The 71,607-nt window shown below is 38.7% G+C and overlaps 2 protein-coding genes across 7 annotated transcripts in view; both read left to right on the top strand.

The window, feature by feature from the left end:
- Positions 1–12,353: 12,353 nt before the first annotated feature.
- Positions 12,354–55,728, top strand: MARCHF6 (membrane associated ring-CH-type finger 6). Of its 2 annotated transcripts, none has more exons than XM_083885592.1 (26): positions 12,354–12,421; positions 17,047–17,143; positions 17,957–18,030; positions 24,675–24,818; positions 26,154–26,226; positions 27,847–28,015; positions 29,416–29,608; positions 29,905–29,966; positions 31,916–31,948; positions 32,470–32,521; positions 35,730–35,788; positions 36,396–36,476; positions 37,720–37,788; positions 37,908–37,982; positions 38,830–38,964; positions 39,438–39,557; positions 41,669–41,769; positions 42,458–42,595; positions 44,337–44,538; positions 45,999–46,068; positions 47,274–47,455; positions 48,760–48,894; positions 50,907–50,996; positions 52,399–52,531; positions 53,657–53,792; positions 55,336–55,728. In XM_083885592.1, exons 1-26 carry the CDS (start codon positions 12,403–12,405, stop codon positions 55,424–55,426), a joined length of 2,733 nt encoding a protein of 910 aa, XP_083741718.1. In that variant the 5' UTR covers positions 12,354–12,402; the 3' UTR covers positions 55,427–55,728. The 2 variants fall into 2 exon arrangements, with proteins under 2 accessions (XP_083741718.1, XP_083741717.1); XM_083885591.1 differs by having other exon boundaries at positions 12,357–12,421; positions 17,044–17,143.
- A 6,330-nt stretch (positions 55,729–62,058) lies between these two features.
- Positions 62,059–71,607, top strand: part of ROPN1L (rhophilin associated tail protein 1 like) — a 10,222-nt gene continuing 673 nt past the window's right edge. The window contains exons 1-8 of one of the 5 annotated variants that reach the window (XM_083885597.1): positions 62,080–62,116; positions 63,135–63,164; positions 64,078–64,227; positions 65,813–65,936; positions 66,108–66,269; positions 68,634–68,809; positions 69,756–69,842; positions 70,038–71,607. The exon at positions 70,038–71,607 is cut by the window's right edge and continues 673 nt beyond it. In XM_083885597.1, the coding sequence (XP_083741723.1) occupies positions 64,097–64,227; positions 65,813–65,936; positions 66,108–66,269; positions 68,634–68,809; positions 69,756–69,819 (657 nt within the window). In that variant the 5' untranslated portion in view covers positions 62,080–62,116; positions 63,135–63,164; positions 64,078–64,096 and the 3' untranslated portion in view covers positions 69,820–69,842; positions 70,038–71,607. Of the gene's footprint in view, positions 62,117–62,370; positions 62,453–63,134; positions 63,200–64,077; positions 64,228–65,812; positions 65,937–66,107; positions 66,270–68,633; positions 68,810–69,755 lie in introns of those variants that run through there. The other 4 variants (XM_083885593.1, XM_083885596.1, XM_083885594.1 and 1 more) reach the window with 4 other exon arrangements.

The following is a 71,607-nucleotide window of genomic DNA, read 5'->3' as shown; positions in this document are numbered from 1 at the left end:
TCCTTTTACCTTTTTTTCTATTCCTTTATTTGGTATGCGTTGTCTTATATAAAACTCATTTAATGCTCATTTTGTTTCAGGAATTTTCTGGGATTGATCAGCTGGAAGGGAATGATTTTTTTTCCTTCTAATCGAAGGCATATTTGCATGGAGATGTAAATACTGTTTCAGTCTTCAGTACAAATAACCTGCCTTAGACAAAAAAGCTGCACCTTGTGCCCACAGAATTTATCTTAATTATCAGAAGAGGCAACTTTCATGTGTAGAAATCTGGCTTCTCCTCTGTAAACTCCCAGCATGCTCTTGAACAGATTTTCCAAGATATTCTTTCCAAGGCCAGGAGAACCCCAAAATTTCCACCTGCATATGATCCCCCACAAGCTATACATCTTTCAGATGAACCTTTAGGGGGTTGTTCCTAACTGGAGAAAGGGAAACAAATCAAGAACACTGATTGTTCAACAATCAGTGATAGCTACTATCACTGAATATTGAACAAATCTGGCAAAAATTCCTATACTAATCAGTGCTTTAAAGTCCATAACTTTAAACAGAGTGCCAGGAAAAAACTTTTACCCATGTTTGCTTGACTTTAAAAGTCCTGTTTTGCAAATATGTCTATGCATTAGTAATCTTGGAATGTATCCAGACAGCTTTGGGCTGTATCCCACAAAGTAATACAGACGCCCAAGTGCAACATCAAAGCAACAGGTTTAAGGAAAGTATATATAAGAGCTTCTAATTATATAACAAGTTAATTACCATACATAATTCAGAGCAATCAAGGGGCTTTATTAAATATGTTTGCAGAGAGCACCTGTCTCACTCTTTTTCTAAAATGAGATAATGAACTTTGCCCTCGCAGAAAAAAAAATTACATTTTAGTGTAATCCTGCAAATGGTTGAGACTGTGCTGGAACTATTCTAATTCTGTGCCAGTTAAACAAAATGAGTTTCTAAGACTCCCTGAGCTGCTGTAAACATGTAATGGAACATCTCAGAAGACAAAAGGGGTCCAGGCAGGAAGGGGGCCAGCCCCCTGTGTGAATCCTGACCTGCACTGCCCAGTGCAGGTACAGGAAGGCACACAGGCAATGTACATCTCATGTGGAAGGCAGCACTTGGGCCAGGTAGGCCAACCAGGCTGCAGTCAGTGCCCATCCCCACCTGGTTCAGATGCTTGTGGCATCAAACACCATGGTGTGGAAGAGGTTCTCTCCCCCCGCCCACCCAGACAGTTCATTTGCTAGCACTGTGTGTGCCGAAGCAGAAGTGCCAAGAGTGAACTTCCAGGCTTGCTCTTCCACAGCTTGGTGGTGAACTAGTGAGTTTCAAACTGGACATTACAGCAAGTAGAAAACATGAGTTTAAGCAGAAAATCCAAGGCCTGATCAGATTTGCTCTAAATAGCTGGTGTTAGCACTTCATGACTTCACACTTTGCAGCATGCTGCTGCTACTTTCTGGTCTGAAATTGGATCTCATTTTCCTGATAGACCCACAATGAGATTGCAGAGAGCTGAGGTGTTATAGACCATGAGACAAGAAGTTTAGGCTTACTTTATTCAGTCCTTTACAAGGTTCATCTCTAAGGTGCTTTGATTTTCCCTTTGTTCCCTGGAAGCTGCAGAGGTGATAGCCTGTTTTTTCTTGACACGGCAGGTAGTATAAGGCAGATTCCTCCCAAAGACCTGTCTTGAACTGTAGCTTAGACCTCAGGACAAGCTCCAGTGTTCATTACAGCCTGTACTCCTGGTTCAGGGGGAAAAACCAATCCAAACTCTAAGCCTCAAGCTGAAATCAAATCCCCAGTCACCCGCCTCTTCAAAGAGACCAACAGGCTGCATACTACTTATTAACTTCCCCAGAACTCCTGGCTTGTTTGTAGGTTTGCTTGGGGAGGTGAGATCCATTTTTTTGAGTGAAATCACCACTTACTTCTACCAAGCTAGACCCCAGTGAGTTTCTTTTCCTTGTGTGCAAATCTTTTCCTAAGTCCAGATACAAAAAATGAACAAGTTCTGCAGGGTGTAGATCATCTTCTGGCTTGTTATCTGGATAAAAAGGGAAGGAAAAAAGGGAAATTAGTAATCTTCTCTGCAGAAGGAATTCATAGTGTGTCTCTACCATCACATACTCTTTCTCATGAATGATTGACTTCCATGGGAAGCATTTGTCTGAATGTTCATACAAGATAAAACTCAGATATAAAGCAGGTTGGAGTAATGTTGTGAGAGGAAATCTTGGGCAGGCTGGTTCTGAAAGAAGGACCCAGGACTTTCTACCATATGCTCTCAGTGTAGACCTGAAGATTTAACATAAATATGCTTGGTCAGAGATCTGTGTTCAAGCTACTACTCCACTATTCTCATTTGTGCAGGAACTCCCATAACCACATGGCAGTTTCTTCACTTCTGTGTTCTCTGGAAGACTCTGCCTTAGTACAGCCACTTCTGTTTTTATGTGAGCCAGAACCAGAAATCTCATTCCTCTCATTCTGGTCAGATGCCAGGTACTATCAGCTATTCCAACACTCCCTCTCTGGTTTTAAGCAGAAATTGCAGCCTGCTGAAGATCTCTTCCCCAGAAATTTCTTTGAAAATGTCACCAAAACTGAATTTTGAATATGTGGATTTCTCTGAGGATGCATATTTATCCTAAAATAATCATATCTAGGTAATTTCAATTCCTCAAGAGTTAAACCGCATGATTTAGCTGAGCACAATCATTGCTGTATGCTATTCAATAATCATGATAAGTTCTTTCCTGTGAGGAAAGACATAAATGCCAATATTTTCAAACTTAAACTTCTGAGAACTAAATGAATTTCTGAGGACAATTACGTATGTGAATTGAGAGCAAACAGTAAACATGGCATGACTCAGAAGAACAGCAATGAAACTACACACTCATCAATGAACTTGTGAATTATGTAAACAGAAAATCAGAAATTAAACAATAGGCTCCTTCTTGGTGCTGTAATTAAGGCTCTTGGTTTCCATGCAAGATGCTGTTATAATAAAGGTTCATTAAGAGGCCTATTTTTGTTTCCTGCTTTGATGGGATAAAAAGATTTTGTGAAGTTTTAGAAACAACTGGCTTCCCTAAATGCAATCTAGTTGTTACACATTTCACCTGGGTACACTTCAAAGTAATTTTTGCTCTGTGTATGTTCATCTTTCAGGCAGCTGAACTACTGACAGTTGTCTTGATTACTCCTGGAAATCTCCCAGAGAATCTGCAAACTTCTTTAAATTGTTGTTAGGAATTCTTCTTATTCTGTATGTATGGTATCTTTTCAGGGAATTCTTCTTTTAGTGCTCTCCCAACAGCAGCTGAAAATCAACAACTATAACCTCTTCATCATACTTGTAACTTTCTCTACTCTTTAACTAAATGACTCTCCATTAAATGACTCTCTGTTTATCTTAAATGTAATTTTTACAAAGAAGAAAATATATTTTTCTGATCTTTATTATGAAAGCAAGAAACATATTGGGTTTTCCAGTTTGTTATCTCCAGATTTAAAAAAACACAAACATGACTGAGATGCTGAAGAAGAAACCAAAGAGCCAAGTCAGTCCAAGTCCCAGCCCTACAACATACAGCACTTGTCCAAGGTCCCAGTGATTTTATTCCCTGGGTTTCAGAGGGAGCTTTGATTTGTTCATGAGCACAGCACTAAATACCTGTGGCAAATTTCTAAGTACAAGGGATCCAGGTGAGTGAGAACTTACAACTTTCAGCTTTAAGCTTTCATTAAAGTATGACCATATTAAATAACTGAAAATGAGTAGGCAAAGAATCTTATTAAATATCTGTGGTTCTTTATGACAATAGAGGATAGGACATTATTGCTCTGCATGTTATGAATACGGGTTTTCAAAAACAAGAAGAGATCTTTAATGCCTTCCTTCTCATGTGGCTTCAAGAGACAATCTAAATTCACACCATTTCTCGGTTGAGATGGGTGCTCTGAAATTGAGTCCCCATCCAAAATCTACTCACTATTATGAAGCATGTTTCAGGTCTAAGAATATTTCAGATATAATCATTAAAGATGTGTTAACATAGATAAATCAGAGTATTTAACATAAGTACACATTAGCAACCCCAAGTTTTGGTCTGCAGTGAGAAAATCTGTAGTAGAAAATCAAGCACAAGCACTTCTTGATGTACAGATTTCCAACTCACCTACATTCACAGATCCTTGTTGCTTGGATGAATTGGAGAGTTCTGGGTCACCTCTCTTGGCCTCTTGGATATTCTCCAAGTGTTTTCAAGGTGCAGGCTGCTGATGAGAACACATGGATTCACACAGACACACTGCCCCGTGGGGCTGGGCTGACCTGCTGCTGGACTAGCTCCCATCCTTTATGTCCAGGTTCACACAACAGGCTCCTTGCATGAGAACATTTGGTATGTCAGTGCTGAAGCACTCCCATACCCCTTTCCCTGTCCCCTTTCTGGTGGAGAGCTAAAGCATATCTCTTTCCTCTTGGCTTCAGACTAATTGATACCGTGGACAGGACATTTCAGCAGTTAGCATTTCACATAGAATTTCCCAGATTTAGACCAAAAATTCACTGAATGTCATTGGGGTGACAGTTACCCCTACCAGGATCCTCATCAATAAGGCCAGGTTAGAAATCTCTAGCACGTTCTTCCCCACATCCCCCTGAACAGAGGGATAAGGGCCAATCCTTGGTACAGGAGCTGGGACTGGTCACCACTGGGGCTCAAGGAGTGCAGCACTTTCTGTAACTGAATGGAGGCAGAGCACATCAGGCACTGTCACATCACCCCTGTGCTCCCAGGGAAAACCCTAAGTCCCCACAACATTCTCCTGAACCACCTCCAGCCACAGCTGAGCACAGGCAGTGACTGACCCAGCTCAAGGGACCCTGGCAGGCATGGGTGTGATCTGGGGACTATTCTAGGGATGATGCAGGAAGATGTGGCAGCCTGAGACAAGACAGCAATTGGTAGCCCCCGTTTACTCAGCCATTCAGCTGCCACCAGTGCTAGTAGCAAGGTGTAGGCAGCTGTGCAGGATGCTGCTGTGAATGTTGAAGGTTTTAGACACCAGCAAATGCCCTGGGACCCCTCAAGTAAAAGTCTTCCTTAACCAGGTGGCAGCATTCAAGGCAATAAGTTTCCCAAAATCAGCATCTGGCTGTTCCATAGCCCATCAAACTGGCAGGTGGCCCCAGCTGGGTGAAATCCATCATGGTCCCTGCCTGACAGGCTACTGCCGGCCCCAGAGACGCTCCATCTCCTCTGCCACCGTCTTCTCAGGGTCCCCAGACTCCTCCTGGGCCTGGAGCAGAGGTGCCCTCTGGTGGCACCCTTGGAGCTCTGTCACCTCTCTGGATCGGTCCATGCTCCTGCTCCTGGTGTGCAGTTCCTGTTGCCAAGAGATTTTTTTCAATGCACATTGCATAATCTTGCTGCAGGTGAGATGAGGCCGACTGACCTGGAATTCCCTGAATTCTCTTGTTTTGCCTTGAAGATCTCTGTGACACTTCCCTTTTCCCTGTTTTCAAGGAACTCCCCCTATTACCATTTTTTTACTTCATAGAATCATGGAATGGTTTGGGTTGGAAGGGACTTTAAAAATCATCTAGTTCCAATCTCCCCAGCATGGGCAGGAACATCTTTCACTAGACCAGGTTGCTCAGAGCCCGATCCAGCCTGGCCTTAAACAGCACTTCCAGGGATGGAGCATCTACAACGTCTCTGATCAAACTCTTCTAGTCATTCTCTTAGCCCCACTCACACTCCTCCCATCCTTCCCTGCTCATCTTGGCCATGCTATTCACCATGCATCTCTCTAGCTCCTGGCTGTTCTTCCTGCACTCCTGCATGGTAGCACCTGTGTCCACAGAAGAAACTGTATTTATCCAGCTTCAGTTTACCCTGATTGGGAGCGAGTCTGAGAGAGAAAAAGAGGTGTCCATGAGCCTTTGCTTTCACTGAAGCTACTGTGAGGTTGAGGCCTCCCAAAGAACTCTCTGCCCTTTACTGTATAAAATTCTCCCCTGACTTTCCATAGAATCAGGATCAAGAACTTGGCTCAACAGGACCAGGAGTATAAGGAAAGCAGAGACAAATCAATCCTCTCAAGAATTCATAAATAATTTGAAGACCCCTGATTTCCTTCCTGTAGAAGATCAGTAAAAGAGGAGGGAAAAGGAGTAAAAAACTTGGAGATACAGAGAAAAAGGAAAAAGGAGAACCCAATTTGTCATCCTGAATATGTAAGACCTGATTGGAAATTTTGGTACAAGTTTTTGACAGCAGTTTCTCCTCTCAGGGCTCATGTGATAATGAATCAGAAAAGACAGGCTCTCACAAGGCTTTTCCATCTTAAACAGTGATAAACTCAATGCTGACTTTTAAAGTAGGACTTTTCCCATATGTTCTCAATCAAAAAGTACAGATTCCAAACAAGGTTGTTCTCAGAAACTGAATGGTGATGCTGAATGCAGCTGCTTAAATAGTCTTAAATAGACCCTCTGAGGACCAGGCCATCAGAATGAAATACAATGCACTACCATTTATTTCTCTGTGTGTTGTCATCTTTGTGAGATTACTCTTTCTTTAGCACCTCTAACCAGGCTGAGGCCCTGGCAGAGATGCGTTTTAAACAACTATGTTACAAAATGAGCCTAAAAAATGTATAATTGATACACAAAGGAGAGAGAAGAGAATGTACCTTTTGAGTAGTAAACATATTTGAAATTCCATATCAGTCATCCAACTGAGAATCTACTTCACTGAGCCAAGCATTTTTCTTAGACATCAAAAGCATTAAGTGGTTTCTTCACTGTATTCTTTGACCCTGCACTGAAGGCAGTACGCACAGCAAATACATTCTTGCCATAGGGAATTAAGCAAAAGTTGGGGGTTATGCCCCGTGATGCACATTCTCAGTGTGCAAGCTACTGTGAAGTGAAAGTTACCACAGAAATCAGACAATCTCACAAAACAGAGGTCATTGACTCTGACCAGCCTGTAGTAACTCTGACCTTTAGACCATAGCTCACCTTCCCCTGGACACTCTTTCCTGTTGTCGTAAACATTTGAGAAAAAGTAATGACAAAGTTATTACAAATCTAAGCCTTTCTGTACTCCTTTCCTAGTCAGTTCTGCAGAAGCACAGGCAGTAACCCAGGTGTTGTTACAGAATGTAACTATAGTGACTATGTGGATCATTCTCCCTAACAGATACATTTTCTTTTTGGCAACACTCATGGTTTTAAATGAAGTAGAACTGAATCTTGCCCCGAGGAGTTCAATTTAATTTGGTTGGCAGTCATAACCTTTAATAATATCTGGAAGGTCAAGATAAAGGTTTCTGGCAAAAATAAGTTTGTTTCTGCTAAATACTGAGGACAAGCCCTAACTGCTGTCATCTGCAGGGATATTTTCACAGAATTTTAAAGGCACAGGAACCAACACGTCCTCAGAAGCACTTATATGCAGTCACCTGACGATGATAATGTTTCACACTACACCCTCTATTACCAAGGAGATCAAAGTTCCAGAAGTAAGAAAAAAAAAATTCTTTCTAATCTAATGACACAAATGTCTAACTGTCTAAAAGGTTCACTTGGACATTATGAAAGTGTTTTAGAATAGGATAATCTGAAATACCAATACAGCCCTTTTTTTTTTTTTTTTTTTTTTTTTTTTTTTTAAATGCAGGAGGCCTCCACCAAGCAACCACAGCTACAGAGCTCTGAATCCCAAGTAGATTAATAACAGCCATTGGCTCCATTCTCAGCATGACAGCAGAATCCCAACCAAGCTGAGAGGGTCTATGTTTTAAATAGAAAAATCCACTGCAACATATGTGAAAAGATCCCTGCTGTGCTTAAGAAATATAATTTGGTGAAGCACATTCTGCAGATCTTGAAAAGAGACATGAAATTCTACAAATACTTCTTTACTCAATGAAAATGGTTTGTGTTAATTATCCAAGTATTACATGGGTTCTTGAAATCTAGACATATAAACAGCCTTGATTGTCTTTTCAGTTAAACTCATTAAACAGTAGTATCATTTAGACTGGGGTTTTTAACCTCATCTCTCACTTAAAATGCTAGTGGAAATAGTTTTTTCTTGGTTGAAATTTTAATAATCCATAGAACAAACTCCAGTGCACAGCCAAGCATCTGCACAGAAATAGTTTCTAAAATGGACAGGTCTGGAGCGTCTGTCATGGCTGTGTCTGATGATGTTCAGCCATTATGCCCATCCCTTCATTTATGTTTGGTACAGCTCTGTTACACATTTCACAGCACAAAACATGAACCACAAGTCACACATTCATTCAGGAAGTTTGACTCCTCCATTAGCTACTAATCATAGCCCAGGTTTAGTAAGACACAAGCACCAGCCAAAGGGAAACACATTGTTCAAAACTTCATCTACTGAGGCGTCAGAGTCAGCATTTAGCACCAGTGCAGCAGCCTGGGCTAATCTCCTGGTGCAGCAGCAAATGGCATTGCATTCACAGTACATCTGAGAGTACTTCTCTCCATCCTCATTCCAGGAACCCATGGCCACAGCAGCTACCTGCTGGTTAGGGGTAGTTCAAGGGATGTCACAGAAAACAGCCACTGCCCAGGGAGCATATGTTCTACAGTCCCTGCAGGGCACAGGGAAGATCCAGGCTGGCAGTGGTTTTCACCATGTGTCTTTGTAGTCTGCAGATCTCTGTGCTTCCTGATTGTGTCAGGCCAATTTTCTGTGGGCCATGCTTTGTGCTACACACCAAAGGGCCTGATCCAATTGTTTTTCTCCTGCCATGGAAGCTCTGGGCCTCCCTAGTGGTGGTGCATCATTTAGGAACCAGGTACATGTTCACTGCAAATACTGCTTGGTTTGTTAAGATAAGCTGATATCCACTCGGTTTTACTTAAGATAATCCAGTATGTTTTCCACATTTCTGCAACTTGCTGTTCATAACTAACTGAACCAATTTTGCAGTGAGAGTCAGGTGAGCAGATTAGGGAAAAAACTAAGATAGCATCGAACCACATCACCAAAACAACTACTTAAGAAAATAAATGCATTTTGAAACATTCATCTACGGAAAAACTGAAAAAAGGTAGCTTTTGCTGTTTGGTTTTTTCAGCATTCTGAACTTCCAAAATAACTAAAAATGTAAGGGAACCATTTTTATGAAGCCATTTTAAAATGTCAGGGAAGATGGAAATGCCACAGTACAAATGCTGGATAGTTTTCACTTTGCAATTATTATTTTGTATTCTCTTAATAGAACTCTTGAATAAAAAAGTTATTATCTAAGCATTTAAGTCATGTAAAACCGAAACAAGACCATATTGAAAAGAAGCTTGTCCTTTTTTCTACTCTTTTTATCCATACTTATAAATATGCCTTTCCTTTTGCCATAACCTTCTGTCATTTGGGGTTATTTCTATTACTGTCTTCAGTTTACACCCGTAAAATTAACCATATTTCCTCCATTATCTTGATAATAACTTACATGGAACAGAGACTGTTGTTTTTCAGCATATTTGTTCAGTGCTTGTTGGCACTAATTCTTGACCTTGAGAGTCAAAAGCTAACAATAACCTTCTAATGCCCTTCTTTACCAAAAATTAAAAGTTAATTAAGCCATGGGTATTTCTTAGGCAAAAAACACCTAAAATATTACTAAATAGACAGGGATTAATAACATGTTTGCCAAAAACACCTAGAAGGCTGAGAGATGCTTAATTTAATTTAACTTAAAATAACATACTATAGGTTTGGAGTTTTTTACTGTTTAAATTATAATGATCTGCCTCCAAATCATGGTTATTGGTAAGCTGTTGTATAGCCCAAACTGGAACACTAGGTATGAACAAAATTTTGGGATAAATTCTCTCTAAATGCTGAGAAGATGGTACACATGAAATGTTTGTTAGGTAATTTAAATGGCTGAACAGACAGACACAGATAGGAATGAAATTATTCACTGGCAACATACAGTGACTCCTTTCAAAAGCTTTAATCGAATTTAAAGAAGTTTACCATGAGAGACTGAAATTGGAGAATTATATACATTAATCTTGCCATGGTCTTTGAATTACAATTTAGAGACTTTTATTGACATTTAATTTATATTTATATTTATCAGAGCAGAGTAACAATGATGTAATGAATAATGGTTATATGTCTGGGAAATAAAGAGTGGGAATTAGGAATATACTTGGAAATTTAAATTCTCCATTTCTTGTCTTTTTCTCCTGGGTTTTTTTTTTCCATTGATTTTTCCTTGCTCTGACAAAATTAGTATTACAGCATTTCTCAGATCCTCAGCACTATGTTGGCAGATTTTCAATAGGCCAAGATAATTTGCTGACATTGAGCAAAGTGAAGCTCAAAAATGAGCTTATTTTTAAAATAAACAGATTTTTTTTTTTTAAGTTATAAGTGGGAAATTTTCCACCTTGCCTTTCAGAGCAGAAGGACACAGAAGAGCTGAGTATGGTAGTCCAGCCCAAGTGTATTTTATTGCAGGACTGCACTGTACTTATTCAGTCACTGGAGAGCCATATGAAGCCTTCAATTTTTCCTTAATTTTTTTTTTTTTTTTTTTTTTTTTTTTGTTCACAGAGGCCAGTATCATACACACCACCAGCGTGAAAAACGCAATTTTGAAGGAACTAACGTGGTTACAGTTTAGGAAAATATAGTTACAAAATTGCAAATTGGGCATGTACACTCTCAATTCAGCCCTGAACTACCAACCACCCTGCTGCTGACAGAATCCCGAAGGCTGAAGGCAAAGGGTTTAATGACAGGCTGGACACAAAGGTTCATAAGGTACAGAGAGCTGAGGGCTGATGCGACTCATTGATCAGTCAGAGGGGGTGAAACAGCGGCCACAATGGAGCATTAAAACAATGCACGCATACCTCTCTCTCATCAGGATGGGATTCCTCTTTACCCTGAACTAAATGAAATTGTTTTCCTCCTTAGCAATATTCCTGTCAATTCAGCAGAGCCCGAGCGGCAGCTCTCGGTGCCCCTGGCAGAGTACAAGGTGTTAATGCCCCGGCTGTGTGGGGCAGCAAGACATGGAAACAGAAATAAGGAAGATAAGAGAGAATTTTGTCCTTTACCGAGTGGTTTATTAGCGCTGTGGGAAAGCCGCAGCTCCGGGAGGGAGGCGCGGTGAGATTTGAGGAACAGCGCGGGGAACCGCTCGACTCTGGGGCTGCTTCCAGGGCTTTACCCACCCCTGATCCCTGCAACACCGACCCTCTCAAAATCCGGCCGGCTTCACCGAGGAATGCAGCGCTTCTCTCCGGTTTGGAGTAGAACTTAGAACCGATTTTGGCTACATTTTGTCGGACCCCCGTGCCCTCCCCCGGCCCGGGCGCTGCCCCGGCACTGACCCGCCCGAGCGGGGCCTGGCCCTGGACTCGGGTCCAGGCAGCGCCACAGGCCGGGCACAGTGTCGGGAAAGCTGCCCGGCGGAAAAGGACATGGGGGTGTTGGCCAACATGAGCCAGCACGGGTCCAGCTGGCCAAGAAAGGCCAAGGATACCCTGGCCTGGATCAGGAATGGTGCGGGCAGCAGGAGCAGGGCAGGGATTGTCACCCTGCACTCGGCACTGCTGAGGCCACACCTCGAGTGCCGTGCCCAGCTCTGGCCCCTCAGTGCAGGGAGGACATTTGAGGTGCTGGGAAGAGCCCAGAGAGAAAGAGCAAAGCCGGTGAAGGGTCTGCGACACCAGTGCCCTGAGGAGGGGCTGAGGCAGCCGGGATTGTTTAGCCGGGAGTAAAGGAGGATCAGGGGAGACATCATCACCCTGTGCAGACCCAGGAAAGGAGGCTGTGGACAGGTGGGGTCGCCACCTTCTTCCCAGACAATTAGTGATAGGAGAGAGGACACTGTCGCAAGATGCAGCAGGGAAGGTTCAGATTGGACATTATGAGGAATTTCTTCACAGAAGGAGTGATTGGGCATTGAAATGGGCTGCCCAGGGAGGCGGTGGAGTCACCGTTCCTGGAGGTGTTTAAGGAAAAGCTGTATGTGGCACTCAGTGCTGTGGTCTAGCTGGCATGGAGCTGTTCGTGCATAGGTTGGAGCCGACGATCTGGGAGGCCTTTCCCGACCCGACTGACCCTGTTTGTCGCTGACCGCGGGGCAGTCCGGCCCCAGCCTCCTGCCGGGCCTCCCCGCCCGCGCGTCCGGCAGGGGGCGCTGTCGGCGGGCGGGCGGCGCTCTGTCCCGGCGCGGGGGGCGCTCTGTCCCCGCGCGGCGGGCGGCGCTCTGTGGCCGCGGGCTCGGCGGCGCGGCCGGTCCGTCCGCTCTGCGCGCGGCCCCGCCCCCCGCGGTCACGCCACCCGCCCGGGCGGCGCTGCGTCACCCGGCAAGATGGAGACCGCCGAGGAAGGTACCGCGCTCCCCTGCCGCCAGCGCCGCTCCCCGAGCCGGGGCTCCGCCGGGGCGGCCTCGGAGGGTGGGGGGCGCGGGGGAGGAGGAGGAGGGTGTCGCCGCGCCCGCCGGGTGCGCCGGGGGTTATTCACGCCCGCAGGGGCTGCTCGCCCCGGGGCTGCAGGTGCCCGGGCCCCCGGCCGCCCTCACCGTGCCGGGCCCGCCGTGCGCGGGGGCCGGGCCGGGGCGAGGGGGCACGGCAGCGTGTGAGGCGGCGCTGGCGGGTGCCCCTTACATAACCACGGGGAACGGGGAGCGGGGGGGGAAAGGGGGGCGGTGCCGGGATGGGCCGTGCAGGGGCACCGGGCCCGCCGGAACCTGGCGCGGGCTGCGGCTTCGCCTGGGGAAGTGCGGGCCGGGGGCGAAATTATATCCCGGGGCGGAAAGCGGCAGGCGGGGTGTGCACGCCGGGGCACCCGGAGAGGCGGCGGGGAGGGCACTGCCCCGGGATCCCTCTGGCCGGCCGGCCCTATAGCCCAGGGAGCCTTCGATATCCGCCTTTGGCCGAATGTAACAGCTGCCCCTTTCGCAAAGCTGACTTTGTTACGTGCGCTGGGCAGTCTGTTTGAAAAATTGAAATTTGCAGGAGCTGACATGTTTCTCTTTCACTTTTACAACAGACCAATGCGTGGTCACTTATCTTACGTTAAAAAAAGAATGGTCAAAGATATCATAGTCATGAAGGGGGTTTTGTGCATAGTGTCTATCCGTTTTTGAGGGTATTGCTTTATTTGAGGTCAAACATGTATGTGTTTTGTCAGCACTTTTGTTGTGCTTAGATAAACACAAAATCACAGAATTGTTAAGGTTGGAAGGGGCCTCTGGAGTTCATCTGCCAAGGCAGGGTCACCTGGAGCAGGTGACACAGGAATGTGTCCGGGTGGGTTTCGAATCTCTCCAGAGGGGGAGAGGGACTATGTCCTTCAAGCAGATACTGGATCAGCGCTTCATATTGTAGCATAAACCGTACTAAATAAAGGATGTTTGTTGTGCTGTGTTTCTTGCAGTATCGGAGCTTTGTTTGTTGTAACATATTGCAGTAGCAAGGCAGTTCCAAGGAAAGCATTTTGCATCTTGGCTTTTGTTACTTTGGCATCATTTTGAATGTAGCTTTTTATCAGGTGTCACTTGATTTTCCTGCTTGAGAGGATTAAAAAAAAAAAAAAAGGCTGGAAAAACATGAACTAGTGGATGAAATAAGACCAGTGCCTTTGTAGCAGTGTCCTTTGGGTTGTGCTGTAGACATATTTAATACCCGTGATTACTGATGGTTTATCAAAGTATTCGTGTTTCTTAAATCTAAGGTGTAAAATTGCTTGCTGCAGCTCTGTAGACCTAGTCACTTACACTGTTGAAATCAACAACAAAGTGAAACTTTGATCGTTTGTCCTCTGGCTGCCCAGAAAAACTGGTTTTTATGCAAGCTGTGAAGTGGATACTCAGAAATGACCACCTGATTTTCCACCACTCCGGTAGCTGGTAAACCCATCTCGGTGGATTTAATTCAAACGGCATAGTTGGTGATTTGTTACAGGCTGTTACCAGTGGTAGACTTTGATCATACCTGACTTGAGTAGGTGAACAGAAAGACCAGCAAGACAAAGAAGAGGAAGTTTTTAGTTACATCTTTAAGGCATTATCTTCTTTAACTAAACCTTTGTGTTAAATTCCACATTTGAAATTTGGATTTTCTGGTTTTATATATAAGCACTCACAAAGGCACATACATATGCAGCCTTAGATATTATATTGTGGCCTTATCAATGTTGTCCTCAAAAGCTCCCAGTGGTAGCAGGAAAGTAACCAGTCTATATACTCACTTTCCATAAATACCACTAGAATGTTACAACTTCTTCTACAGTTTCAAACCTCAGATCCTACTATTAGAATTTCACGTGGCTTGCCAGGACGCTGAAGAGACTTCCCAAGGTTAGAAGGCTCTGAACAGCAGCAGCAGCAGCAAAGGCCGTGTTAGTGCTGCGAGGAAGAGGAAATGTGATATTATTGTGTGCTTGAACTTCTGCTGCAAAGTGTCAGATGGACTTTGGGATCGGGTGATTGTCTGATAACAGTGTTATGGCCACTGTGGTTCTGATGGGCTTTGTGCTTGACTGAGCTGTATTGTGGAGCTGGAAAACTGAACTGCGTGGGGAGAGCTTAGATAAGAGGGGCAGTTTGGGGTCACGGCCAGGCCTAAGTGGAAGCTGCTTCACCTCAGAATGAAAGGGAAAGTTGCTTCTCTGCAGCACCTGAAAGCACCAGATTTTGCTGAAGAGACGTAATTCTGGTTCTTTCTAGATGAGCCAATTTGTTGCTAAATAACGTAGTCTTCACTTTTTGGTATTCCAGTGTAGAATTCAGTTGGAGAGATAATAGGCAGTGAATCATTCTCAGGGGGAACAGGAAAGAACTTACTATTCAAGGTCATTTTTTCTAAAACATGTGCATGAAGAACAGGATGCAAAGTGTGTGTGTACACAGAAAAACGGTGACTCTTCCACGGTGGAATTCTCTTTGACTGTGGCTGGAGGTCATAAGATGCATAGCTTAACACATTGACCCTCAGCAAAGTTTATTGATTTGAAGCTATCAGTTGCTTAACAGTCCAAACAATTACACTCCTAATATGTTTATTTGGATTTATAAAACAAGTGGAAATACCTAGAAATTTTCATAGCTTCGAAAAAATAAAATTTAGGTTTATTTTAGTAAGCTAACAAGCAGTCTTTTTTCAAGTAAAGAATTCTTTTGCTCACAGCAATGCAAATTGCTTCTTCCCAAAAGTTTTGACAATGAGTGAACAGCTGGCTGTGAGAGTCAAGAGGCCATTAAATGAGCATATTCAGAGAGCAGTGGGCATCTTTCAGGGAACAGTGTGCTTTTAGCTTGCTTTCACTGGTGCCAGAGTATCCTTAAGGCAGTGGTTTCCTGTGCTGTCTGTGCTTGTCTGACCCTTTGTGAGGCTGATCCAGCCCACAAAGTTGTCAACTTGCCGTAGTGAAGCAGCTCCGCTGGGAAGAATGCGGGAGGAGGTGGGCATGCCACAGCAGGTGGGCAGGGCCTGCCTGTCAGCTGGAGAGACCCGTCCTGTCCTGGGCAGCCATCTGGAAGTGCTCTCTGGGATGAAAGAATTGTTTGTTAAGTGAAGTACCAGTTCTGGTCATTCTCGTCAGCACAGGACTCCTGATATTTGCAGCAATACTGCAGATCATCAGTGCTCAATATGGCAGTGATGAAGGTGCTCTTTGTGTCTCTTTGTAGCATCACTGGTGTGATATTAAATACCTGCTTCTGGTAATTCTGGGTTTTCACACTGCATGAATGAATTCACTCAAACAACACTTTCATAGATAGAAAATTGTCTGAATTGAATGATTTGAATTCTTGTGCTTTATGCATAGAAACTGTCCTAATACTCTATAAACCGTGGATATGCTCATAATGTGACTTCTTTATAGAAAAAAAAAATCAGTCTTTGGTGCCTTTAGGAAATTTTGTATAAAAGCATTAATCTTTGAAGATTTTGGCCAAGAGCAAAGATAGGTGATTCAGACTTGAAATTCCATATTTGCAGTATTCTCACATCAGTTGGTATTTTTCTGACAAAGATCTCTGATGTGCATGTGTTCCACTCTTTCATACTGATTTAAGAGAGAAATAATTTGCAACAGATAAAATCTCAAACTCACATAATCTGTAAAAATGGACATTTTATGTTCACTTCCTTAATAGAAGTAAAAGGAAGAGTCAAGGGAGGATATACATCTGTCAATAAACACATAAGACTTCATTTTATTCCTATTTATTTGCGTTTTTAGAGCTTGGGCTAACTGAATGGGATTTAAAATAGACATCTGTTCTTTAGAGGGAAAGGTTTATGCTCACTTCTTTATCCACAAAACCTCTTTCAACCTTCATTTGTGAGAAAATGTCAAAAATAGGGAATGAAGAAGGTGCAGGACCTGTCAAAATATTACTGAAATTTTGAATTAAGAAATAGTGTCTTTTCTTGCTAAACAATAGGCCGTGTCCAAGTTGGGTAGCAAATTGCAAAATACCTATGTTTGTTTGTTATTTTGGATTGTTTCCTTTTCAACAAGAGCACCAAGGAAACATCTGTTCTGGGCTCAAGAGTAGCAAATTACTTAAGTCATTGTTGGACGTTATTAAATCTCTTCTGTTCAGCCTCTGTTTAACTTTTGCCAAACTCAGATGGAATTTTTCTATTTTGAAGTATCCACTTTCAAGAAAATTATCTTAACAACAGTTTGTATGTTGTTTTAGTGATAACTCTTTAGGTAAAAAATACATCCTCCTGTAGCTTTACTGTGTCTATTTCCTAGAAATCCTAAAATTTTGTAAGATGTGTTTTGAGTTTATGTAATATGATCAGCCAGGTAATGTTCTTGTTGCTCTTTCTGGTGATCTCCCAGTCTCTGTCTTGCATCAGATGAAATCTGTCTTTCGTCCTCTTTAAGTTTATTCTGGCTTCATTTTGCTACACGTTAAAGTTTCTAGAATGTAATTATGTAATATGTCTTGAAAATGGGAGTTCTTTAAGCAGCTTTTTGTCCTTGTCAGCAGATATATGCAGAGTCTGTCGGTCAGAAGGAACTCCTGAGAAGCCCCTCTATCATCCATGTGTGTGTACTGGCAGTATTAAATTTATTCATCAGGAGTGGTGAGTTGTGTCTGTGTGTTCCTTCCTTTTTTTTTTCCTAATGAAAACATATTAATGTGTTTCCAAAAATACTTCAAGTCTTTGGGTTAACTAGTGAAAAAAATCCAATTTTCAGTGGAAACTTGCTGGGGATTTTGATGTTTTTTACATGATGATTCATTGCAATTCAGGAAAAAAATAGTTATTATATATGGAAAGAAAGCAGTGATAATTATTTGTGTTTGGGACTGCAGTTCTGATTGTATATCAGAATTATGAAAACTAAGCAAAAAATCAGTATGTTGGGGCTTTTTTTGCCTACTTACAGTTGTGAATAGAAAGTCAAACCTCACAGAAAAAAAAAAATAAAAAAACCTAGAGCTTTTTAGCCATTTTGAGGTGTGTTTAATCAGGAAATGCTGAAGTAAAAACTGTATTCTTGGTCTATATGGTCATTTCTGATGGTATTTTAATAATCCTTTCACAAATGCAGCAGTTCTAAATCTTAGCTGTGTGCATCTGTATGTCATATCTTGAAGTATTTATAAGAACTGGTGTCCCTGGCCGATGTCCATTCCAGGATATCTGCTTGGATCAATAATGTACTCAAAGAATGTTCTTTATCAACACTGACATATGTCAATTTACCTTTTCTAGTTTTGAAACCTACTTGATGGCCTAAATGGACTTAAAAGCAGGCTAATTAAAGTCCTGCTTGACAGTACAAATATCCTTATTTAAGTGCAAAAGCAGAGAATTGGTATGTTGTCCTTAATGGAGGGATAAGGCTGAGAGATGTATAACGTGTGTTAATGTGATCACTTTTTATTGCAGCTTAGTTCAGTGGCTTAAACACAGCAGAAAAGAATACTGTGAATTATGTAAGCACAGATTTGCTTTCACACCAAGTAAGTATGTTTTACTTGCTCCTATTTTTTTCAGACTTTTTCTCACATAGTATCTATGAAGTGATTACTTTTTCATTCAGCGTGGTAGATCCAAACTTGTGGCATAACTTCTGCATTCTTGTTTTAATTGTAGTTTTTATGCATGTTATTGCAGGCTGTGAATTGCTTAAATAATGGATAATTTGGTTCTTTGATAATCTTAAGTGAGACATAAAAGAATTACTCTATACCTTTTCTGACAGCCTCTGTCCCATTCTCTTGTTGCCAGCATTACAGCATGTAACATGCTTTCAGCTCCATTGATTAATTTGAGTTTTTGGAAGTCTGAATGGTAAAGTGAAACCATGGCAAAATTTGAATTTTAAAGGCAGTTTTCAGTTACCTTTAAAGGATCTACCTGCAGCACTAACACTTGGCTTCTGTCGGTTTCAGTTCAAGTGATCTTGACAGATAAAAGAAATTGTGATTATTACACTTATATTTCAGGCAAGATATGCTAACTACCCAGTATTAAGTTTCCTTTTATGTTAGATACAAGTAAATAGGTTAGGCAACTTATGATGAAGAATCTTCATATAGCTCCCAGAGGATTCTTAATTACATTTTAATTGATTGTAGTAGGAATAGGTGAAGTGGCAGGTTGGTATTATTTCGTGTTATCAGTTTATTGCCTGTTGAGAAGGTAAAGTGGATTTTATGCTACATTTTTCTCTTTAAATGTACTGATTTATTCCTGCTCCCCTCTCACTTTTTTGTGTGTTGGAGGTTTTTTTCCACCTAGTTTTGTATTTTGGTAGAGAAAACTGAGGCTAATGGGGTTTAGTTCATGTATTTTCTGTTTCAAAAATCCCTTAATCCACCTTCCTTCCATATATTGAACCTTGATATGATGTATTTCTGCCAACTATTAATTAAACACATTAGACCAGCAGTGAAATGTGTGATATTAACTGTGTCTTGGAAGGGTAATGGTGTATTTTATGTTGAACACAGCAGTATTTCATGTTGAACCAGCTTTCTGGTTATTATTCCTAAATATTACAGTGACCTGTATGAGGAACATTAGATATCATCTGCTTGCAGGTTTTATTTGTTAAACATTTTTATAAAGGCATTATATTGCTTCTGTATGGAGTTTTTGCAAACTAGAGTGATACCCAGTCTGACTCTCCCTGCAAGCTAATTTGCCACTTTCAAAATTGCACACTGCAGCTGGGTCCTCTCCAGAATTTAGTGTGCAAGACCAGAAAATGGCATTTCAGTGATTTATTAGCTGTTAGGAAAGAAGACTTTCTAGTTTTGTGTGAAAAGAAAAAAGCAAATCAAAAAGTTTAATAGTGTTTTCCTTGGGATCTAGGAAAAGAGGATGAGCCACTCTAAACTAGATACACTTCATGTGCGTGTTACTATTGATAAGAGGAAGCTTGGTTACTGCCCTGTCAACAGAGCTGTTCCTGCAGAAGTTAATTCTTTACTGGCACTGCTGTTGCCAGCACAGCTTGTAATGTACTTGCAGGTTATGGGCAGGGGAGAAAACTTAGTTGAGTTAATGTGGCTCAGAAAGTTACCATTTTTCATAGGAGCTTTGAAACTGGTGATCAGGAACCACTTTCTTCCTCATGCAATAGAGTGTATCCTCCACATTCAGCCTCTAGTAAAGATCTGCTTATCTTCTGCCACACACTTATCATTCCCCTGACTAAGCAGGCTCAGCTGATAAGGTTTTCTTCTTGGCTTGCCATCTTGCAGTGGGCTTTTTCCTACCAGCCTTCACACATTGATAGCACATCAGGAACCCTTCACAGATTCCTTCTGCCTTCCCTACCTATGGGGTCTTGTTTCATTGTTTCCCTCACACCCAATACTCATTCAGTTATGGTTTCCTCAATTTCTCTTACCCTCCTTTCTTTGGAAGATAATCTGGCTGTCCAGTCTGGAAACTGGATCCGCTTGTGGGAGCAGGGAAGGAGGGAAGGAGTCACAGGTGCTGGAGAGAGAATGATAAGGCAGAAAAAAAAAAAAAAAAAAAAAGAGAGAGACTTAGGTAATGCCAGTCATCCCAAGCAAACCTGGATCTGGCCTGCATCCATGCCAGGTGTAACACACTTTCAGATGAGTTGATTCACCATGGGATGTGGTCAAATAAACACATGTAATTAATATCTGTGCTCCAGCAGACAAGCAGTAATAGTGTAATAGAGTATTAGTGCAGTCATACCAGAAACTCCTCTGTTGTTTAGCTTGGTTTGCTTGCTAAGGCTGTTGGTGTCATTCTGTCAAAAATGCTCCCTTGCTATTGTAACTTCTTGTGTATGGAGTATTCATAAACTATTTCTAGTGCATTTATTCTCTATGTTCTGTAACATTTCAGAATTTTTTTAGCACCTGAACTGCTAGTTTTGCTTTGCTTGTAAAGAGGGAAAAAGGAGAAGATTCAACTTGTATTTTGGCAGGAGTACAAAGGAACAAATTTTTCTTTTGAATAATAGCATCATTCTCTAAATGTGTTTAGTCATGTAGGTAAATGACTCGATTTCAAATACATTCTTTAAAGCTAAATACTTTATGTTTTTAAATCCTTTTCTGCAGTTCTACAAGATAAGAATTAATACAACTATTAAAAAAGTAGCTTTTGACATTTTTTGATTGTCAAGGTCCTTGTTAATTTTTAACTTGTGAATTTTCTTAAGTTTCTAAAGAATACCTACTCTGTATTCTTTTCCTCTCCACACATGCAGTTTCTTTTGTCATGTGCAAGGATGTGTTTCTATAAATGCTATAGTAAACATTCATAGGCACTGACACATGAAAGAAGGTGAGGCTGTATTTCCCAAGAAAATGCAGTTGTCAAAACTTCTCCATTCTCTTGGAGGTAATGTTGACATAAATACTGTCAAAAAACAAGTATGGAAGCAGACTGTGCTGGTCTTTGTCTGAGGATTGGGATGGGTTCATTTCTGTGCTTCCTGTGCAGCTTCACTGCTGGTGTGTGGTTCATACAATGTCACAAGCTTTGTTACAACAAAGACTGTAAAACTAAAGGCAGCCATATGAATAGGGTGTTCCTTATCATGTAATTTGGATATTGCATTATTGAAGGATATATTAAACTGATTTCTTTACCTATTCATTTTGATAAACTTTTAACACAGTAGTCCATAGCTTCAGCATTTCTGGAAAGGCTAATCTGAAAAAATAAACTTCTGGAAAAAAATACTATATGCTGGCACAGAATTCAGTGTGTCTTCTGCCAGCTCCAGTGTGCAGGGTATACACACAGCTGACATTTATATGAATGTTTTTTTTTATTTTTGTTAGAGCTGTGCTTGCCTCAGGAGTGGAGTTTTTCTCCTTTTACCTTAGTGGTCTGAAGCAAAGTCAGCATGTGTTTGAAGGGTGTAAAACACAGAAACATAGAATGGTTGGGGCTGGAAGGGTCTTTTGAAGATCATCTAGTCCAACCTAAAGAATAACTCACAAACCCTGTTTAACCAAACCAGTGCTTTCACCCAAGAGCTATCAGATGGATGGTTTTTACTTATGAGTTACACAGTCCTATTTTGCAATCAGTGCACAAGGATGACTGGGTGGCATATAAATGTCTTACAGGTGCAGTAGTTAATAAAAAATCTATGGGTCAGAGGGTTGCAAGTGGGATGATTCTGTGAAGCAGGCTAAATGGCAGCTTTTAAAGAGAGCCTTGTGGTTTTCCTACCTTATTTGTGTCAGTGTAAAGCAGATTTTTTTCATACCATCTGTTTTGCAGAAGTAAAAATAAGAATTGTGTTCCTGGAAAAGTTAGGCTTATGGGAGGGGAGGGTAGAACAAAACCCCACCTCCTGAAAACAACCAACCAGAAAAAAAAACTCACCCAAATTTAGGATTCACAACTAAATTCGTAGTTACACTGCATAGGTGTGACCTAAGTGTCCAAAAAGCTTTCTAGTAGTTTTTCCATAACCTGTACAGCTCAAAGAGCTTGAGCTAAACCTATGAAAAAACTCAGGCAAAGTCTGTTTGAATTTCGTGCTATAACAGAAAAAATGACAATGTATTGTTTCAATAGGTCTCTAGTAGAAGTGTTTTTATTTGGAGGAACTGTGATAAATAATGCAGGAATTTGGTTTCTCAGACTGAATTTGGAAAGATTACTGTGATGGAAGGTAAGGGATGGAGGTGTGGTGAGGAGGATGGCTGCTGTGGTGCAAAGATCAGGGTCTCAGGCCTCAAAGTGACAGTGGTGAGTGGATAGAGGGAGGTGCGGTGTGCACAGAAAATGGCACCAGCTGACAGACACAGGTGGAGAGATAAGCTGTGAAAATCACTGGCAGCAAACTTCAGTGGTGCAGGGTGCTTGCACAGCAGGGGTTCCTGTCCTGATATGAATTCCTGCATTTCATGCACCTGAATGTTGCAGGACTTAAAAGGATTTTACCTTATCATCATGGTATGAAGATTCTAGTGGAAAAAGCTGTACATATTTTGGGTTAGGAGTGCACAGGAAAAACAGCTTTCTTCCCACCTTCAGCTTCTGAAATCAAAAATCACCAAATTGTTAAAATTTGGGGGATATAGCTTGTGTTCTCTGAGTAGTAGCTGCATTGTGCTGTTATTTGAAAAGCTCTGTTGTAACCCTAAAGCCTTTAGAAAAGCGAGCACACAATAATGTTAACTTTTATAAGCATTTTCTCCTTTGAATTAGGATGGACAACATTCTTTCTTACAGTTCCTTGTGTATGTTCAGTTATTCCTGAAAGGTGCATTTTTTTCAAATTTCAAATATTTTCAACTGAACAGCTTGTCCCTAACAAATAAATCATTAATACGAAGTTGATGTTTTTAGTGTAGTCCTTGCTACAAAGTGTTGATCAAAACATAGTTTTTGAAAATGAGAAAGTTGTCAGAGTATCTGCTGAATTGTCTTGAGTGGTACCATAAATATTTAACAGATGCACTCTAAGTGGGTATTCTTTTGCCCCCTTGACAAAGTTTTTTTGTCTCCTGTGGCAGAAGTTTTCCAGAATGTTTGTTCAGTGTAAGCTGAGATCGTTAGTTAGACTTCAGTTGGTATTTTCTGTGGTTCCAAATTGGGTACTAAATCTGTTTCTGTAGTAAGAAAATTGTAAGACGATGTCAAAATATGTTTGTGTTCTGCTTTCAGTTGACTGCTCTATGTTCTCAAAGCTACAGTTCCCTAGTGTTACACTTCTGTCCTTTTATGAGTTCCAGTTCCAGATACCTGGCAAATAGCAAGCTTTGGAATTTCAAATCAGTTCCTACTTGTCTCAGGGGTACTGTTTGGTTGTTACTTTGTGTCAGTTATAGTCCAGGGGTTGCTGAGGTGCACCAGTCTCTCCCCATTCTTTGGCTGGTTCTGGGTGTTGATACTGTTTGTCTGTGTTCTTGAGCTCTCTTTACAATACTGAAACGGGGAAATAGCCCTGCAGAGGAAAGAATTCCTTTCTCCTGTAGAGGTGGCTTCTCTGAGACTAGCAGAAGGATGATTGGGAATGTAGGTAAAGGGGCTGCAGGAAGATAGCATAAAGCAATATTTATTAGACTCTTGAAAGATTGCTCATGAAAGGAAATTAATACTTCTTTCTATTTGTTCTTACAAAAATTGGGTTTCCTTATGTAGTTAGAAGTATGTGAGGTTTTAAAAGGTAGGCCATAATGTTAAAGTCTTCAAGCACAGATGTTTCTAACATAACAAACATCCAGGCAGTAATGTCTTTTTGCAACTTCCAGATAGTTTATCTTCTTTATTCAAATCTGTTACTGATAGTTGGCATTACTACTTTGTGGTGTCTGTGTGAGTGTGTAGAAACTAAGTACATGTAACAAAATTGTTAGATGCTTTTTAATTGTTTGCAAAATAAGACCTCACCACTCTTTTTCTTGCCTTTTGAGTAGGGATGGGCCTATGCAACATATAGGTGTTGAATTTAAAAGGTAAAGAAGATTTAGTATTCTGAGAATATCTGTGCAGGATGAGAGATTTACATTGTACTCTGTAATAGGAGTGTCCTTAGAAGAAATTCTACATGGTATAAAACAGATATCTGTTGAAAGTCAGTTATTGTGTGTAAATTTCAATGTCTGTGGATACTTAATCAGTTCTCTTCAGTTTTATTCCCTGTGTACTGCTTTTATTTTACAGGGGTTTTTTTTTTTTTTTGGTCTGTGCTGTTGGATGGCAAGTAGAATCTAATCTAGCAAAGACAAATGGATACTGTGCAAAAGTGCTAATTGCTCTTGTTCCATGAACTAGATTTATAAATAACAGAAGAATCTTTGAGGTAGTGTTGAGTGAGAGTGATACTGATTTTAGAATCTGCTTTTTCTTGAGCTATTTTTAGGTAATTGGCATTTACAGTTAGCAAATAAAGCTATTACAAAACCTCTCTTAGGTCAAACCTGGCATGGAGTTTGTTACTTTTCCCATTCCACACAGAACACAATGAAACAAATGTGTTATGTGAAATTTTTTTGTGTTTGTTTGTTTGGAGTCCTCTCTTGAGAGTATAAAATATGCTTATTCTTCTAGCAAGCTTTTGTCAAACACAAACAGTTTGTAGTTGGCAGGACTTTTACATAAATGCTTTTCTAAAGGACAGACTGTTTCCTAAGTGCCTTTTCTACAGTTTATTCCCCAGATATGCCTTCACGGCTTCCAATCCAAGACATCTTTGCTGGACTGGTTACGAGTATTGGCACAGCAATACGATACTGGTTTCATTATACACTTGTGGCCTTTGCGTGGTTGGGAGTAGTACCTCTTACTGCATGTAAGTACTGCTTTTCTGTACGTAATACTCTTATACACAGGGAAATGTGCTGCTTCCTGCAACAAAGTTTTGTGAGACCATTATTGTTTATTAAAAAAAATGTTCAAAAACACTATTTTATTTATTTTTACTCAGAAATTCTTAAGCCAGTAACACAATGCAGAAAGGTGTTAAGATATAGGAGAGAATACATGAAAGAGCTTTTAAATGTCTTACTCTAATAAAATGTCTCTTCTAAATTTTCTTCTTTAAAATCTATGTGGAAGGTTTTATCTTATGCCATTTATTAATATTAGAAGAGTTGTCCTATTTTTATTAGCCATCTATAAATGAAAGTGCAGGGTTTTTTATGTGAAAAGTAACATTCCTTTACAATCACAAATTGATTTGTAAAACTCTTAAATCTCAAAGTGATGGAAGTAATAAAGAAATTCAGTAGAAAGGAGAGCATACATTTAAATAACTGGTATCCAGTTTGAAATTTACTTTCCAAGTAGAGATGGAAAAAGAGCTATGGATGTTTCAACAAGCTAAGAATACACAGAAAATGGAGAAAGGCAGAAAGGATATAGTGTTCAGTCAAGGAAATAATTGGAAGTGCATCTTTACAAGCCCTAGTACGCCCCTTGAGCAAAAGAGTAAGGGAGTAAGTGCTTCTCCCCAGGCAGTTTCTTGATATGTTCTGTATTTTTCATTTGTAGCTGGCAAAGGCTTAGTCTGAGAATAGCAGAATATTGACTTCACCTTACTTTCTGAAGTAGACCATATACACTGGTGGCCTCCTTTTTAAAAACAAAACATTTCCTAGCATCAACTTTTAATCCATAAAGCAGTTACTTAAAACAGATGAGCAAATGGTGATGATCCTTATGACATGATATCATAACACCAGAAGTTTATATATATTCAAAATATGATGGAGTAAATTGAAGGGGGAAAAATTCCATCAAGGATTAATTAGCTGTGAGATATTTTGGTATAGGAAGTGAAGTGTATGAGAATGTACTGAAGCAGCATCCTTGCAAGTGTCTTTAACCTGGTTCCATATTCTTCCTAAGGCATCCATTAGTGTGATCTAGATGAATCTTTGGCCTAATCCAGTATGGCAGTTCTTACACTTGGAATGTGTACTTTTAAACATGTGAGGCTAAAATACAGCTTTGTTCCACAGGGCTGTATATGGTCCTGTGTTCTGTTCATGCACTGAAAGTTGAGATTTTCTTCCATGTCATAAATTTAGTTGGACACCAGGTGAAAAGAGGGTACCTGGGATCTTTTCCAAGTGAAGCTATGGCCAAAATCAAATTGAAATCAAGTTTCTGTTTATTCATGCAGGTCGTATCTACAAGTGCTTGTTTACTGGCTCTGTGAGCTCACTACTGACACTGCCATTAGATATTCTGTCCACGTAAGTACTTCAGCAGTTTGATACAAAAACCTGTCTTAGTCAGATTACCCTGAAAACAATAACTTTGGAACATCGTGTCCCTTTCATCCAGTTACACTTGTTATCTTCCACCACCTTAATAAGCAACTGCCCAGTACCCTTTGCACAATCAGATGTATGGACAACACCATTACAATAGAAATAATTTCACTTTGCAGTTCCATTATTCAGGATCTTTGGAGCTGGAAAACTGACTTTGCAAAGTAGGCCCTGGTTAATGAAAATTTGTTTTGGTGTCAAGAGAACTTATGCTGCAAAATTACACTTAATAATTATAAAAAGTAATTTCCTATGGTTTGAATCAGATACATAGTAAAATATTAAGAAATGTGTCACTAATAATGTCACTTTGGGTTTTCTTTGTTGTATTTTTATATTTTGAATTTAATTTTTTCCATTCTGAGTCTCTTACGTGAGAGGGATTATTTTTTTATCAGATTTCTTTCTAGCTGATACTTGGATTGTTAATGCTTCAATCACCATCTGCTATTGCACATTGTCTGTCTTTGTCCTTTTAAAATCAGTTTTGTTTAAAGAATCATTAAATACCAAACACAATTTCAAGCTGCCTCTTACTTTCTCATTATCTTGAACCTGAGGAACTGAAACTGAGTTTAAGTAGAATCAGCTGCACATCAAGAAAATTTGGAATGAATTTTCTCTGTGGTGCAGCTAAGTCATCGCAATTGGACTGTCTGATGTGAGAAATCAGATCAAGTTTTGTTTAACTAAATTTCGTTACTGGAGAGAGATGCTTCTTTCAGTCTAACAACAGTATATTTACTGTTATCTCTGTGGTGTAGATTCCATTTTTTATTTTCTGAAGAAGAATCTGAAACAACTGAACCTAGAGCACCTCATATCTATTACAGTCTAGAGAGAAAATAAGGGATTCAATTTTTTGTCAGATTTTAATGGTGTGTGAAACTGTTTTGGCGTTTATTTCTTTGGCAGAGTCAATTACAGTAGTGTCTTGTGTCATCTTTTCATTTTGGACTTCATGTCCCCATGGTATTCACTGTGCTGTGCAGGCACAAGTGTGCAGCTTCAAGGGGGACCAGACAAATGCTTCTTTGGACATGGTAGAGTACTATGGTGCCATGTTTCTTACTTATTTTTAAGAACAAACTGTAGTTTTCCAAGGAGGTACCTGGAATTAGGGATGAGAATTGCTTAAGATGGTTTAAGTAGCTCTTGCATTACATGAAATCCTAGTTTTGATTGGCTGTCTGAACTTTGCCGCTGCTGCTAATGCTGATTGTGTAAGATTTTTAAGGTATAGAGATAATATCTGAGGTAAAATGCTACCTGAAATGTAGAGCAGTTGGAGGGAAACCCTACAGTTCCATTCTTCTGGTTCAGGTAGCTCAGCAGATAAAATGCGTAGGTGGACTGGATATTATACATTTAGCCATTTAAGTAAACTTGTTATTTTATCAAACCATTTACTTAGTGACTATTGTATTTCCTTTGCTGTTCTAGAAGAGTGGGTTTTTTCTGGACTACTCTGTAGTCTTACCAGCAAAATATTGTTTTCATTAATACTTTTTTTTTTTTTTTTTTTTTTTTTTTTTTTAACAGGGAGAACTTGCTGGCTGACTGTTTGCAGGGCTGTTTTGTGGTGACGTGCACTCTGTGTGCATTTATCAGCCTTGTATGGTTACGTGAGCAGATTGTCCATGGAGGAGCTCCACAGTGGCTGGAGCAAAATCAACAACAGCCACTCAATGGTGTTGGTCAACAAAATGAGGTAAAACTTACTGCTCATTAGTTCACAATTAATTTAGAAAATGTGATTCTGGGAGTAAATACTTTATCAGAACACAATCATAATGTTATTTTACTTCAGGGTATGTCTTTATTTGTTAGCAGAAGTTGAACACTTGTTCCTATATAAACTTGGTGACACCACTGTTATGTTTTTGGAGTTGTTTTATTGTGTAGCGTTGCATAGATTATTATCACTGTATCTTTACCATTTTTAAAAATAATTTTATGCACATAAAGCTGAATTCTCAGGCATAGTCAATGAAGATGCAGCTTGCTTTTATTTTGTCTTTTTCATAAGTATACCAGTAGTTCACGAAGTAACAACTCATTCTTCTCAAAGCAATTGGAAGTTTTGTTGACACCACTGAAGTTGGAGCTTCTCTGCCCTCCTCCTACTCCCAATACACATGTGCCCTTCTTCAGTGCTTTCAGGAGCCTCTTGGGTGGGAGAAGTTATAATATAAGCAATCAATGCATAGGGAAGAAATAATTCAAAATGTTGTTTTCTTTTTAGTAAATGTCAGTTTTAAAAGACAGACGTTCCAGTCTTGGTGGCTGACTCGGGTTGGCCTTGAATTATCATCTTTCTAATGCAGTGATAGTTTCCATGAGAGAGTTCTCCTCTACCAAGCGCTGGTGAGACCACATCTGGAGAGCTGTATCCAGTTTTAGGGTCCCCCAGTACAAAAGAGGCATGCACAGACTGGAGTGAGTGCAGTGAAGAGCCAACAGAAATGATTAAAGGACTGGGACATCTGGCATGATGAGAGGCTAAGGGAACTGGAGTTGTTTAATTTGAAAATGAGACTGCTCAGGGTGGACCTTATTAGTCTGTATAAGTGCCTGACTGGGGGGCTGTAAAGAAGACACAACCAGGGCTGGCCTGCTGGTATTGAGTGACAGAACCATAGGCAGTAGTCTTAAATTAAAACCTAGGAAATTCCATTTAGATATGTTGAAAAAAGAAAAGGTGGGTTTTGTTTGCATTGGGTTTTGGCTTTCTGTTGGTTTTTTCATACTACTACTTGTGATCACCAACTGGAACAGGTTGCTCAGAGAGGTTGTTAAGTTTCCACCTCGGGGAAAAGGTGGCTCAAAAGCCAAGTGGAAACAGCACTGACCTTGACACAGCTGACCCTGCTTTGAGCAGTTGGGTTGCCTACATGATCTCTAGAGGCCCTTTCCTACCTCAGCTATTCTGTAAAGTTATCTGAATGTTTCTTTAACTGATTTTAAAGGTTTAGTGGTCCCAAGTGTAATTCTAATCTAGAAAATATGTTATTCACTTCTTTTAATACTGTTTGATTTTGTATATATACAGGATTAAAGCATGAAGAGAGCTTGATCAATTTGACCAAGTACTAAATTCCATTTCTGCAGGCTCAGGCTGCTGTGAATGGAGGTGTTGAAAATGCTGTGCTTGATCAACCTGCTAATGCAGCTGCTGAGAATGTAGTTGTAGGTGAGAACCCTGAAATTCAAGAGGAACAAGTAGATGAAGAAGAGGAAGATAACGAAGATGAAGAGGATGCTGTAGTAGAAGATGCAGCAGATGCAAACAATGGAGCACAAGGTAACAGGTGACTCAAAACATTAATGTTCTAGTTCTTATTAAATATAAATTAATTGAATATAAAACTCTCATAATTGAAGGAAGCTGTGTAAATTCCCACTTCAGCATTTTTATCTTGGCTTTGCAAATTTAATGCATTTTGAGTGCTGAACCATCCGCTTTCTGAAAAGCTGTCAGCATTTACAAGATTAATTTTATGCACTCGAGTCTTTTTGTTAATTTAGAACATAGCACGGAGTGGTTATATCTTGTTTTGAGTGATCTAACAGCTGTAAAAATGGCCATTGTCTCCTCAGATGACATGAACTGGAATGCTTTGGAATGGGATCGAGCAGCAGAAGAGCTTACTTGGGAGCGAGTGAGTAAGAATCATTTTCTTGAATTTAATAATTCAGGCTCATACTTGAAATGATTTGTAGTATTGCTGTGTTAGAAGGCATTTGGGGTGGATTTGCAAAGCAGTGTTTTTTCAGAGCCATTAGTGACCTATAAAAGTTGTTATCTTATAAACAAAATGTTAGTATGTTACTTCTTAACCATCAAAGAAAGCATTTCTTGATTTTAAGTATAGTAGCAGCTTGTGAGTATAAAGTATAGTAGCAGCTTAAAATATTTGTTAATAGTATTTTCTGAAGTCTCCACTTGGTCAGGGGTAGAACTGACTTGCAGCTTGCTTTGAGGACCCTGGACCAGATTAGGAGTGCACAGATGTAGTTTAATGCTTAATTTTGGTATTTGTGAAAGCATTAGACCAAAGAAAAGTGAAATGGAAGTTTAAATTTCTTTGCAAAAAGCAAATGTGTTTCTCTAAAAATGATGGAGCATTTTACAAGTAACGTGGTTTCTGTATTGTTTATGGATCACAAATTCTGTAACTAGAGCAGGACATGCATGTACACTGTAATCATGGTGTAGTGTAGAGGCTCGAGAACTAGGTTTTTGTAGCTGGTCTAGAAGTAGCTAACATCTGAGTTTAAAGGTCACCACATGCAGCAAAATCTTTCTGAAGGTAGGTGCAGCAACTTCATGTGATTTACCAGCATCCCTACTAGGCTGTGGTATAGTTGTTGCCTCAACTGCAGGGTAGCAGAAATCCAGTTTTCATCATGAGTGGCACATCTTGATATTAGTTTTGTATCTACTGAAAGCTTCTTAATATGTTTTGAAAGATATTTCATGAAAAAGGAAATTTATTTCATAAATTCGGGTTCCTGAACCATTGTGTTGTTTATTTCAGGATGAAAGTGTTGTATTTCTGAACCCAGTTTATTTGCTAGAAAGTGCTGATATATTCCTAACTGATCATATTTTGTTGTCTCTCCATGAATATAGAAGTCAGTTTCAGCATACTCTCATAACCACTTCCAGTGCTATGTGCTAACATAGGCAATAGATGTGTAGTTGACATGTTGACATTTAGTTTCAAAATTGGAGTAGGCTCTTCTGTTATGTCATTCTGTAAAAATACCATGCAAGTTTTCTGAATTTGCAAGCATTTTTGCATCTTGGTTTGATTTGTAAAATATGTGCAACTCTTATATCTCGGAACTTAGTATGAAGTCCTCATACAAAAGAGTCTTGAACATGGAACTTTAGATTAGTAATTGTGGCGTAGGAGTGTCTGAATTGAAATAGTAAGATACACTCAAAGTAGGGGGAAAGGAGATTTATTTTTTTTCTTTAATAGATGGTTTGTTTTTGGCTGCTCTGTGGATGCTTCCCATAACAGCTGTGCTAAATGATGAAGAATTTGTTTCCCATCTTCCCTAGCTGTAAAACAATTCTGTTCAAAAGTTAATAGCATACAGTGTAGCAAATTATCCCGTAGTAGTTGCTTTTTTACATCAAGGCTAAAATACTAACTTTCCTCAGTGCAGCATAAACTGGTATTTTGCAGGTAGGATGAAACAAAAATCTGCCCTTGTATTTAAATACTGAGTTGATTAAACATGAACATAAATACCCATTCAATCACTACAATATTTTGTAAATACAAAATCTTTGTCAAAGTCGTCAAAGTCTTCAAAGTCTTGGAGAGAAACAGCTTATAAATTAATCGATTCTATGTTTGGTTTGACACATATAGATACATATATATCACTGCCTTTGAACACCTGAGTTTACTGTGTTAAAAGAGAACTTAGTTTCTCTCTTTATCTGTAAGAATTTATGTCCTGATACTATTGGATGGACCATAAAAAAAACTTTTGACTGTATTGGACAATAAATGTCAATGCCAAAGAGGCTTATTTTATATTCGGGTTGCTTAGTTTTTCTGATAAGTAAAAATTACTTTTATCTTCACAGATGCTTGGACTTGATGGATCTCTGGTTTTCTTAGTAAGTGCAGTCCTGCTTTTCAAGAATTTCTGCAGAAGGATTATTTTAAGTTCCTGTATTTTTTAATATAGATAATTGTATTTAGAGTCCTTATTTTCATATCATATATATATTGCTTTAAAAAGAGTTTCATGTAATGTCATGAACAAATAAGCTACTTTTTTTTAGGAGTTTCACAAATTATAGTGGGGGGGTGGCATAAAAGTAGAATTTCTTAAAAGATGTAGATAACTTTGAATCACTCCGCTGTAAATAAAAATTAGACCTTTTAAAAAGCACACACTGAAAATACGTGTCTGTTCTAATTTTGTTTTGCTCTTTGATATAATTAAAATACTGTTCTCATTCCAATACATTTTATTTGTCCTAATACCACCACTCTAACGTGAGATGTGCAAGTTCTGGTGATAATAGACTGTTGAAATAAGAAGTTGAGATAGAACAGTCAAGTCACTTAGTTAAAAGACTGACATTTACGTGCTGTTTTCTTGTCATTTCTCTTTCCCCCATGCTCCTTACAGGAACATGTCTTTTGGGTGGTGTCTTTAAATACGCTATTCATACTTGTCTTTGGTAAGTATTGTTTGCTCTCAGGTTTTAAAATGATGATCCTTCTTTGTGAAGTGGTAGTGCAGGTCAGTTTTAAAGCTGTTCTAGAGAAATGAAGATGTGACATCTAAAAATAGAAACAAAAATAGGAATAGGCAATAGGAATAACAAATACTTACTATTTTCTAGTTTTGTAATTTTAATTTCTTTAAGCGAATAGATTTAAAATAAGAAACCTAGCAGTACCTTAACCATGTCAACCAAAGTGTTGCCTTTTTCCCAACCTGAAATGAAACTGGAGATAATTTTAGTAAGGAGGTAATGTAAAAGGGGATCTCTATTTGAAGGCCTTCAGAGGCAGTTATGGAAAGATGTCCACAAAAGCCCACACCCCCCGCCAGGGTTGAGTACATTTTTATAGGTTTTTAGGAAATTAGCATAATTGATAAAACCACCAATTAGGAGGACAATTGGTGATGCAATTCCCCCCAGATCAATCCCCTTCTCTGGAGCCCCCCTTCAGCACTAGCTGTACTTTGTCCATGAAAATGTATCTTGAAGGGTTGTTCTTGGCCTTGGTTCCCAGGAATAACCAAGATAGGGGCCTTGTACCCCCGGGGCTTGGAGCTCTGGAATTTGTTTTGTCTTTCTGCTTAGGGAAAGACCATGGAAAAGTATTGGAAAAGCTAGCTACTAATACAATAGGGGACAGTTACAAATATATGTGTGAAGAATACAGAGAACATATAAAAGAAAAAAAAGCCAAATGCATCAAAAGCACAGAAAATAATATTTATTTCTAATATTGTTACATTAAAGGAGGAGTCTCATGGAATTTAATTTGTGAGGAAATGCAATACTTTGAGGAATGGCTAAGATTTTTTTTTTCTCCTTATAGTTTTTACTAGATAAAGTTATATTACTTTTTCTCTTAAGAGCTCATTCTTGGAGCTCAAACTGGAAGGGAGGGAGGTATGCAAGAATGTAGCATTTTAGTGACAAGATGAAGCATATTACACACTTCAAGAGATACAGAAATACCACAACATTTCACTTGCTCTGAATGATCAATCAGTTTAGAGAATTTCATATGTTGCTTTTTTGTTTTTTCAGTGGTCTTTCTTGGCAGAAGGGTTTGATGTTGAAAAACTGAATTTGTACTGTAGATAAGTCTTTACAAAATAAAGTTCCCAACACTAAAGCAGTGATTTGAGCATCTAGATACTGAAACAGAACAGCAAATCAAAAGAAAATAAACATGCCTACATTGTATGTTTAATTCACAAGAAACTAACTGTTCTAAATAAGAGTTGGAGAATACTTGAATTATTTCTTTCCGATAATTACTCTATTTTAATCTGTAGTTATCAGAAGTTAATTAGGTTTTATAGCTATTATAATATGTAAGCTTTTTTAGTAAGTAGAAAATAACCATGAAATTTCATAGATTAAAATTCAATAATATGTAAGTAGTAAGAATAATTAATGAGGTTGTCATATAGAAACTTTTTCAGTAGCTGCTTTGTCAAGTGGGAAACTCACAAAGAGAGAAGAGAATGACTTTCCTAAGCAACCAGGAGGTCTGGGAATTTAATATGACTCTCAAGCCTATTTTTAGTATCTTTCCTATTAAGTAATAGTGCTTAATTTACAACTGCCAAATCTCTAGTAATTTGTAATTATAGTACTTGTGAGTTCAGATGTCACAGGAGATACTTTATAAAAGCTAAAACACAACGAAAGCATTTTTAACTTTAATTAGTAGTCCAGAAATTCTCCTTGGACAAATTAATTAATTTCAACGTAATTAATATTTTCTATAGCTCATTCTAGTACTCAGAGAGGAGTTTGTACTTCTTTGTGCTTTTTTTTTTAAGGAATCTATTAGAAAATCTCTTTTAAATAAAGTTATTTAAAAACATGATAAACTGTGCACTATGTTCTCATAAAATGTCAAAAATGCAACTTTTAAGTCATTAGTCTGATATCTGTAGGAGTTGTGACTGAGATATTTTTCATCTCACTTTTCTTTCTGTTTTTCTTACTGGGCAGGGAGAGCTCAATTCCTCCCTTTATCTTTTATATGCTTCTTCTTCACAGCAACTGCTGATTTTCCTAAAAGAGATACATTAAAACTTTTCTTATTGGTTATTAGGGTAATATGAGTCCTGCTAAATCCTTTCCTCTAGTTTTTTTTATTATTATTATTTTTGTTGGTTTGTTTGTTTGCTTCTTGGGTTTTGAAGTTGGGATTTTTTATATGTTGGTCATACAGAAATGAGGAGAGAGAAAGTCATCACACTTTTAATTTGAGGGAATGTTTAGTCTGTAATAGATCCCAGAGTGGACTACCATGATGCAGTGAAGACAATATAAGTGCAAATAAAAGCTTGCCATTTCTGCAGCCCCTTCACTTTATACTGATGTCCTCTGCTCCTATGAAAATTTGATGTTGAATTCTGTGTCCTTAGTAACTTGGTTAGAAGACAACAGAATGAGATAAAATAACTAAAAAAAAATAGATTTTGTTGCAAATATGCAGGTTTCTGAAAACGAGGACGTGCTGTATTTTCTAAAGCATTTCCTCTGAAACCTCAAAATTGTCAGGAGTGAGTTCTCAGGAATGATGAACAGTTTTTAATACATTAATTCAAAGTAAAAGACTTTTCAGCTGCTCCTCATCACTTCACTGGGTGTCATCTTTCTGCCCCTCCTCTTCCCTTTGCAAATTTCTGCAGGGCTTGCGTTTTTCACAATATTTGAAGTATTCTTAAAAATTAAAGCACTAGAACTGAAGCCTTGCTAAAGCAAGTCTCATCTCACCAGGATGTAAAATGGCTATTGAAGTCTTTTAGTGCACAGGAAAGAATGAATATACAGCATAAGTTCCAACAGCTGTCTGAGACAGATACCAGCCTTGTACGTAACACTGAGAAATCAAATTAATTTACACGCTGTAAGAAGAAGCTAGAAGGAAAAGACTGTCCTCTTATTTTGTATAGTTTTATATTGGTTCAGTCCTTAAGTGCAAATTCTGATCTGATTTTCAGTGTTTGTAAAATTATAGAAATCTAACACTTGCAAATATTTGCACAGAAATTAATTTTTGTTCTTTTTTCATAAAATTTATGAGAAGTAGAATAATACCATGTTACAATATTCATCCTGCAAATAAGGCTCCATTTAGCAGTTTTCATGGCCTTTTTTTCTCCTTTCTGCTTACATTATACAGCATTTTGTCCATACCACATTGGTCACTTCTCCATTGTTGGCCTCGGCTTTGAGGAATATGTGAGTACTGTGTTACAATTTCAAAATGAAAAAGAAACTATCACTGTTTATTCTACCACAGTATTTTTGTAGCATCTTCCCACTTCTATTTGTGTTTGCAAAAGTAACTTGGAGTATGGTCTTCTTACTAGTCCTTCAGCCTTTTTGAATCTATGATTAAAAACGTCCCACTCTTTTCCACTTCTCCATTATTTACATCTCAAGTGAGGTTCCTTACTGTTTGTAAAAATTGTGTGTGTCTTCAGGGTTTTTTTAACGGCCTCTTATTCCTTGTGTACATTTTTAACTTGTGTACTAATTTTCACAATGGATGATAGTAAGTAGGGGAAACTAGGGAATGAATGCAACAGTGTAAGGTGACACTTTTTGTTTCATGTATTGAGGTTGTCTTGAGTTAGAAGAAAGTAGTTGTAATGTAAATGTAAACATTATATATTTTTGATGAAGATACAAAAATAGTAGTAGATTGTTAAAATATGTAAAAACTAAAAGAACTTTGTATTCTTCTTGAGGAGTTGAAATTTGGAATTTATCTTAATTGCATAAAAAGGAGATGTAATCTTCAAAGAGACTGATAAACTTTCCCCTTTTTTCCTCTTTGCTCCAGGTCCAAGCATCTCACTTTGAAGGCCTGATTACAACTATAGTGGGATATGTTCTTCTAGCAGTGACTCTAATTGTTTGTCATGTATCCTTTTGTCAGTAGTTACCTGGTTCAGATTTACATGTAAACAATTTTTCTGACTGTGCTTTCAGGAGGTGCAGACAAGATGCAGCTGCACTTAACTCACCATTTTTCACTGCTCTTTTGGTGAAATTAGAAGGAAAGGTCTCTTCTATTCTCTTGGGTGTTTAGAACTTGTCAGTGTGACTGCCTGCTTTCAAATACCTGCACATGCTTAACAACACAATCAAAGGCTTTTATGCTTTCTTGAAGGTCTGTCTGAGGAGAAAAGGGTAGAATTGGTTTTTCCTCACTATCCCTGTCCTTCTACTGTGGACTGTAGTTGCAGCAAAGAGATTATAAAAGGTGGGATTATGAAAATACGAGAGGTATGATGGGAAATTTATTCAAATATTTTTGATCCTGTCACACTTTTTGAGTATGAATTATTTTGATTTCTTTGTTATGTCTCTGAACTACAGAGAGTTTGCAGCAAGAATTTCTTTTATTACTTTTTTTTGAGAAAACTACTTCCTCTTAGTTGTAGAAAATAAAGTCCTGGAAGCTGGAAGGATTTATTTGATCACAAGTAAGAAGACTACATTCCAGCTGCGTGGGTTTTTTACATTTTTTTTACACTTTTTACATCAGCTTCAATTTGAAAGAATATATATTTGTTACCAGTTTTCTGTTCAAAAGTACACAAAGTTAACATCACCTTTCTACATCAGTATACCAATGTGCAGTGCAGGTGGAAAACATTAGTAAGATTATCATGTGGGTTTTACCTCCTAAAAAAACACCCCAAAACAAACTCTCAAAGTGCAATATGCATCCAGCTTTTCCTGGAAAAGGTGAGAATTTGATTTAGACAGTAGGGCAGGGAAAGCTACTATTTAAAGTAGGTCTTCAGTTTTTAAACTTACTTATTTGTGCCAGATGTTTTCAGAGACAACTCTTTATTTCTTGAGAACTACTGCTTGCTTAATTTAAGAAGGGTCATATTATTAATAATTATTTATTTACTTTAGATGCATGTTTGGGGTGTTACCCAGCGCACCAGATTGTGATTTCCGGAGTCACAGCCAATTTTGAAAATAGAACGCTATTAAATAGGGTTCTAAATTAAATAAAACATGTACTTACTATTTAATTTTTCTCTTTTATAAAATTTCCTGTTGCTAAAAGCAGCATAATACAGTGTTTGATATTAATTAGGCCGTTACAAAGTGTTTTCTGGTGTTATTTTCTTGACAAAGCTGTTCAGGGTTTGGCAGCACTTGTGAAGTTCCAGCGATCACGTCGTTTACTAGGAGTTTGCTATATTGTTGTCAAGGTAATCTTAATTTTTTGTGTGAGGGGAAAAAAAACCCCTCTCAATTTAATACGACATTATCATTTTCTTACCATTTTTTGTTAAACTAGTGAGATGTTATTTTCTCTCTTTTCCTAAAGGTTTCTTTGTTAGTGGTGGTTGAAATTGGTGTGTTTCCTCTCATCTGTGGCTGGTGGTTGGATATATGCTCCTTGGTAAGAACAAAAACAAATGCCATAAAATCTTTTGTAACAGTGTTTATATTTGAAGAAAAAAAAAAGTTCGGATGAGAAGAGAGTTGTAAATACAAGTTTGACAGCACTCTTCTGTTTCCACAAACAGCATTTCCAGAGGGAATGGGTTTTTTAGGTACTACCTAATGTTAATTTCAAGGGGGTTTATATTATTAAATAGAAATTAACATGCTGTTACTAAAATAACAAGATCCTAATCCTTTTTAGTGCAATTACAAGGCCCCTGTTGATAATGAGCTTACTTATAGGCAAACTTGTGCACTAAATAAACCCCTGTATGTGGGCATCTTATGTGAAATGACAATGACTTCATGTTTTAAGTTGTTTGGTCTCTTTCTGTTTTGGAAAAAGTCCTTGCTGCATTTGCTTGGAATTGAGGACAGTTTTTCCGTCCTGAAAAATTGAGTGATAAAAAGTGAATGAAACGGACAAAGTTAGTTTTTTCCAGCCTTAGTAGAAACAGAATTTTACTTAGGAATTATTTGCTTCCATCATAGTGCCACTTTATTTGAATTTATTTCAATTGATTTGAATTTACATATTTATAACCTGTGTAGAGTCTGTTAGTGACTAAGTTGACGTATTTCTTCTTCCCGTCAGAAGAAATAAATTCGCCAGAAATGGATCTTTATTTGCCATTCTTATCATAAGTAATCCATTTTTTCTCTTATTAAATGGTGTATTTATGTGTTGAAGTAAACATGTTAATTATGCTTAGTAGTATATATGAACTAGGGTAAACAAAATTAGTAGTTGTGGATGTTTGCCAAACTTTATTCACATTTGTTCACTACTTACCTCTTTCTAGGAGATGTTCGACGCCACCCTAAAAGACAGAGAATTGAGCTTTCAGTCTGCCCCAGGCACCACCATGTTTCTGCACTGGCTGGTTGGAATGGTTTATGTCTTCTATTTTGCATCTTTCATCCTTTTGCTAAGAGAGGTGAGTCTGTATGAACAAGATTGGTATTAGCACAGTTAGTATGTTAAATCTGTTATGTGTGAGTATTGCTGCTACCATTTTTTGTGTGTATATTAGATTCAGTTTTAGGCCAAGCTGGTACCTACTGCAATGGAAAAATCATGATTTTGAGTGTACTTTACTTAAAGACTTTTGTTTTACAAATAGCTGTTAAATCTGAGTGTTACCTTTGAATTAACTCAAATATGTTTTAGTTGTTTAAGATCAATCACTACTTGAAAATTAAGTGTTTGGTTATTAGTTCTCTACTTCTCTGTAGATATCTCTGTATTTATCTCTAAGATAATTCTTTGTTTTATTTCTGTGCTATTTTGGTGAATCTTGTTCAACTGATATTCCTATTACGTTTATTTTCTGTAGCAGTGTTGTTCAAATGAAAAATAAATAGAAAGATTATATTCTCTTCATATATTGTTTTCTATTCCCTACTTCAGGTATTGAGACCTGGTGTCTTATGGTTTCTCAGGAATTTGAATGATCCAGACTTCAATCCTGTGCAGGAAATGATTCACTTGCCCATCTATAGACATCTCAGGAGGTTTATCTTATCAGTGGTAAGGACTTACCTGAAAGATAACTTTATTTGGAAAGAAAGCTTTATATGCTGGCTTTCATGTACAGTACTGTGTATTTAAAGAAAAACATTTTCACCATGGAAGTGAACTGTTTCTGGAAGAGGTTCCCAACAGAATCTGCATCTTTTGATACACAAACTCAACTGGATAAGGTTCTGAGCAGCCTGATGTCTTCTCAGAGCAGGGGTTTGGGGAGAGTTGGTTGGACTTTAGAAGTCTCTTCTAAACTAAGTATCTTATGTGAAGTCACAGAAAATGTTTGTGTATTCAGAAAACAAGTGTTATTATTATGGATACTGTAAATTGTGTAACTTTCATGATGCCCTCAGTTAATGCAGTAATCATTTTGTATCCAGTTCAGCCAAAATAGTGCAGCAGAGGAGAGTAACTTTCTAGCTACATTTTGGATTGGATTCTGCTGCTCTAGTCAGTGGTGTCTGTTTCCAGATTATCATTGTAAGATGCTGAAAACAATAAGATTTTTTTCCCTTTACTTGTTTGTCTGAGGTTTGCTGAGCAGGCAGTCAAGCAAGGCTCGCAGACTCTCCCTGACGTAAATTTCACATGAGCTGTGTAAACTGACACACCAGAAACATTCTTTGATGTACTGTATTGTTCAAAGCACACCTGAAGTGCTTTGAGCAGTGAAAGCTGAGAGATCCTGGTTCTGTTAGAGCGCCCTTCGGTATCTGAGTGGAATTGACCTTCCCACCTTTGCGAGAATTTTATCCTCAGATAATTGTAATTCTTCAGCTGCCTGAAATTTTGTGGTACGTCAGGTGGATCAAATACAAGCAAAGATATTTTGGTTACTCACAGTCTTACTTATGTTGTCATACTGTGTAGGAATGGGCAGTTACTTGAACTTCACCTTTTGATTTGCTCAACTAATTAATTCAGAACTTTCACTAGCCTCATGCTAGAATATGGGATCCAGAATGGTAATCATTTACCATTTCAGGAAATAAATCACGAGTTTTCAAGCTCTGGTTGTTTCTATGTATTTTAAAGAAATGTCTTGTGTGACAGAAACTAATAATTTTCAGGAAGAGTGGGATTCAGTTTTTCTTTTTGACATAGTTAAACACAATTTTTTTTCACATTTTAAGTTTCTAGTGGTGCATTTATATGAAATGTAAGAATGTGTTTTAAATGTACTTTATTTTTCATCTGGTTCCTTAAGGAAACAGGATTCATAAAAGCAAATTGTCTTGAGGCACTTGATATATCCCCTGCTGAATTTTGGTCTTTCAGTCAATTTGAAATGTGAGGAAATAGGAATTGAAAGTCTTTTGATGCTTCAGCAAGTTGCTTAAAAAGTTCAGTCACTTAGAAAAGAGAGGAATACAAAATAAGTAATCCTGGTGTTGGGGAAGGGAGAAAAAAGAAGAACTGTCTGACATTGCTCTACCTGTCAGCAGGGTTATTCTGGTGCTTATTCAGCTGCAGTCCTGTTTGGTGAGGGCGTTGTGTACAGGTCTGCCTGTGATTAAATTGATTTTCTTCCCAGTGGCAAATGTCCTTCTGCACCTTGACTTGGCAGCTGAAGCAATGTTGCAAAGAGAGGCCTGTTGGCTATGGCTGAACAGCGCTTGCACAGCATCCAGGCATTTTCTTTGCTCCTCTGCCCTGCTCCCTCACCTCCAGTGAATAAGCTGCAGGCTGGAGGAGAGGGTATGCCTGGAACAAGGGACCCAAACTGACCAAAGGGATATGGCATCATGCTCAGCAGTAAAAGCTGTGAGAAAGGAGGCTGTGGGGGGTGCTCATGGTTATGGTGTTTGTCTTCCTGACTCACCAGGAAATTGCTGATTGTCTGTCTGCTGATGGGAGGTAGAGACTGAATTCTTCTTACTGTTTTGATTGTTTGCTTGGTGCTTTCTCTATTAAATTGGCATTATCTCAGTCTTGCCTGCCTTCTGTTTTGCCTTCCCCTTCAGCTGGAGAGGGGAATGAATGAGAAGCTGGGTAGGTATTCACCTATTAGCCAGGGCTAGCCCACACACCCAGGGAACATGTCAGAGATGGGTGGGAAACTAAGTTTGGTTGTTTGTAATATTTGGACTAAGTTGTTTACTTTCCTGTTGCAGATTGTCTTTGGATCAATTGTACTGCTCATGCTCTGGCTTCCTATACGCATTATTAAGTATCTCCTGCCTAACTTTCTTCCGTATAATGTTATGCTCTACAGGTGAGTATTTGTTTTTTAAAAGATTTTCAGTCTTTCTATAACTGGAAAAAGTGTTTGCACTTCCTGAGCATTAAAGTGACACTCTTTGTTATGTTATTTTGTTCTCAATTAATCTAATCTTTGTTGTTGTAAGAGAAGTGAAAGGGTAAAGGATGTGGTTGCTTCATACAATGTGACAAATGAAAAACTACTAGAAAAAAGAAGCATTTTGTATTCCTTCCATAAAGATAACTGTTTGGGGCTTTATGCCCTCGAAACACTTCCCATTTCAGCTTTTTAATAGTGAAGTTCCTTTCATGCTTGCTTTTTTAACACAGTCATTCCTGATTGTCATTGCTTCAGGAGTAAAAGAATCTCTGTAACTGCATTTTTTAATGATAGCAGTTCTTTTCTATTTCTGAATAATAATTCAAGCAGTAATCATAAATGCAAATAGAGAAGCAAACTGTATTCTTAGATATAAACTTTCTCAATATTTTTTCTTAAATTTCTTATATGCCAAAGTGCCTGACCTCTGCTCAGGGTAGTATATAGGGAAAAACCTTAGGAAAAAAAAAAAAAAAAAAAAAATTCCTTTCTGGCATCCGCTGTATTTTTGTATTATGGTGGCATTAATGGGATTCAGTATAAAAGATTTCTATCAGAATGTTCCTTATGTTTGATTTCCTGCTCTTCCCATTGTTTCCAGTGATGCTCCCGTAAGTGAACTTTCCCTAGAGCTGCTTTTGCTTCAGGTGGTGCTTCCAGCTTTGCTAGAGCAAGGACATACACGACAGTGGTTGAAAGGTCTGGTACGAGCATGGACTGTTACTGCCGGGTACTTGCTGTAAGTACAGAAATCCAAATTCAGTGACAACCGCTGTGCCCAGTTTGGCCTTTAAACATGAAAGCACCTTTCCAGTTATCCCAACAAGCAGGTTTAATAGCTCTTCTACAGATAAATACATGATGAAAAACTTCTGTAGTGATTGCTTTCTTCTAAGCAGTGGTTGTACCTCCTGGTGGACTGGCCTTTGACAAGTAGTTCTTTTGGTACACTATTCAGCATTTGCTTGGTGAAAGAGATCTGTGAAAATATGACTGGCATCTTCTTAACTCCCTATTATATGAAAATAAAGAGATAAATGTCAGCAGTGATTCAGTTTCCATGAGTCATCTAAATAAAATTCATGTGTGCTTCTTGCATTTCTTCTTTCTATTAAGAATGGAAAAAAAAGAACATTGAGCTGAAGAAGTAAGTAACTTTAAATTGGGAGTTTTAAAGTCATAAGTTCAGACTTTAGAGAAGGATAAAACCAGATCTTTATCAAATAAAGTAAATTATTGTACGGCCAGGCAGAGTTCTAGCAGTTGAGATTATTTTTTAGTTCATCTGTTATTTGCCAAATTTGTCAAGGAAAAAGTAAGGTTGATTTTGTTTCTGTACAGTTTTCAGTTTAACTTCCAAGTATATTGGCATTCTCCCACCATGTCGCACTCTTAGGATCAAGAATTATTCCTTGCGAGGTTGTGTCTGAGAAACTGAGTAAATGAATGAAAGACTTTTTCTTCACTCTAGTTTAAAATATTTTAGTTTCTCATAAGGAGACTCTCGTCACCACCTCTTCTCTTAGTTTGCATTTTGGAGAAGTTTTCAGTTATTTTCCAAGTTTTGATTGTGTTTAAATATAGTGTAACAAGAGAGTCATGGAGATGATGATAGAAATGGCTTTTCTTATTCCACTGTTGCAGCTGTTTAGGACAGTTGCAGATTAGCTCTTCAGTAATTTTAGTTTAACACAGATGAAAATCTTTTGTTCTGGTTTTTCTCAAAAAGCAAACTGTTGGGTAAATTTCATTGCTAATAGAATATCTGCACAAATCTTACTCTGCTAAAGCTGAGAAAAATCAAAAATCTAAATGTTCATTTTTAATCAAACTGAAATTTTGCTAATGTATATGTGGAAAACATCAACAGAATAATTTTAAAGTAGATAGATTTCTTTCTTGGATTGATATTCTTAAAAAGTTATGAACAGTTATATATTCTTATATATGTATAAGAATATAAATAACAGTTATATATATTCTTTAAAAGTTATGAAATTTTGAGCAGTTTAGAATCTTCTTGAAAGATTCTGCCTGCCTCTGCATTCTGACAGTACGTCCATAGCAATGCAGCACCATCCTTGTATGATTTGAAGGCCCTTGTGTCCTCTAGAGCTTAGTGACAGTAACATAAAAGCTTTTGGTAGAGCTGTGTGACTACATGAACTGCAACATCTGTGCAATTTTTCTTTCACATGCACAACACCTTTAATACCAAGTGGTGTTTTTAAAGCAAACAGATAAGTGGTCTTTCTTTGTGATTGTATTCCAACTGCATCCACACCAGCATTTTTCTTCTGAGTTGTGTTTATGATGACATTGAATACATTACCAAAAAAGGCTTATTTTACTTTATCAAGATTCTGCCAGTACTCCTGTATTAGTTTTGTACAACCTGTATGGATTCTAAGTAGACCTGTATTTCTGTAAGTTTCTCACTCATCTCAAACAGAGCAAAACTGAAATTTTAATTGTTACAGGGATCTTCATTCTTACCTACTTGGTGATCAGGAAGAGAACGAAAACAATGCAAATCAGCAACCTAACAACCAGCATGCTCGCAATAATAATGCCATTCCAGTTGTGGGAGAAGGTCTCCATGCGGCCCATCAAGCCATACTTCAACAAGGAGGACCTGTGGGTTTTCAGCCTTATCGCAGGCCTTTAAAATTCCCACTCAGGGTATGTAGGCTTAACACATCAAGGGTAAAGAAAAAGGCATTTGAGAAAAGTTTGGTTTTTTGTTGGTTTTTTTTTTTCTAAGAAAGATTTGGCCCACATTATCAGAAATCATGTGATGGGTCCTATTTTGTATGGCTTGCAGCTTTCTAAATTGTAGTTTCATTATGCTTACATAAGGCTTTTCTCAGCCTGTAACTAAAGACCTTCAATTACAGTTTTATTTATAGACCCCATTTATGTTGAGTATTATGTGTCAGTTGACATCTTGTTTTCTTCACAGTAAGTAATGGAGAGAAAGACAATAAGCCCCTCTCAAACAGGTAGTTCAGGTGTGCCTCCCAAGGCCTGGTTTTCAAGGGGACATATTTTGGTCTTGTAGATGAAGTTTATTTTAAACTATTTTGCTTTATTAAGAAAATAAACAGAGAACTTCTGTTGCTTCTGCATCTGTATTAAACATAAAAGGGCATTATATAATACTTGAAAGTTCTAAATCCCTAAAATTAGAAAGGAAGTTTTATTGGCAAATACTTACATTTCTAGAATAATATACAGCTTAAACTAGCTAACTGTTTTCTTGTTAGCAGAACTCTGAGTTAAATATAAGCTTCATATATATATATGTAAACATATGTATTTATATGTAAATATAAATATAAACTTCACCACAGTTCAATTACTGTGGTTTCAGCTATAGCTGAAGATTGGAAGTAAAGGCTGACATTATGTCACTGAGGTATTGCTTCTGAAGGTTCCTTCCTTTATACCCAAATGTCTTGTCAAGGCAAGTGTGTGTTCCAGATTAAACTTTCTCTTGGTAGGCTGTTGGGATAAGGTGTTAGCTTTCCCATAGCAAGCTTGCTTGTTGTGTGGCTTTGATGATTAGTGAAGCAGAACTTCATAGCACCCGGTGCTTGAGAAGTATTTAAAGAAGTCATGTACATGGTAATTCTCTAGTAAGATGTAAACCTGACTGAGGAGCAACCAGCTTCACTGTCAGCTTCTGGTCACAGAAACCTGAGCACATCTGGAAGAACTTTGTCAGCAAAGTTTTCCTTATAAAACCATTATAAAATGTCTTGCTCATATGGCAGACAGAACTAGAAACCTTTCAGGATTATCTGAGAGTCATGCTTCTCACTGCAGAAATTAAGAGATGATCTTTTTTATGTGACGTAACGAGAACTTCAGTCATTCTGGATTCAGATGTTATTTTTTACTGTTGAAACAGTTAATGGAAAGTCTTAGAAGTACACAACACTGCAGGTGTTCTACATGTACTGTGGTTAGGGTTCTTCTTGCTGATTTGTTTATACAGTGAAACATGAGTATTTGAACATCCTAGTTTAGCTGCCTTTCTAGGATGATGTATTTTTTATACTGAGGTTTCTTGGGGTTTGGTTAAATAGCTTTCTTACAAACTTCCTCTCTCTTTTTTTTCTTTTTCTTTCCTTTTTCAGATATTTCTTTTGATTGTTTTCATGTGCATAACATTACTGATTGCTAGTCTTATCTGCCTTACCTTACCAGGTGAGTCTATTACGGTAAACTGTCATTAAAAATAACTCAGTGTGTTGCCATGCCCAACCTTGGCAGATGTTTTGAAACCATTGTTTGAAGTCAAAAGGCAAAAACATGGAAAACTAGTCTCATTTTTAATCATTTGTCATCAAATTGTAATAATCTAAAAATCTAAATGATAGAGATTGCCATTCCCTTTTTGTTGTAGAATAATTTTCCTCTGAGGATAGGGCTTAAGGTGCTGAGACAATTGAGTGAAAAAGAATTCAAACTCTTGCACTTATTTTACTGTTTTGAGATGGAAAATATTTAGATTGTTTCCAGGTCTTCTACAGTATTTCCTTTAATTAAATATTCTCAAGGTGTCATTTTTGAGTACTGCAAGGAGCAGGGAGTTGGAATCGGTGATCCTTAGGGGTTCCATCCAACTTGAGATATTCTGTGATTCTGTGGTCTTGACACATCACTAGGAGATTTTGTGAAGTGGCGTGTATATCACTTTAAAATTAATAAGTACTTCAAAAACACTTGGTATTTTTTAAAATAATATGGAATAAATGAAGCCATGTCAACCAGCATAAATTTCATAACCTGTCTGCTGTAATACCATGTAATTTATACCTTCTTCTGTTAATAATTCTAAAGTCAATAATGTGTTGAGATCAAAGTTATAAATTCTTTGATTGTTTTAGAAGTAGGACATAAAATAATTGACTGTAATACCAGGGAAATAAGCACACTATTAAAAAATGAACCGTAGCAAATCATTCTCCTGTTTTTATCAGAGAACTTCAGAAGCCCCATCAGTAAGTCTTAAAAAATTACATGAAGCAGTGAAACAACCCAAAGATAGCTCATATAATATAAGTTCAAGCTTACACACTTAATGCATTGCAGTTCTGAAGATCAGTGTTTAGGCTCTGAACAATTCAGTGCTTTGTTTTGCTGTAGCTCAGGTCACATTGCTGTCATTATGAAAATGTAGGTGGAAAAGGATTTCCGTATTGTTCTTTTTAATTGGTATCATTTCTGAAGCTGTTTATATAGTGCTTCACATATTTATGCATTATGGGTACAGTACCAAAATAACTGGTTTATGACGAATAATATTTATCCAGATATTTCAGATAAATTTGGGAAGTACTTCTTAAACAGGCATCCTTCCCTAATACATCCAGAAGCATTACTGTATTTAACAGTACTTGTGTTTTCAGTGTTTGCTGGCCGGTGGTTAATGTCATTTTGGACGGGGACTGCCAAAATCCATGAGCTGTACACAGCTGCCTGTGGTCTTTATGTCTGTTGGCTGACGATCCGAGCAGTCACAGTGCTGGTTGCCTGGATGCCACAGGGTCGTAGAGTCATCTTCCAGAAGGTCAAAGAATGGTCTCTCATGGTGAGTCTTGAGAAAAAGTTCTACTAAATTATAAAAAAATTAGCTAATGGAGCCTGTTTCGTGTTCTGCTTGCAGGCTTTACTCTGTCATGTGTACTACATTTTGTTTTTCAGACCATTTTGAAGCTCTTGCAGCTTACATTTCCATTGCATAGGCTAACTATTTTGGAGGGTAATCAGTGTGAATATATTTGTGTGTATATATGTTTAAATATCTATATGTGTGTATTTTCCTGTTTTCCTTTAAAAATGAATATATTGCATTTTTATCCCATGTGTTATGTGTTCTCAAAGACATTTTCATGTAAAGCTTAACTATTTACTTGTTTAGTTACATGAAATTATCAAATGGAGAACCCTAGTAAAGCTAATAGATGATGATGACCATGTCTCTACAAAGTAGCTTGATGCATATTTTCAGAAGGATCTTTATCAGCTCTTGAACTTGTGTTGCTCAAATAAAAGGAATTTTCCTCAAAAATATTAATTATGAGGAGTTGAGATTCACAGCATGAAAACAAATTTATACCCCATCTTTTTATCTCAGTTTTGATTTTGAGGATTTCTGTAGTAGATTTCTTGCTAGTTTCTTTAAATGGTACCTGGTTATGGGCATTGTAACATGCCTATTGAATTGTTACACTGTACACATTCTTCGTGTACTACCATGTTTCCCAAATACCTCCTCCATCATTTTGATTTTAGCTTAAGATCTTAGCTTCTTCAAGAAAATTCAGAGCTAAAACATAATTTCTACTTGTTCTTTGCCCCTTCTCCTTTATCACATTAATTAAGTCAGGCAGTTTTGTATGATGCAGTTAAATTAAGAGAATTTCAGAATAAATAAAGATTCAAGCACAGTGTTCTGAGTCCTCCATTTTTAAGTCAAATATTCCATAATGACTGAATCTTTAAGGGTTTTTTTTGCTCCAGAGAAAAATTGGCAGTTTTGGAAAAATCCTTCAGTTTCCCAACAAATGAGCATAGGCAATGTATTGAAGTGCCATTTGATAGTATTCCCTGTTGATAACAGGGATTTTATGGTTTAGAACTATATGAATAATAGTAGGCACAGTCATGCTTTTTTCTGGAATTCCTATTCCTATGGAATAGGACCCCATCTTGAAAACCTGCATTGCAAAACTATGTATGTAATAAAAATTATTTCTAGGGGTGTATATGTGTCTGTGTAGCTTTGGGTTTTTTCACCAGAGCTGTGTGGTTTATGTAGTTCAAGTAATATTTTTGAGTTTAAACAAAGAATCCTCTGGTAAACATATTAATTAAATGTCTTGGGTTTTTTAGATAATGAAGACATTGATAGTGGCCATACTGCTTGCTGGTGTGGTTCCACTTCTGCTCGGTCTTCTGTTTGAACTGGTCATCGTCGCACCTTTGAGAGTTCCTTTGGATCAAACACCTCTCTTCTATCCTTGGCAGGTCAGTTGCTCCCATTCTTTTGCTGCTGTTGATGTAAGGAGTGTGGGCTGCCTTGTTTCATGTGGATTTGGTGCTTCAGAGCTTTTTCCACAAATATGTTTGTATGTGGCAGAGAAAAGGCAACCAGTCTGGATGTGAGGATTATTTGAACCAAAAGGATATGTTGAGGAATTTAAACTATGAAAAGTTGAACTGTTGTGAGATGACATCAAAGGTTGCATTTCAGTGATCAGCTACTTTTCCAGTAGCATAATTGTAAAGTTGTGTAAGTAGTATATCTGTATTGTATGTATGCACAGGTGTACATACTCTAACCATTTTGGAAAGCTTTCTGCATACAGTTATGCAGCAAGAGCTTCTGGTAATTTTTTTTTTCCTTGTAAGATTTTAATTCAGTGATGAGGCACATTATGGATGTAATTTTTATGATTTAGGATCATGCTGATTTTGGGCTGAGCTGTCATTCATTAATACAAAATTTTGAGGTAGTTATGTTTTATTACTCTTCAGTCAAGTCTCACAGGCTGAGTGTAAATTTCTGTCCTGCAAGTTGAGAGACAAAATGAAGATACAGTGGATTGAATGACAAATGCTTCCATCACCTAGGCTGAATTATGAAAAAAGTCATAACTCAGAGAAACCCAGCTGAGGGGACTATTAACTCAAAACATCTAGAATGACATTACTAAATAACAAGAAAGTTTTCAGGGACAGTGACTTTCTAAGCTGCCCTAAGCTTTTGTTTACCTTCAAATCCAAATGTTTGAATGCTATAATACAAAGAAGAATTTGCTGCTAATTTAATTACTCCATTATTTTATAATCCAAGTAATTTTTTTTTGAGCTGGATAGATGACCAGAAAATCAGGGCATCATATAATTACAGTGGTAGATGATCATGATTTCCAAACAGTTTTGGGAAGAATTTGTAATGCTAGAGATTGTAAAAACTCTTTTAGTATTGCATATTAGTGTTTTAAAAGAAGTATACTGAAAAACTTAATTTTCATGTAGCAGAACTTCTTCAAAATAGGATAAGTGGGTTTTGAGATTTGTTCTAAATCAACAAGGACCTATCAAAATTGAGACTAATTTCCATTTTTCCCAAAAGAGAAAAGAGTTATGCAAAGGTTGCATCCTTAACTAAACATGAATCAACTTTAACACTGGCACTTTTTTGTAACAATTTTAATTTTTTTTTCAGAATTGCCATTAACAAAGGTTGTTTTTTTAAATAGTCAGTTAAAGAAAATGTATTTCCCCAGCAGTTTAAGAAAGTTAATTAGTCAATGATCTCCCCAAGTCTTACCAGTTCTTAGCTGTTTATTCTACTTCATCAGCCTGTGTTTTGTGTTCTATTTTTGGTGGGTTTTATTGAAAATCTCTTTAAAATGTCTGTAATCCAGAAAGGATGGACTTACGGTGTGAAGTGTTTACTAGAAGCCAGTGGTTATAGCGTCTTAATTCCATGCCATAACAATTTTGGTTTATGTTAAAACATAAATTTTCCTCCAAATAGTATGACTTTTTTTGTGAAAAGCATTGCCTTGCTTTAAGCTTTTCTTACATCAGGTAGAGTTTTGGGAATAATTAAACTTCAAAAGAAGGAAAAGAACTTGTTTCCTGATGGGTGTGAACATCTTTGTATCTTTTTTTCTATTCTTTTATAAAGAAAGAAAATTAACTTCCTTTTATGTAAATTAGTTGTACCAGAATGTTAGTCAATTGCTTTAAGTCTAATCCTTTATTTTGCATTTGCCTTGGTTTAATAGTAGTAGTGATTTTCCTGGTCCCAGGGAGCTATATTTACAGATGTCTGTTAATCTTGAGAGTATCCTTTTTTTATAGGAATTTGAAGATGATATTATCTCTTTGGAGCAATGTCCCATGTAAATGGAAAAGTAATTGTATTTTCACTTATAAGTAATATTAACACATTACTTTTAAAGCTTTTGGCTGTCTAACTTTTTTAAGTTATGTTAATGCTAAACTGTAAATTTTTACAAAATTAGGACTGGGCTCTTGGAGTTCTGCATGCCAAAATAATTGCTGCCATAACACTGATGGGTCCACAGTGGTGGCTGAAAACTGTTATTGAACAGGTAGGGAAAAAATGTCTGTGTGAATTACCTGTATATACACTTTTTAAGTTTCTGTTTGTATGTCAGAAAACAGTGTTACTTTTGCAGTAATGGAGTAATTAAGTAAAATTCAACTAGTCTTGTAAAAACCTTTTAAATTGTATAGCCTAATCCATTAAGGTACACTTGACAGTAAAATAAAACCAAACTCAGAAATCTGCATTCAAGAAAATGCTTTGTATACATATATGTATTTTTATCAGGTTTGTAATAAAGTGAGAAGGAAACATGATTATTTCTTCAGATGAAGTCCATGTGTCCAAATACTTTTTCCAAATATTGAACAGTATTTACATCCACAACTCAAGAACATAGAATTTTGCCTTCTCTGCAGCTGTAGAGATTACCCCATTCATAGATCAGTAGAGATGAAACACACCATTTCTGTTCCCCTTTGATTATTAAGCAACGTGGAACAGTTTCTCTGAGCAGCTCAGTCACATGGCCTGTTGTTTTGTCTGAAGTATTTCTTCTTGGTTATAACTATTCAATTCCATGGTTGTCATCTTGATGAAGTATCTCAGTTGTTTGTCAGAAGGTAATTTTTCAGCCCTGCCCTGTATGTGATCCCTGTGGTGCAAGTCCCAGGCTCTGTACACAAAGTGCCTCTGGTGAGTTTAGTCTAGCACGTAGTCCCAGTTATTAAATCACTTCAGCCATCACACTGCAGAAATACAGTCTTAGTCTGGGAGTACGTTTTGATGCATACCACACCTCCCTCTTCCATTCCGAATGCTCTCCATGGGCTGTTCACACACTCTCCTGAGCCTTCCAGGCTGTGGGACAGAGGCCATTGTTTAGCTGTAGCTGGTAGCCATTCAAAACTGCTCTTTTCCCATGCTTAATCTGGTTGTGTTTTTACCTTAGCTTCTGGTAGTAACTGCAGAAGCTTAGAATTGTGGAGACCATTTTTTCAGGCATAGACTCTATGTACAGAGGCTCTGGTCTGCCCCACCAAGTACAAAATAGGATCCTATTTTCTGCACATTACAAACTTTAATAATTTATTCTATTAGCATGTACGGGATCCTCTTCCATTAAGTTAACAGCCCAAAGTGATCCTAGGTCACCCATAAAACCGTTGTCCACAGCTCTATTATGTGGTATTACAGAAGATCCTTTGCATTCCTGCAAATGAATCACAGTTCCATAGTAAGTTGGTCTCTTGGGCATTGTTTAAGTGATTCCCTGGAACCTTCGTGATGTAAACTGGCAGAGAGTTTTTCCTTCTTCAGCTGTGGTCATGGGAGCACCCATTTCCTTTCATAAGGAAGAATAGTGTAAAACCTTGTAATTATTACTGTAAAGGCAAAGCAAGGCTTTCTTGGTTGATCTGTTCTGCTTCTAACTTGTTCCATTTTAGGTATATGCAAATGGGATTCGAAACATTGACTTACACTTCATCATCCGTAAACTGGCAGCACCCGTGATCTCTGTCCTTTTACTTTCCCTCTGTGTGCCGTACATCATCGCTTCTGGCGTTGTACCTTTACTGGGTATGTATGCATTCAGAACACCTGTTTGTCAGCTCATGGTTTACAGCAGTGTAAATATGTTTGTGGAAATAAAACTTCAAGCCCTAGTTTATTAAAAGAACCCGAAAAACAACAGAGCAACAAACAAACAAAAAACCTGAACGAAAACTCCTCTTCTGCTGACAGATGTGTTTAAAGACTGCCAAGAGTCACACCATGTTTCAGGAATATTGCCCAAATGCTTATTGAGCCTCTGTCAGGCTTGGTGCTGTGACCACCTCCCTGGGGAGCCTGTTCCAGTGCCCAGCCACCCTCTGGGTGAAAAACCTTATTCTAATATCCAGCCTAAACCCTTCCCTAACACAACTTGACGCTGCTCCTTGTGTCCTGTCACTGGTCACCACAGAGAAGAAATCAGTGTCTGCCCCTCCTCTTACCCAAGAATGCATTTTATGTGTCTTGCTAGTTTGGGAAGTGAATGATTAACTGATTTCTTCTTTGGACAATCAACCTCTGATTTTAGTCCCTCTAGGAGCTATACTGAGCTGAGGCCATCTTTTCTGACTTGTCAGACTCTAAATGAAGCTTAGAACAGGTGAAAATCCTGGGTTTGTTTTGAGGTTTTAACAGTACTAAAATGTAAATTTAAAATATATAGGGCTTTTTCAGACTTTCCTATCTCCTCATAATTGAGGTCAATAATTTGGTTAGAACCAGGGTAGATGAGCTTTTTCATCAAGACTTGTCTTTTACTAGTTAGTTTTGATGTTAACAACATGTTCAAAAATTTTATTCTTTAGTCTCACTTGAATGCTGACTTTTATTGCATTGACTTTTCTGATACAAGGAGAAGTCAGTAAGCAGATAAACAGAAGTTAATAGGCAAAAAGAACTGATATGCCCTTTTTTTTTGTACTGTGGATTTTCACTCTGTTAATGGAAAACTTTCCACTTGTAGTGCTTCAGATTAAAAAGGAACAGCAGCTGTCATGTTGGATCTTTGATGTAAATGGATGTGTAAGTTATTTCACAGCCCTTCTACTGAAATTACAGTAGAACAAAAGTATGGAAGCAAGCAGAGAAGCAGAAATAAGTGAGTTAGCTCAGCAATATTAGAATGTCTAAGGATTGTGTTCTCTTTTGTAGGAGTTACTGCTGAAATGCAGAACCTCGTTCAGCGACGGATTTATCCTTTTTTGCTTATGGTGGTGGTTTTGATGGGAATTCTGTCCTTCCAAGTCCGCCAGTTCAAGCGCCTTTATGAACATATTAAAAATGACAAGTGAGTGTGTAGGGTTTTGGGGTTTTCTTGTTTGGTTTTTTTTTTTTTCCCTTTATATATGTCTACATATATGATTACTCCAGGTTGAATTCAGGTATTGTAGATACTTAGGACTAAAAGGGTTTTTAAGAAGTTTTCTGGACAAATGACTCTTCCAGACAGTCAAACTGTTCTTGGCAAATGTTTTATCTGTGATTCAGGTAGATTAACACAGGAGTAGACTGTCTTTATAAAGGGATACTCCCCCATGTCTAACATGAATGTGTTTTGCCACAAATGAAGCTGACTGTCTCATCTGTAGTCTTGAATGACAAATGAATGTCATGAATTACAACATACCTGGAAGTTAAAATCATATCTCAGGCTGTTGCTTATAAAGCCATTTCTTCAGCCTTTTCTGTGTAACTGTTTTTCTTAGTCTTCCTACTCATTAGTCCAACTAGCCTGCTAAAGAATGTTCAGTTGATTTGATAGTTCGTCCTTACCAACTTTTGGTGGTTTTCTGATGTTTTCAGTAATTATTACTCTGTATTACTCAAATGCCTGATAAAAATAATATTTTTTCCTATTATTTTCTGGTTATCTTACTTAGTTTAACCTTTTTTTTTGTGTTATTACATTATTTTTGATGTTACCCTAATTATCTTCTCTATGGGTTATTAAGAAGATTAGCAACTAATCTTCCTAGGCTTCTTTTGTATTGAAAAAGAATAAATGAGTTTGTTACGTTCATATCCTGAGTTGTCCTATTAAGAGTTTTGATTTCCAATAACTACAAAAGGAGTCAAACCTAAAATAGACTTTTTTGAATTTTGAATGTTAAGAAGCGACTAAAAAGTTGTAAGTGAAAATTAGTTTGGTATTAAATGAGCTCATTAGTTGTAACATCCTTGTAGACAAGAAGTTTGTATGACTTAATTGTCTCATTTCAGGAAGTAAGCAGACACAGTCATGCCAGCCAGTAGAGATTTGTGCTTTAGAAATGTGTGTAATTAAATCTTTTGTGTAACAAATTCTACAAGTATATCCAAGTTTTTGTGACATTCTGAAATGTACAAAGAATGCGCCATGGTTGTTGGTTATGGTACCATGAGGAAAGGAGCTGAAAAAGTTTCTGAAGGAAATGACAGATCTTAGGGGAAGAATTCATAGGTGTGTAGGGCTCTTGTACATGCAGAACTAGCATGCAAATAGGAAGCATGAAAAGGAATTTAGGTGGCGAAAAGTGTGGATAAATGATATAGAAGAAGAAAGGATATAATGTGAAAGGTATGAAAACTGTTATTCTGTTGAGATAGTTAAATTCTGTTTCAATATCACACTAAAGGAATCTTGCACCCCTTAAGCTTTCCATGGAGTAGCATCAGGATATTTTCTCTCCCTTTGAGAAAGAGTAAGTAGCAGCTAAAGTTGTTCCTTTTCAATTTATAGAATAACTTTTTATTGAAATGAAAAACTACATTGGCAGCAAAGGAGACAGAGTGAATTTGTGTTACAAAATAGTATTACCTTGTTTTAATTTCTGGTTTTACTGTGATCCCAGGTACCTTGTTGGACAACGACTTGTGAATTACGAACGGAAGTCTGGTAAACCAGGCACATCAACAACTCCACCTCAGTCTTCACAAGAATAGATGGACATATTAAACATCTTGACTTTCCCTTTGCCTTTACATGTCCTTTTTTCATAGACTCTTCTCGTCTTTGGATATCTCTCCCAATAATACTCTCAGCAGTGTTTTGGCTTCTGTTGGTAGCATCCAGATGGCAGTTAAGGCTGTTTCTTATCTGCATTTTCTGATGTTGTAAATGCTGTCTGAGGTCTGTATATGTGTATATAGAAGTGTCCTGACACCCTAAAACCTTGGATTAAAAAGAATGTGCATTGTACATCTTTAAAAAGTATATTAATTTATTAAATCTAGTTGTCACTTTATTTTGGACTGCTGTTCTGTTGACAATGTGCCACAAAGCAATAGTGTGAAGAGGCAAGATGTTTTTATAGAATTTGGAGCTTACTTTATGGTGTTCATAACAGTTCTTATTGTAGTAATACAATATGATTTTTCATGAGTGGAAAGGCCACATAGAGAATATCAAAAGTAAATAACTGTCTTACAGTCAGCAATGAAGTTGCTGTGTTGAGAACATGATGAACTATGTATCTTGCTGTCCAGTCTTTTTTATTATTTTGTATAACACCAAAGCTGTTGTACATTTTTCTATTGCCTGATTGTTTTTCATGTGTCAGAGTTTGTAATATTGTACAGTTGCTGTTAAATCAAGAAAATATTTCCTCTTCTGAGAATTCAGATGTACTTGTTGAGGCTCAGCTGGATTTTTCTATTTGGTTAAAGGGGGTAGGTGGGTGTTGGCTTTGGGATCAGGATTTCATGAATTGAAACAGTAAGTAAAAATTTACTAAGGTTAGGTGATGGAAGCATTTAAAGGTACCAAGAAAAATTAGATAGATTCACAACTTAAATTATAGCCAATTATCAATATTAGAATTTTTCAGGATCTCAAGAAAAGGGATGAACCTTTACTGATGTGCATGCACAGCACAAAGAGCATAGTGTAAGCAACATCCTGACCTGATCCTTGGTTAAAGAGCTTGAAATCTTTTTTCTGTAAGTTACCAAAGTTGAAAATTGTAGTATGAATTTTATATTGCACAATTACTTTAAAAAAAAACAAACCCAACCAAAAAAAAAAATCTCTCAGAATTGGTCACTGTGAATTTTTATGGGAATAATACTGAGGAAGTGATTTATCATGTACCATTTATGGCCTGAGGGGCAGGGAAATACATGCGCTATTAAACAGGCAAGGAAAAGTTAGCAGATTTCTTTGCAAGAACACAGTCAAACAAGAGCCACCAAATCAAGTCTGTGTTATTTCTATATATAGATAGAGTTCTTTTGCAGTAATGTTTGGGGGTGGGGGGTGGGGGTTATGTAGATAAAGAAAATACGTAACAGTATCACAAAGCTTTAAGTAGCATCAAATCACATGCTTAGATTGCAGTATCTTTCCTGGACCAATGTTGAAAATGTGAATATCCATTGCAGTAATGAGAAAATTGATGGAAGATTTAACTTGCTATTCAGTACACTCTCCTTCAGTATTCTGTACTTTACCATGTGTGTATATAATTAATACTTGAGAATCTGGCAGGTGCTTTTAAAGTGTCATCTCCTTTTATTGATGTTGCATCTCTGATTTGGCATGGTATGAGCCAATGTAGTCCAGGCTGTGATGGTGGGAGTTCATTTTTTCAGTGTCTGGACTCAGTTCTAAGGCAGCGAGCACAAGCCAAATGCGTCTGAATCTAGTGGCAGGAGGACTGGGCTGTCACTCTCAGATCCATATTATTTTACAGAATTACTGTTGTCCTGATGGTTTTGAACCACAAAAATTACCCTTTGGAGTGATTTATTAGGAAAATTCCAGTGAAATGAAGTCATAGAAAAACAGCCAAAATATTTCTTTCATTTACTGTTGCTGATTTAATGCTAAACTGAGTATATATTCGCCCCATATATTTTTGGTGTGCATAAATATTGCATTTGATTATTTACAGTGGTGTACATTGTGGGACAGATATATTTTCACAATAATAAATTCACTGGTAACGTACATTCTTACTTATGCCAAGATTCTGTTTTTGACATACCTTTCACAACAGTTCCAAAATGGTCTTGCCACTCAAGTATTGCGAGCACTACTGTGCATCATGAAGAATTTGTGTGGTACTTGTAACTGCATTTTTATAAAAAAAAACTGGTCTTAATATTAAAATTTATTAAGAAAAAGCCTTTGCTGTTTCTTACTACTGGTATTTTATAAGTCATTAAAGGAAATAGCAAATGAGGCCAGTCATGCCTGACTGATGAGCTGTTTTGATGTAGCTTACATTATCTGTATTTTCTTTTTTTTTAATGGAAAACTGGTTTCAAATCCAACTTTTGTGCTGGCATTTGCACTGCTTTACAGATACCAGGTGAAGTTTGGTTCCAGAACTGTCCATTGTGAACTTTTCAGAAATCTCATCTTCTCATCTCCTTATTTTTACACATTTTTTGAAAGAATATGGAGGTTGTAGAGAACAGGAATTAAATAACAGTACTTTATAAATTGTTTTAAATTTCAATGGTTTGCCTTATTGTGTGCTGTGTACTCCCCTGGCAAAGGAACTTGATAAGTAAGCATGTAAGTTAAGTGGCTGTTTCTGAGACAGCTGATGAGCTGTTTCACTGTACCAGCAGCTTCCATCTGTGCTGGAGTGATGCAGAGTGGTGGGGGCTCCTGTTACTTTTCAAGTGGGGAAGAATGTGTGTGTGTGTGTGTGTGTGTGTGTGTGTGCACTCTTCCAGCACAATTTGTGTTGACCTTGGTCTTGACTGGAGGGGTAGGAGGTGTGTACTGGCTCAATTGTATCCCTTCTGTGTGTTGAGAATCTAATGCTGTTGTTAGTTCCACAGGTTCATCCAAGAACAGTCAGATGGCTCTGTAACTATCTTGTGCATATTGAAAGAAGTTAATTGCAGCATGGCTTTGACTGTTTTTACACAGATTATTTTATATTGATTAAAAATAGTTAAAACTCTGCATCTGTTCTGTCTGCCCCTTCTCTGTTGAGTGAAGCCACAATTACTTGATTTTGTTTCTGAGGGCCCTTTGGTACCTCTAACTGCTTTGTGTCAGTGACTTCCTCAGTAAGATGCCAACTCCAACCTATTACAGTGCTCACATCACTTTTCAGCTGAGTGCATTAATTCTTTCCTTGCCTTCCCCTACGCTTGCATAAAGCATAAAAATCTTCGCAGCAGCCATACAGTTCTTCAGAGAGCTCTGTACAAAGCTTCACAAAGGCCTGTACCTCACAAAGCACAAATGACTGGGGTTTGATTGCCTGCCATGCTGATCAGCGTCATTTTGTGTCCTTGAATGTCACTGTCCATTTTTTTGCATCTAGATTGGAAAGATTCTGTGGTAAGGTCATTGTTCTTGTTCTGCTTGACTTGGGAATAATGGCCACTGTACAGCCTGGGCAATGAGTGAGGTTCTTGGCAGAAATAAAGATACAAATTGTAAGAACATTAAACAAGGAATTGAATCTTGGTAGTGTAATGAAGTTCAGGATGCAAAATAAAAGAAGCTGTTTTCTGAAACAGATGAGGAAATAACTTTTACAAAGCATAATGGCAAGTTACAGCTCTCATACTGTTATTTCAGTTCTTAACTAGTAGCTGGAACTAAAGAATTATATAGTTAACAGCATTTTTTTTTTATTTTTGTTGCTTCTGGTTTTCATTTCTTCATTAAGAAGTAACCATAAATTGAGAAATGATATGGTGAAATCAAAGTTACTGAAATCAAAGTTACTCCATAATAGAAAAATTTAAAATATTGTATTTCCAGAGGTCAAATACAGTTTCAAAATAAGCTGAATGTTTTGGCTTCAGTATAAAACCAAGAGATGGAGCATTGGCAAAATTATTTCACAGCTCTGCATATCAGTTTTTCTGCTTATCTGCTATTATCTCTTACCTGTTGAGTACTGGCCAACACCAAAGCTGCAGAGCCATTTTCCCCTATATAAGGTGAATCAAACATCTCCAAGTGTCTGACATGAGGTGTGGGAGGAGGGGGTGGTATTTAACATTACTTGCCTTTCAAGGGCTGTTTTATTTTTCTGGAAAAGGATATTAGTTTTATTTATAATTCCTTGCTTACAAAAACAGAGAACACTGCAAAGGTTTTCTATTGGATAGAGTTTCTGTGTTAGAACCTAAATAGTGCAGAGCTGCATTGGTGTGCCATGCTCAGCAGATACAAATTGGAGTGGCTTGCTAGAATTAGGCAAGGAATGTGATGCATCTAAAAATACTGCTGGATTAGAATGGAGAGTCCATGGGATATTTTGACTAGTTGTGAGCAGGAGTCACATAAATAGGAAGCAGCAGAAAGTCTAAGATATGCTGGTATATGGCAGTGCTGCTGTAAAGCAGCAATTACATCTGTGGATATACTTTTAAATGTTCTTTATGTACAAGACTTGGTAGTGTACAGTGGGAGGAAATACTTCTAGGAAGCAGCATAGATTCATATGTAGAGAGTATTTACAAGAGCATGTAGTGAGAGGGGGAAGGGGAAGTGGCTTCAAACAGAGAGAGTAGGTTTAGATTAGATGCTAGGAAGACATTCTTTATTGTGAGGGTGATGATACACTGGAACAGGCTGCCCAGAAAACATGTGGATGCCCCTCACTGGAAATGTTAAGGGCCAGGTTGGAACGAGCTCTGAGTAGCCTGGTCTAGTGAAAGTGCTCGTGCCTGTGGCAGGAAGGTTGGAACTAAGTGATCTGTAAGGTCCAACCCACGCCATTCTGTGATTCAATGAAAATACATTTCATTAAATACAGGAAAAAAAATCCACCTACATGCTGCGGTTTCCCATAATACAGTGTGGCAGCTTTATGCATGATTTCACTGCACTGGACCAAATAGCTGGAAGAATTAAGAGTATGACATTTACTTTTTGAGCATTTTAAGGACAGTTTCAAGTGTGTGTAAGGACCACAGATTAGAGATAATATGAAACTTGCTGTTTATCTGTTATCATTAGACACCATTGAAAAACTGCACTGTGAAATCAGTTTAATTTAATTCTCTTCTGTAAGCTCCTGCAGGAGTGTTTTCATGTTTTTCTGCTGTAGTGTTCTGAAATGAGTAGATGCTTTAAAACACCTGCAGAATAGAAACATATGTCATTATATGTCAGAAGTTTGCTGTTTTCAATAGTTACAGGCATCTGCAAAGTATTTTGAGGCCAAATAATTAGTCTGTAGCTTATGCTAAGTATTCATTTTTTATGAAAGATTAAACAGTTGTTCAAATGTGTGCTTACTGCTTTCCAGAGCCCACCATTTTATCTTTATCTTGCATGTTCATCAGCGGGGACATAAAGTGGATTAAAAAGGCCTGGTTTCAAGTGAGATTGTGTGCTTCTGCAGTAACTGCTTGGCCTGTTTCAAGCATGCAGCACCCAAGATTTTTTGGAGCAGTGGCTTGTGAAGGCTTTCTGAAGCGAATAATCCTATTACCAAGTTTATTTGAGTGCTCTGGCTGTGTACAGTCCATGTCAGAAGGTACAGGAGGGGTATTGCTTTGTAACCAAGAGATGTGCTGGTGTCTTTACAGAGGATGCCAGTCAGGTTACCTCTGGTGCTGTTTTTATCTGCAGTGGAAAGAAGACTTGTAGTTGTCCACCAAGACTTTGTGGCAGAGAGCGCACTTTGGTTCCTCACATTCTGGAGCAGTGGGAGAGCCCAGGCTGCCTTGTGGTCTCGGTTTGGACCAGCAGGTGCTGAGAGGCAGCTGGCACTGGCTGTGCTGCTCTCAGTGGTGCTGCTATCCTGAATGTCCAGGACTGTGGAGCCTGACCAGCAGAGGTTGCTTGTGGCTCAGCTGTCCTTGGAAGCAGCAGATGCTGTGAGTAAAGGGAATTTTTGGGGATACATTGCCTTGTCTCTTTTTCAGCTCTATCAGCATTTCTGTACATTTCATCCAAGCCAGGATGCTACATGCGGTCTTTCCTTAAACACCACCAGGGATGGTGATTCCACTGCCTTCCTGGATTGACCCTCCCACTGTCTAATCGCCCATGCTGTGAAGAAATTCTTCTTAATGTCCAACTTAAATGTCTAATGTCCCCTCCCACAGGTTAAGACTACGCCCTCTCACTCTGTCACTGGTTGTCTGGGAGAAGATGCTGCCCCTCACCTGGCTACAGTCTCCTTTCAGGCAGTTGTGGGGAGCAATAAGGTCTCCCCTGAGAGGACTCTTCTCCAGGCTAAACACCCCCAGCTCCCCCAACTGCTCCGCACAGGACTTGAGCTCCAGGCCTTCAACAGCTCTATCACCGTTCCCCACACACCCTGCAGCACCCTCCATTTCCTCCCTGAATTGCGAGGACACAGGATCCGAGGTGTGGCCCCATCAGGGCCGCGCAGAGGGGAGGAATCCCTTCCCTCACGCTGCTGACCCCGCTACCGCAGATACAGCCCGGGATGTCACTGGCCTTTTTGGGGCCCCTGCCGGCTCATGTTCCCCTGCTGTGCCCTCCAGCCCGCTCCGACCCACCTTGAGGCGTCTGTGAATTTACTAGTGGTAGCCTCAATCCCCTCATCGTGTTTTGGGCTCTTTCAGAAGTTTGCACGAAGCAGGTGCAGCTCTTGCCCTTTAAACCCCGCCGCCCCCCAGTTTATCCCCGCCCAGCGCGTCCCTGTTGCCGGGGCAGCGGGTGGCGGAGCGGGGCAGGTGAGGGGCCGGGACGGGCCTTCCCGAGCTCCGGGCGGCCGCCGCGGGGTGTCCGGGGGTGCCGGGGCCGTGGGGCGGCCATGGGGCTCCCCCCGGCTCCCCCCGGGCTGCCAGGGGCCCCGGCCGGGCCGCTGCCCGCGGAGCCGCCTCCCCAGGCTCGGGGCGGGCACCGCGCCCAGGCCAGGCCCGACTGCCCGGGGACACCCTGGGCCTCGTCTCCTCAACACCTGGGGCTGGGCTGTGGTATGGGAAAGGGGAAAAATAGAAAATAAGAGCGAACAGGAAGTGAAAGTGATGAGCTGAGCTTTGACTCTGGGGAGAGTAACCCATGGCACAGTAACGATGGCGAAGGGGTGCAGAGGCTGTGCTTCTCTTTGATCATTAGGGGTGTGTTTATAGGTACAGGAGGTTCCCTCTCAACATCGATAAACCCTTTTTCCCTGTGAGGGTGACCGAGCAGTGGCACAGGTTGCCCGGGGAGTGTGGAATCTCCATCCTTGGAGACACACCCGGGCGTGGATCCTTGGCCCCTGCTCACAGGTTGTGCGGAGGGTCAGACCTGTGACCTCCAAGAGTCTCTGGCACCCTCTGCCCTTCTGTGAGACCCTGTGACCAATGGCTTGCTGTACAAAAGCAGCTCTTGCACTGCAGTATTTTTTCTGATTATATTTTTATTCTTTTATTTGACTTCTTCCCAAGGGTACATGCACACACATACCTGTATTCCTTCCTCAAAGTTTTTCTGTTGTCCTGAAATCCCCAGCTTTTTTGCCTTCAGCTTCAGTTCCTTGTCTAGAGCTGTGTTTTTGAATCATTACTGAAAGCGTGTGACTGATTGGTAATTAAATGCACACTTTGAAGTCTGTTCCTGATGCAAATTGGCTGCATTGGAGTGATGAAGATGTTGTCTGCATTTCTGCATAAATAAAGTTCTAAGTATGGTTTGATCCTCAAAGGAGCCTTGAGTCACAGCATTCCATTGCTCTGTTGCTGACTTTTTTTTTCTTTTCCACTATAGGAAAATTCAGGTGAGAAAGCCACCTGCCAGGTACTCTTATCTTCAAAATTAAAAAGTTCTAAGAGGTAGAGGATTCTGTTACATTGATTCCTTTCTTGATGCTGTTGCTTTTACTGCTCCTCCTTTCCACAAATAACTGACCATTTTAGGTTCTTGTTGCTAAATCAACTTAAGCATGCCATAGGTTGTCTTGGAAATGATGAGGAGAGTTTCCCACCAAATGTGGCCCATTGCTATGATCAGAGAAGGACCAGACAATAGTCTGTCTCTGTCCCTTCTTTGAGATCCCAGGAAATAGGATTCCTTGCAGCAAATGAGTTACATCCAGAATGAGACAAACACACCTGTAGAGCTGTATGAGCCAAGTGCAATACTGTGCTTGCAGCACACACGAGTGTTTTGTCCATCACTGTAATTGTTTGATGTAAAGTCTGTCATGAGTACAAATTGGTAACCTTTTGCTACAGCATTTTTAATACATAAAGACAGTAGAAACTTGGTCATCTGCATACTCTGGCATCTGTACAAAAATGCCAAGATTTTCCTTGGCATGCAGTAGTGAGTTGTCAATGTAGATACCTTTCATGTTGGCATATGTGGTGTGACTCATCTGGACTGCCCATTTTATAATTTTTTGTTGTTGTAGGTTTGAGGAGAAAAATCAGTTTAAAACTATCTGAAGTCACCTGTGAAAGTAGTAGTTCACTTTACCCAGCTGTGATTGGTGCTCAAGCTGCAGTGTTTTACTTGGTGTAGCCACAAATTGTTTTAGAGCCACACTAAGCTTGTCTGTTTGTCCTTCCAAATCTGTCAGGTCTCCAATAGCTCCAGCTATCAAGTAGGACAGGAGGAAATCTGGGGACAGGCACTGTTCACTCCCATGTGCACACACAGTTTTTCATTCATATTCTACATCTGTGAATTGCTGGTTTATATCTTTCAGGTCCTTGTGACTGGACACCATGCCTCTTCCAGAAACTATGTTCTGTGCTCAGCAGATCAAAATCCCCCCAGAGCTACCCAATATTCTGAAGCAATTTACTAAAGCTGCTATTAGGACTCAGCCTTACGATGTTTTGCAGTGGGCAGCTGCGTAAGTACCGTGTTCACCTGACAACAGAGAGCTCTACATATGGACCCTCAAAACCTCACTCTCCTCTTTTATAGTGGATGTGGCTTTGAATATTACATCAGCATATACATTGCACATGCACTTCTGTGTCTTAATGCAGCCTGTAAGCCTTTTAAAAATAGCGTGGTATTTTATTTATTTTCTGTTTCGTTGAGGTTTAGGGCTGGCTTACTTCTGAAATAGCTGGATTTCCATACAGAAAAATGCATCTCAGTTTGCTTTTTGTTGTTAGTTTTTCTATCTGAAAGATCAAGTCTTTTCCCTTTTGGTTTGGTTTTTCTTGTCTCATCTGAGATTCAATTCTTAAAATTTAAATGAAAAAATAGACATTAGCTTTCTAATTCTTAAGCTTGGTTAGATTTCTCTTGTTTCTTTCTGGGAAAAGTGCCTGGAAAGTTGCACCTTTAAAGTAATAATCTGCATAATAAATCTCTCGCCATAAAGTTGTTTTAGATATTTAAATCTTTCTCCTTTAACGTCTATTTTTTTTTTCTTTTACCTCAACTGCTCACTAATTTTTTCTGTCCTATGGTTTGCGGGGGCAAGCTCTTGAAAGGTATCTGTGAGACGTTCTCAGCTGGGGGGATTGAAAATTGGTGTGTACCGTGTAGATGAGGGAGGGAGGCTGTTAACAAAGCCAGGCTGGAATCTGGCTTGTCTGATAAAAAGAAAATAATCTGAAACTGAATTGTTACGGCTGCAGAGTTGTTGAAAGCCAGCAGGAACACCTTAAAATGGTGTGGCGTTTCTTAGGAATGTGATGGAGGTGAGGTGCGGCTACCTCAGGATCCGGAGCCCGCTGGGCCGTGGGGCTGGCGGGAGCAGGGGCAGCCCCTCCTCTGCCCCAAACGCTGCGGCGGCTCGGCCGGAGCAGCCCCGCTATGCAGTCACGCTAATTCAGTTCTGGAGTGCTGCCTGCTGTTTATTTTAGCTGGTATTTGCACTGAATGGGAGAACTTGGACATGGACAGGTGTGACCAGGACAGATAAGTCAGGACAAGTGGTGAAACTTGTAAATTAGATGCACCTGAACAAAAACTTTGCACAAGTTTTCCTTGCACAATTCAGATTGCTGGCCAGTTAAGGCAGAAGCAGCTCTTAAGGTTGTGGCAGCCCTTGTAATTAAAAATATGTGTATCCAATGCTCTTTATGTTCTACTCTTAAATGTTATTTTGGAGTGGACAGAAATAGCAGAAATGCTGAGGAGAGTGTTGCAATGTGAGTAGTCACATGTACATTTTGGGTAGTGTACCAGGGGAATGTTAAACAGCTGAGCCCTCAGGTTCATCAGTCAAAAGAGCTGAATGTATCACGCACAGTGTAAGTTAAATGCCTTAAGAATTATTAGAGTGTCACAAAAAGGGCAAAGTAAAGTCTAAAGATTGTGGTTTCTGGGCACAGGAAGATGGGAGTTGTGCATTTAGGCAGCTTGCTGCTGCTCCGGGGAACCTGCAGATTCTTACACTGTACTGTAAGAGCATTTACTTCTGTGAAGTTTGTAATGGCCATGGGCATTGAGGTGTGTTACTCTTCCCATTTACTTAGGTATTTTTCAGCACTGTCTAAAGGTGCACCCCTTCCTGTGAAGGAGAGGATTGAATTGTCTTTAGCAACAGAGAAAGAAGATGCTGGTTTGACCCCAGGACTCCTTAAGGTCTTGCACAAACAGGTACAAGCTGTTCTTTATCAAATCCACAATGCTCTTGAGGCATGCTGATGTGTTGGAGATTATTGGGCAGAGAGACTGTCAAGTATCTGAAGTATTCTGAAGAGACACTCTGTTCTTAAATTCATTCTGGTTTTTGGAGTTCTTATTGTGGTGCTGTGATTTTGTCCAAAGCTTTCTTCCAAAGGCACAGTGACCGTTGTGGAACTGAGGGAAAAATGGAAGGATTTGGGCTTGCCAGAGGAGCAGCTGGAAGCTATCCTGAAATTGGACAGTTTTGGAGAGGAGGTGGAATGGATGAAGTTTCTGGCACTTGGATGCAGCGTGCTTGGTGGGGTATGTTCACAGCAAGACCTTTCATATCCAAACACAAGTGGTTGTCTAGGATCCATATGCAAGATAGTCCACAGAACAATTAATGCAGATGGATTTGGGGAATGGTGATTGCTTTTGCAGCAGCTGGCAAAGTGGCTTGCGTGTTTACTTCTGTTGCCCATCAGATTTTGGTCTGGGGAACTCAACCAGAAGGATTTCTAAGTCCTCAGTTTCCTGGAGTGGCAGTAGAAGAGCAAGTGTGTCTGCAGGGAGCTCGTACTGTGTGAGGGAGGATAATGGAGGAATGACGCTGATGGCATCAGTGTAAATGTCCATGAAGGAGAACTGAAGGGAGAAATTAAAGAACCAATTTTTAACTGATTGTGTAGCCAATTAAATTTTCTCAGCAGCACTTAATGTTACTACAGCTACATTTAATTCATTTAATATCAGTAATAAAATCCCAGCAGAGCATTTCAACAGAATGAAAGGTTATAAAATGCATTAAGCTGATGTTCTTAGAAAGTATAATACTTCTAATGATTTCTACAGTAGGGAAGAAGAGGTACTAAAAAGAAAATGTATCTGAAATAATATTTTGTGAATGTTGCAGTATCTGGAAGCCCTGCATGTTAACCTGGCCTGATGATGCAATTGTGCAATTGTCTGTCTGTCTGTATATCTTTATTTCAAATTTGAGTTTCTTGATTCCAGTCTCCCTCCCAAAATTATCTCGTAGTTTAGGCTCTTATCTTCATTTAAAAATAGTAACAGCAACATTACTTCTCTAAAAACAACAACCCCTCTCTCCCCGCAAAAAAAAAAAAAAAAAAAAACAACAAACAAACCAAAATCAACAATGGAGTCACATGAACATTGTTCTGATGGAGCTAGACAGACTAAATTTCACCATCTCACCATTCTTTTGGCTATTAAGATGAAACCTAAACTTTGGTTTCCTAAACCAGAGAGAAAGACACACACAAGAAATTTACATTCATTTCCTCCAGCTGTAAATTGTGTTCACAATCAAACAGGGTCACAGTTGAGATACAAGAGTAGGCAAATATGAACTTCTTAAGAGCACCAGGCTGAAGTATCTTTTGTAAAGCACCAGTGCATTTTTACAAAAGCCTTGGAGAAATGACCACACAGGTAGCCTGTCAAATTGTCTTTCAAAGCTGGCAAAATGGATATATATAACTTTGCTGTGTTGTGAGAAAGAGACCGTGGCAGTTTGGGGTGGCAGGACCAAAAAGGGCAGTAGAGGGGCAGCCAAATGCAAAATGTAGCATTGGCTATCATATAGTCAGCTGCCTCTCTTTTCCCTGAGAAGCCTCCCAGGGGAGGAGATACATTAAGTAAAATTGTTAAAGGGTTATAACATGACACTTTTCTGGCCTTCGTTCTAGATCTTAAACAGATAACTGCATTTATTTTAAGTATTGCTATTCTACTGTTAGGAAATAATATCTTTTTACATAGACATTGCTTGATGGTTAATGAAAATGTAAGAGTAAATTTTGAAAAAGTTGCAGTGAAAAATATTAAGACTTAGGTTGAAGAAAACCTGTGTGGGTTTGGTTTTGTGCTTTTGTATTTTGTGTGGTTTTATTTGTTTCTTTAATGGCATCCCACCAGTCTTTGACTCAATGCAGAATTTTCCCACACTTTTCCCCATATAGCTCAGCATTCATAGGGCAGTGGATTATCAACACCATATTAAAGGAAGGATTTTTTCAAAGTATATTTGGAACTAATAATTTGAGGCATGTGTTTTAAAGGTAAATTGGATGTTATTTGCCTTTGACTAAACGGAAATATTCTTTAAATGCTTTTTGCCTCAGTGCTTTTTCTATTATCTATTAAAATGAAACTTGCATAGAGATAGGGGAAACAGTAAATATCAGCCAAAATATAATCTAAAAATTATATAATATCATCATGAAATCACCAAACCTATTTTCATTTTCTGGAGGTTGTAGATTTGTCTGTCTTAACTGCTGCTGAGAATTCATTTAGAATGATTGTGGCAATATACGCACAAAAAGATCTTTTACTAGATACAGTGATGTTGGAGCTTTTACAGTAGCAGAACAGAGCAATTTGGCCCTAATGGAGAGAGAGCTCAGATTACCCTATGCAATCTTTAACCATCACTAGTTCTGGTATTTTTTACTCCTGTCTCTACTAGAACTACATTATTATTTCCATCCTTGGACCTGCACCAGAGAGTAAATTTGTGGTTTCAAGCTAGGCAACGATGATAACACCTTCCTCTCATTTACCCTCCCTTTTAATGGCTTAGTATGGATTTTGTCATGGTATGCAAGGATGTTCCTGGCTCTGACACTTCCTTTCATTTCTTGCTGTAACCCCCTGCAGTCGTTACTGAGTTCAATGAAACAGGCCTGTGAGATCCTAACAAGAGACCCAGAAGGGGGAGCAGCTCGAATTCCCTTCGAAACATTTGCGTTCCTTTATTCCTATTTGGCCAGTATTGATGAAGAGATATCAGAGGCAGAAACTGAAGCATTCCTCGAGGGAATTAAAGAACAAGCGTAAGTAAAAATATGTGCAAGGAATTTTAATATATCGGTTGCCTCTGGGTTTTCCATAAGCCTTTAATTTCAGGTGAATAGTCCATCTTCTTTTGGGCATAACCATGATAACAGGAGTAAGGATTGACTAAGATTGTATCAAAAGTATACAGAGTTAATTTTGTCAACTTCAGCATTTGCACTGTTAAAAATTGTTATTTATCCATCTTTCTCTGAAATAGTGAAGTCTCTATATGGTGGTATAATTTTCCCTGTAGGAAGCTATTATATACAGGCTTGTAACATCTGCATATTACTGCTTCTGGAACCAGCAGCATCTTCTGGGCTCTTGCTTTAACAAAGATCATAAACCAGAGAGAGAGACTGGGAGTTCTCTCATAGTATCCATAGTCACACATAGGTCACACAAAATACACCAATTAAAAAAGATCTGTAACAGGCTTGTCCTCCACATGCTGCCTGTGCAGCGTGTTTGCATACAGACACTTAACTGTTCCTGCCATCTCTCTGGAATTGTTCTTTCTGTGCATGGGGGGCTGACACAACCTCAGACACCCCACCACCATCGCTGGTGGGCTCAGCCCTGGCCAGTGGCAGACCTGTCCTGGAGCTGCCTGGCATTGGCTCTGTAGAACATGGGGGAAGCTTCTCTCAGAAGCTCATGGAAGGCACCACTTGGCCCTCACCTGCCCCCAAAAAACACTGCCACACAAACTCCATACACTGTCCTAGATTGCCAACAGCTCCACATTCATGGGAACTCCCAAACAAGAGCATAAAAATGTTTCATCAATAATTATCAGATTGACAGTTTTTAATAAGAACCTCTTTATTCATACACCTTTTGCTTGCATTTCATATAGCCCTAAACTGTATCTTGTCCAACACACTAGGATTTTTACCACGTGAAAGTGCTGTTTAAAAAATTTGATTTATTCCTTTCCAGGGAAAAACACTATGGCATGGTGCTGATCAGACACTTCCTGCCATACTCCTTCATATTTTATTGATCAACCCTACTCTTCAGCATGAGGTGAGAGGAAAAAAATAACAGGAAGGAATAAATAAGTTCAAGAAAATAATTTGTGTTCAAAGTACCATAATTTGCATATTTCAGAACAACATGATCCTCTTCTCTGGCATTTCTTTTTCTTTGTCCCACTCTTGGGATGGCCCTTCAGGGGATGTTAATTGAATACATGGTTATAATTGTTCTCCTGCTTCTCAGATGGTGATGGCCACCCCTAGGGAGTGATCCCTTTACTCATCTGTTTATATTGAGCAAAAGTTGCTTGTTACTGAGCTTCCCACCTACACTTGGTAAGTGATCCTTAAGTAAAACATGGAATTCAGTTAAGCTGAGGCAGCTGTAACTGGAGCATTTCTCATTATGCTGCTGGTAGCTCTGACTTCACTTCGGCACAAATACAGCTGGTCCTAGGACTACCTTGTCTGCCTGGACATCCTGTATTTAAACAAACTGTTTTAGCAAGCCCTGCTTAAAGAACTTAATGAGAACCTGTGGCTGAGCTGGTAGACAAAACCAATGCAAAGACTGTAATAGTTCTGTATTTTCCCTCTAATTAGAAGCTTTTCAGAACTTAAATATCTTTTTTCATTTTTGGATAAACTTGTCTAAATAAAGATGTTTTAAAATATATCTTGTTTTCTGACAGGAAGTTACTGCATTTGTCACATAGGCAAGGAATACATGACACACAGTTGTTTGGTTAGACTGCTGTAGCAGGTATAGAAGCCTAAATCCATCAAAACTAGACCAAATATTTAGTGACAGATAATAACACTTAATTGCAGAAACAACCTATGTATGAAAGAGGATAGTAGAGCCTACAGTAAAATTGGAAGGATTCCCTTTGACTGAGAAAGCCACAACCAGGGGTAACCATATAGAGTACCCTCTCCTGGCACATTGATCCAACAGCAGTATTTTAGGAAAGATGGATCTGCAAACTTACTCTCTTCTTGCTGAGGCAAGAAACTTGGCTGATGGTGACCGACCTTGCTGAAGTAGATTGTGTGAGAAATTAACAGACCTGCACATCCTTAATCTCTATCTGCATGTTTTAAGTCTGTTTTACCAACTTCTACCACAAATATTTGTGTGTTAGTGAACAGGATGGGAAGTCTTCCTAGTTATTGCTGGAAGAAAACGAATCTGTTGTTTGAATGTGGTACTCAGCAAGTGTCCTTAGTGCCTCCCCCGTAGCTTCCATGGAGAACTACATTCTCATCACTTTTGCCAGATTATATTCATCTGAATTTTCTTCGAGCATGACCTTGGGAACACTAACTTGTGTTATTGTCCATTTAACACCAGCTGCAGTTGAAGATGTTTTATCCTACTGAAGAACTCTGAAATATGCCCTCTGGTACATGCTATAAGCAGGCAATGTCACCTCGAGGTGACCATGTTAGGTAGGAGGGGGAGCTCTCTTTGTGGCTTCTCTGTTTGTAACTGATCTGGACTTCAGGGATTAGCTGTGTTCTATATCCACTACCCCTGGGCCAGGAAGGCCAGTAAGTACAACCTCTCATAGATTTTATTCTTCAGCCTTGTCAGAATAATTCAAATACATGAGACATCAATATAATTTATTAATAGATATATAAATGTTAGAGATTTACATATTACCTGAAATATACTGCTTCCATCCTGACAAACCTTAGCACTTGTTTGTCTCCAAGCAGCACAGGTGGGATGCAACATCAATATTATGTGCACACCTTTACTGTCTTGGGCAAAACAGCAGTAACAATAGTTCTTGTGGAAATTATGT

The sequence above is a fragment of the Zosterops lateralis genome, assembly GCF_965231275.1.
Source record: "Zosterops lateralis genome assembly, contig: HAP1_HAP1_SCAFFOLD_189, whole genome shotgun sequence".
NCBI lineage: Eukaryota > Metazoa > Chordata > Aves > Passeriformes > Zosteropidae > Zosterops > Zosterops lateralis.
This window is presented reverse-complemented; position numbering and strand designations above follow the sequence as displayed.

Bases quoted from the DNA above. Each gene is read 5' to 3' on its own strand.
- MARCHF6 (XM_083885591.1), top strand. The intron at 17,144-17,956 runs GTGAGTTGTGTC...TTTTTATTGCAG, and splicing joins AAATTTATTCATCAGGAGTG to CTTAGTTCAGTGGCTTAAAC. The intron at 37,983-38,829 runs GTAAGAACAAAA...ACCTCTTTCTAG, and splicing joins GGTTGGATATATGCTCCTTG to GAGATGTTCGACGCCACCCT.